At 44.1% G+C, this 72089-nt stretch overlaps 1 protein-coding gene across 2 annotated transcripts; it reads left to right on the forward strand.

Moving 5' to 3' along the window:
* The first annotated feature begins 28464 nt into the window (after window positions 1-28464).
* On the forward strand, window positions 28465-49098 carry LYPLAL1 (lysophospholipase like 1). 2 transcript variants are annotated; one of them, XM_028724617.2, is made up of 5 exons: window positions 28493-28646; window positions 33296-33395; window positions 41399-41568; window positions 48191-48306; window positions 48718-49098. In XM_028724617.2, exons 1-5 carry the CDS (start codon window positions 28562-28564, stop codon window positions 48934-48936), a joined length of 690 nt encoding a protein of 229 aa, XP_028580450.2. In that variant the 5' UTR covers window positions 28493-28561; the 3' UTR covers window positions 48937-49098. The 2 variants fall into 2 exon arrangements, with proteins under 2 accessions (XP_028580451.2, XP_028580450.2); XM_028724618.2 differs by lacking the exon at window positions 33296-33395 and having other exon boundaries at window positions 28465-28646.
* Window positions 49099-72089: the final 22991 nt, after the last annotated feature.

Below are 72089 nucleotides of genomic sequence, written 5' to 3' on the forward strand. Positions count from 1 at the left end.
GTTGGGAACTGAAGGCTTGTGGCAGCCTTTACCTCTCCTCCTTCAAACCCACGCTCAAGCCAGGAATAATCTGCCCTCAGAAACCAATGTGTAAGACGACTATATAAATATTGTCAATGTAAAAATTGGCTTACCGACAGGAAACAGAAGGCGTTAGCAAAAGTGAAGAGTTGGGAGTAGGAAGAGGTAATGACTGGTGTGCATGGAAAGGTCAATATTGAGATCCGGTTTTGGTTTACCATGTTTATGAATGGCCTTGAAGAGTGCGAAAGTGCAACTTCAAGCGCAGCACTTGCTGATGACACACCGTTCAGCGAGGGTGGGAACTTAAGCAACAAAGAAACAGGAAAACCTCAAAGTGAGGAGGAGAAGGCAAAACTGGAAGGAGCGTTGAGACAAATTTGAGATGAATACAAAGGAGGCATATGTTATGCTATGTCAATTATTCCCATAGGTCAATATCTTCATCCTATTCAGCCTACACAGCTGCAACCGAGTTACTTTCACTGAGCTATAGTGGGTGCAATGGGCAGGGAAGGTAAAAACCTGGAGCAGATCTCCACTGTTTTTTTGCTCTAAAGGTTTCATCAGAAGGAATGTGCTAGAAGTTTCTGGGGTTGGGGATATGGGAGAGATCTGATCCATTTTTTTCCTTTAAAAGTGAACCTACCCAATTCAGTTTCTGAATCAATATGAGAACCAAAACACATCCTCTCTCTTTTTTTATTTACACTTCTCTGAATTGTGCAATATAGTTTTCCAGCCAGAAAATATGTACAAAAAGCATATACAGTGGTACCTTGGGTTAAGAACTTAATTAGTTCTGGAGGTCCATTCTTAACCTGAAACTGTTCTTAACCTGAGGTACTACTTTAGCCAATGGGGCCTCCCACTGCCGCTGCTGCGCAATTTCTGTTCTCATCCTGAAGCAAAGTTCTTAACCCAAGGTACTATTTCTGGGTTAGCAGAGTCTGTAACCTGAAGCGTCTGTAACCTGAAGCGTCTGTAACCCAAGGTACCACTGTATGTCTTCATGCCAAGACAAAAGTATGGCAGGTCCCTATACGAGAGATGTTGTTTACAGATGACACAGCCTTGATTGCAATCTCTGAGGAAGCTCTACAGAGACTCATCAACCATTTTGCCCAAGTTTAGCCACACCATCAGCCTAATGAAGACCAACATCTTGGGTGAGGATATTACTAACTCTCCACACATTAGCATTGGTGACTACAAGCTTGAGGTGGTAGGTGATTTTACCTACCTGGGTTCCACCATAACCAGCAACTTCTCCATCAGCACTGAACTGGACAAGCATATTGGCAAGGTAGTTACGGCAATGGCTTACCTCTCCAAAAGGTTATGGGTGATGCCAATGACCAATGTGATGCCAACGACCAACAACAAGATGAAGGTCTACCAGGCTTGCGTGTTGAACACACTGCTTTATGGAAATAAGCTGTGGGCAACTTGCAACCATCAGGAGTGACTCCTCAATGTCTTCCACATGCGCTTTGTCAGGAAGATATTGGGCATCACATGGCAAGACAAAGTCTCAGACAAAGATGTGTTCTCCCAAACCCACATTCTCAGCATGTACGTACTCCTGTCTCAGCGATGTCCATGCTGTCTTATCCACAGAATGGAAGATGGCAATATCCCCAAGGATCTCCTGTACGAGGAGCTGGTTTCAGGCACCTATTGGCAGACAAACTCTGTGTTACAAAGATGTCTGCAAATGTAACAGGCTGGCAACATCAAACCCACCATATGGGAATCCCTTGCAGATGACTGCAGGGGCTAGAGACAGACAGTCAGTTTGTGAATCCACAGCAGTGAGGGGAGGACAAATGATCACTGGGAGGAGTGCAGAGATGAGAAATGCCATGGTGCATCAGCAGCAGCACAACTGAACGCCTTTATCTGCCCCAGCTGCAACAGAACATGTCTCTTCTGTGTTACAGCAGGCGCTGTAACTCTCCAATGGATTCACCATTGAAAGCACACTTCTCCATTCTTTCCCGAAACAGATGGATGTCAACAACATTCAGCCAAAACATGGCTGTTCCCCCAGAGCTGTTAATTGCAGGGCAAACTGAAGCAGCCAACAGCATTTCTATAGTTAGATGAGAAGAGTTTGGAAAAAGTTGTAACTTGTCTCTTGGTTGATCTTTTTATTACTTTATAGCAGTAAATCTATTTAAAACCATTTTCATGCAGCCACTCGTTATATTCCATAATAAAGCAGGCTGCACTTATAGCTAAAAGGTAGAGGTGCAGTTATATAGTCATACATTTAACGTAGCGCATTTTACATTCAAGGTAAAAAAAATAATACTTTAAAGGTGTAATGTATTTGCGAATTATTCTTTAAAACGTACAATTTTACACTGGTCTCTTAGCAAGCAGTTTTATTGCGTGGTAAAAGGTGCTGAAACACCTTACACCTCACCAGAGACATCTTTATACTGTTCTCTCCTGACTGATCAAGAATAATGCCATAAAACACATTGGGAATTTCCAGTAAAAAATATTTATTTTTTTATATATATATATATATATATATATATATATATATATATATATATATATATATATTTCTTTCCATTTTCTACAGGCACACAAAAACTATCCAGAGAGGCAGTTATCTGTAATGTACTAGGGTCTAGTTGTTGTATTCTTCATCCAGTTGTGAAACATTATTTCAAAAAGCATGAAGTTCACTTAGAGATAGTGCAGAAATTTGTTTGGTTCACTTTTTTTGTTTATTTATCACCTTCCACACACATGGTTCAAGGTTATGTATAAAATTCAATAAAAACTGCTTTAAAAGTCATGGAAAGAACATAACAAATAATGCCATAGAAATTTTTAAACAGTTTGAAGGAGATGCCCATGGCAAGGACCTATTGCCTTAGCTAGGAAGGTTGTTGGAACAGAAATGTCTTCAGATGTTTCCGGAAAGTGCAGGGGATGGGTGCCTGTCATATCTCAACAAGGATTCTGTTCCACAGAATAGGAGCAGCCTTGCTAAAATGCCTGCTCTGAGTTACTGCAGAAAGGGCTTCTGAGATCCTTGGAACTTGCAGCAGAAGCTCTCCCACAGACCACAGTGACCCACAGAGTAGATAAGGGTTTATAATTTTAATACAAACTTACCCAGCTCACACTTCTCATACAAGTACACAAACTGAAGTACAGTTATCCTTTGAAATGTGAATTTCTTTGAATTGTTTGATGCAGTTTTCCCCTTAAAAAAAAAAAGGAATACAAAAGGCACTTTGGAGAAAAGTGTGCCCCAAATGTGTTTATGAGTGAAATCAGCTTGGATAAAATGTGCATGGAAATGTGTAAAAATGTTTGTGCAGACTTCAAAAAGGGGAAAGAAAGGGAAACCAATGCAGAAATGGAGCAACAGATTCATGCATCCCTTGTTTAATTTCAGGTTTGGATTCTTCACTAGCAAAACCTATTCAATTTTTGTAGGTCTACCAAGTGGTTTAAGAATGGCTTAGTAAATCAGCCACAAATAAGGGAATGATCCAGTATCTTTCCAGATCCCACCCCCATCAACCCATCTCCCATGTGTCCACATCTGCACACTTGTTTTGCTGCAAGCTGGGGAAGGACTGGCTTGTTCGCTTCTGGGGAAAATAGCACCTTGTTGCAGATTTTGAAGGAAACCATCACCTAATCACATGTGGGAAACACATTCAACAACGGGGCGCCCCACTTTTTATGGGTTGCTGGTTCTTCTTCAAAATAAAAGTGACCCCTTTAAACACAATTTCTTTTTCTTAAAAAAGTGTGCTTGTCATAACTGAGGGTGAAAATTAAGCTTACTCCCATTTGTTTTTCTAAGTGTGTTTTACTTTTGCAGAAAAGTGACAGATTTAAAGACCTGCAGTTATATGGAACTTTTCTAGTCAGAGTAGACTCATTGAAATTAATGGAATGAGGTTAGGCACACCTATTAATTTCAGTGTGTCTACTCTAAGTAGGAGTAACATTAGATACAACCCACAAGTTCTGTGTCCTGTACAGGACCTAGCAGAGCTGGATATTTATTTAACGGTCAATAGTAGTGGTGATGAATTCTGAAAGGTTGGCATGTGGCAACTCTGCTTGGTACAGGGGAGTGCCATGTGCCAACCTTTCATGGAGCAAAGACCAGAGGGCACTTATCCAAAGGTTGAGTGGTCAGAAGGCAAGGCAAAGGGATCTCAAAATGGCCGCTTTCCTCACAGAAGAAGGCTCTCTTCACCTGAGTGGGGCCTCCTCCACCACTCCATAGCCATGAAGCTCAGTAAGTGACCTTAGAACAGCAGTTATCTTTCAACCTAAAGGGTTGAATCCAAGGAAGTGACTGAACAAGCACAGAAGAGCTTTTCTTCTCTCTCCTCCTCCTCCTACAGGGTATCCCTCTCCACCATCCCAAATCTGCCTTAGAGGGTTGGGAGGAGACACCACAGTAGACTTGGAGTGGAGAGGCAGTGTGAGGGTTCAGGGAGAGAGGAAGGAGAAGGTTCATTGTGTGCGCAAGTTGTTCAAGTTGTTCTGCTCATGCAGGGATGGAGTTGGACACAAACTACTTCACAGGGTTGTTGTGAAGATAAAATGTGAGATGCTTGTAGAAGGAAGGACTATGAATTCACCCGTGAGGCACTTGCAGGAAGAGCAAGATTTAAATGCTGTAAAGCTTAGAAATGTTGCTAATTACATAGCATATTAAATAAATGAACTGGAATTCTGAGAATATTTGATACTCATATTTGTAGTGTTCTTACAGAATCTTGGACTGCAAGACGATGACTAGATGCAGCAGTAGTTTGACCTGGTTAAGGCTGTGCCTATAGCTTTGCAGCTAAGGGAAATAAAACAAAATAAAAATAAAAATCTGCATACACATGCATTACTCAGAAAACAGAACACCGATTATTTTTTTCAGGATACTTTTCACCAATATACTTTACATGAGCACGTATTCCAAAACATCTGGAGGGCACCAGGTTGGGAAAACTAGCTTTACTCGCACATTGCACATACAAACACTTGATTCTTTAAGCACAAACTGAGTCCTTAAGCTGACACGAAGAGAAATATCTGAAGGGGAAAATTGTTGAGTTCATAACCCGAAAATGATGGAGTCATAGAACTTTAAAAAAAAGACTCAAACTTTCCACTATGATAAAACCAGAAGCTAGTATAAATATAAGCTGGTTTTGACATCCATTGTTCAGTGTTCATATTTTTCTATATGAGAGAACAGTGGTTAATTCAGAGCTTGTGGGATTTAAAAGGGGGGGGGACATAAATCAATCCCCCCCTATATCAATCAGTGGTTTGTGAAAATCTAGAGGATAAACAAACCATGCAAACTGTGCAAGTCGAATGAGCAGCAGTTAAAACAACTCCGTAGTCATAAACAGTAAACAAAACATAGTAACCGATTGAAACACAAGAGATTGTTGTATCATAGGAATGTAAATTATTAGCTTAATAATCATTTCAATGGCAGGGATTGCAAAGGCAAAATTAGGCCAACAGTTCCCCCTGTGGCAACTGGGTAGTACTGTACTTCAAAACAGAGAAGCAATTGACCCAAAGGAAGCCAAAAACAAAGATGCGCTGAAATCTCTGTGAGAGAATACTTCATAGAGAAGCATCCAGTTAGCTAGTATGCAGTTTCCTCACCAGGATAGTTTTTTCTTTTAATGGCATACGTAATATGCACTGGACCATCACCAAATATTCACCCATTTGTTTTTTGAAGCAAAAGCTAACGATTGTGGTTAGAGTCTTCCCCAAGACAAGGGATGGGGGTAGGTCAAGGTTTTGAAAACGGTATAGGTGCAATATATTCTAAACAAAAAGCAAAGTTAATTGTAAATAATGTGGTTACGGAAGAAATACCTATAGAAAAAGGTACACGACAGGGATGCCCAATATCCCCTCTACTTTTTATATCAGTCCTGGAGGTTTTGTTAAACATGATCAGAGGGGACCAGTTGGTGAAAGGAGTTCAGGTCGGAGCCAGACATTACAAATTAAGGGCATTTGCAGATGATCTAGTATTGACCTTGCAACAGCCAGATACTAGTACTAAAAGAGTATTAGAACTAATTGAGATATTTGGTCAAGTAGCAGGATTTAAACTGAATAAACAGAAAACGAAAGTGTTGGAGAAAAATCTAACAATCGATGAAAAAGAGAAGTTTCAGAGCGAAACAGGTTTAGTGATAACAAAAAAAGTGAAGTACCTGGGGGTAAACTTGACTTCTAAGAATGTGAACTTATTTAAGGACAATTATGACAAATGTTGGACAGAAGTAAAGAAAGATCTAGAAATATGGTCAAGGTTGAGACTTTCCTTGTTAGGCCGAATTGCTGTCATCAAGATGAATGTATTGCCTAGAATGCTGTTTTTATTCCAGATGCTGCAGATTTTGGACAAGATGGACTGTTTCAAGAAGTGGCAGAAAGACATATCTAAATTTGTCTGGCAGGGCAAAAAGCCCAGAATAAAATTTAAGATTTTAACTGATGCAAAAGATAGAGGGGGGTTTGCCCTGCCAGACTTAAGACTCTACTATGAATCGGCAGCTTTTTGCTGGTTGAAACAATGGCTGCTTCTTGAGAATACAGACATTTTGGATCTGGAAGGGTTTGATAATAGATTTGGTTGGCATGCATATATATGGTATGACAAGGTAAAATTGCATAAAGGTTTCAAAAACCATATTGTTAGGAAAGCATTATACAATGTTTGGATGAGGTATAAAGATCTATTGGAAAGCAAAACTCCCAGGTGGTTATCACCAATGGAAGCTAAAGAGACTAAAAAACTTAATATGGAGTCTAAATGGCCAAAATATTGTGAAATTTTAGAACAAGATGGTGAAAAAGTTAAATTACAGAGTTATGAGAAATTAAAGTCTAAGGTACGAGACTGGTTGCATTACCTTCAGATAAACGAGGTATTTAAACAGGACAGGAAAGTAGGCTTCCAGATGGAGAGGTCAAAACTAGAAACAGAACTGTTAGAACCCAATACTAAGAACTTGTCAAGAATGTATAATTTGCTGTTGAAATGGAATACACAGGATGAAACGGTGAAATCAGCTATGATTAAATGGGCACAAGATATTGGTCATGACATTATGTTTGCTGACTGGGAACAGTTATGGACCACTGGTGTTAAGTTTACGGCATGTTAAGTTTATATTTTCCTTAAGAGAAAATATAATGAAAATGATTTACAGGTGGTACATGACCCCAGTCAAGCTTGCAAAAATTTATCATTTGCCCAATAATAAATGTTGGAAATGTAATGAGGCTGAAGGTACCTTTTACCACCTTTGGTGGACCTGCCCGAAGATTAAAGCCTTCTGGGAAATGATCTATAACGAAATTAAGAAAGTCCTTAAATGGACCTTTCCTAAGAAACCTGAGGCTTTTCTCCTGGGCATGGTTGGCCAATTGGTGTCAAGGAAGGATAGGACGTTTTTTATGTATGCTACTACAGCAGCAAGAATTCTTCTGGCAAAGTATTGGAAGACACAAGAACTACCCACTCTGGAAGAATGGCAGACGAAGGTGATTGACTATATGGGACTGGCAGAGATGACCGGCAGAATCCGTGACCAGGGGAGAGAGACAGTGGAAGAAGAATGGAAGAAATTTAAAATTTACCTTAAAAATTGTTGTAAAATTGAGGAGTGCTAAGATGTTAAGGTGTTAAGAAATAGAGAATTGCAGCTGTAAACAATAAGTTAAAGAAAAAAGTTTAATGAAAGTGAATTAAATAATTAGTTGGAGGGTTGCTGAAGAAAGGTAAAACAAGGATGCAGGAAAGGGGAGGTATGGGGAAGTCCGGGAAGTAAGGTGCATGAAAATAAGACTATGAAATTATACATGTTTATATGTTTGTATGTTTTTGTTTTGTGTATTGTTTGTTTTTATTATGTGTTTGGAAAATTAATAAAAATTTATTTTTAAAAAAAAATAGAGTCTTCCCCAAGACAGATCCAATGTTTGCCCCCTTGTAAGGTTGTTTTTCTCTAGCTTCTTCTTCTTCCTGGGTTAATGTTGAGCCTATCCAACAAAAAATCAAGGAATCAGTGAATGATGATGTCACAGCACACTGCAGTCAGTTGGCTCCACCCATGTGATGATGTCACTGAGCATAAGCAAGGAACTCGAGTGGAGGAAATGAGGTAAACGACCATGTCCATAGGGTGTGCTCCCCAAATGCTAAAAACAGGAGGGTTTTTCTTTAAGGAGGATGGTTTTTTTGTTTTTTTAAGAAGGGATTTTTTTAAAAAAATATATATGATAAAGCATGCCTGCTTTTGACAAGTTTTAAATGATTGCGTCAAGCTACATTTTCAAGCTACATAGTCTTCTGATGCCATTTCATTCAGTATGTGATCCTTGATTAGGTGGTGGTGTTTATTGAGCCCTGTGAGTACCACTTATTGCCTGGGAAAGAAGAAGAAGAAGAAGAAGAAGAAGAAGAAGAAGAAGAAGAAGAAGAAGGCATAAGGCAATAGGATAACATCCATCCACATGGTGTAAACAATGCCTTTGTCTTTGTCCATCAGTATTTTTAACTGGAGGACAACTGGTGGGCAGGAATGCATGTATTCTGAATGAAAGCAAGTAGAATAAGGGGAAATAATTCATCCCCCTTTATGTTGAAGCTGAGACTACTGGCAAAACATTATGGAAGTTCCAGGAAATCGTCATCTGATTTTATCACTGTAAAGCCACAGACTGCTTAGGTCATTTGAGACTTCCCTGATGCCCCACTCAAGACAAGTCCCATCAAGCAAAGCCGCCCTTATGACTGCAACTATCCATGTGCCAAATTCAGCAGCGAGGGCACATCAAAAGGCACTTTCCCTACCCAGGCTGATTCAGCAGAATTCAGCCCTAAACATGCCTGTTTGGGCTGGCTTTGAGGTTTAATGGCCAGGTTTAAGCAGGTGTGGGGCAATTTTAATTAGTTTTTGTATATATTATTTTCTGTTTTAATGGATACCTCTTTGCTGATTTTATTCCATTGTTCCATGAAGTGTTGCGACTTGCCCTTGGCCCGCATGATGGGGCGAGTTAGATGCTTTGAAGCATTTGCTCTAGGTTCATGTATGCAGGAGCTGAATGGCGTCGTTTGAGTTCTCCAACTTTGTCACGGTGACTCTCCTGAAGCCAAAAATCAACGGAAAGAGTCTTACAAAGGCCCGTGGTTGCCACTCCCTTCTTGCCTATATTGTAAGAATATAGGAAGCATATAGCATGGTTTCCTGGGGAGAGCCAAAGTAACACAAGTACATGCTCCATCCTCTAGTGCTGGCATAGCTCTTCGTAGGTAATCCCACCGTTCCATAGCTTTTCAGTCACAGATGGTGTGTTTTTTATTTCCCTAGAAGTTGATGCATACATGGTTCCCCCCTCCAGCTTATCCTCACAACAACTCTGCGAGGCAGGTTAGGTGAAAAGAGAGTGACTGGCCCAAAGTCATCCAATGAGCGTCAAAGCTTATGAGGATTTGAACCCAAGTCAGCCCAAACTTACCATGCTTTCCCGCAGCTTCTAATGCACTTATACAATGCATTCCAAGGCAAGCCATGGCTGAGTGGTGATTTCTTGCACATATACATCCAACATTATGTTCAATGCACATTGAGATCTTTTTTCTACCTAGTCCCCGCACACTCTGGACCCATTGCATATCTACGTCCCTGAAAAAAAGCTATTTCACAAACAAGAGGCATTCTGAAAATGAAATCTCAATGCAGATTGATTCTGCGTTACCGCCCATTGCGTCCCTATGAAAATAGATGGGGGTGTTCCTAGCAAGAGTGTATCCACATCTGCCCAGTGGTGCTACGACTGGGCATATACCAAGATCACAATACCCACTTTTTTATTCATTTACCTGGGGCATGTGTGGGGAAGAAAAGTTGTGAATAATCTGTTCAAGGTTAGAGTTTTCAAACGTGTATCAAGTAATCACACCCACCTTTGTTGGTGGCAGGATCCAGAACCAACTGGGATTGAAACAACATGTTATGGAAGAGTGGGTTCAAATCCTCGGTCCTGTATACCTGAAGGAGCGTCTCCACCCCCATCGTTCAGCCCGGACACTGAGGTCCAGCTCCGAGGGCCTTCTTGCGGTTCCCTCATTGCGAGAAGTGAGGCTACAGGGAACCAGACAGAGGGCCTTCTCGGTAGTGGCGCCCGCCCTGTGGAATGCCCTCCCATCAGATGTCAAAGAGATAAATAATTACCTGACATTCAGAAGACATCTTAAGGCAGCCCTGTTCAGGGAAGTTTTTAATATGTAACGCTGTACTGTTTTTAACACTGATTGGGAGCCGCCCAGAGTTGCTTGGGAAACTCAGCCAGATGGGCGGGGTATAAATAATAAATTATTATTATTATTATTATTATTATTATTATTATTATTAAGGAAAGTGACTTCTCTGTGCTACAAATGGGTAAGTGTGCACCCGCCGTCAGCTGTACGCCCTTGCTTTTTGGATTCATGGGTGGTGGAGAACTTCTGCCCAGAGGAAGTCACACCAGAAACAAATGATCTGCTTATTGCATAAGAATGCTTTCACCAATCTCAGAGATAATGTCTCCTCAGCTGAGCTCATAAATGAACTGGAAATGCTGCCCTACTTTGCAAAGCATTTCAGGCCCTCCCTTTTTTGTTTACACAGAAAGGGAGGTGCCTTGACAATATTTTGAGGAATTAATCCCTTGTTTACTGGATCACTCTTCCATGAGTTATCCATCCCATGTAATTATGCATCTAAGAGTCATTTGAGCCTGCCTTGGTGTTATAAGCATTAAAGTCTCCCCAAGGGTCCCCAATTGGTTTTAATTTCTTATATGCTGCACAGCTGCCTTCTCAAACAGTATTGTGATCCATTGTGGTTCTAGCTACTGCCATCAGTTTTCTTTTTCCTACTTTAATATGAATGCTGGGCTATTTCATGGTTCAATTCTTTACTTCAAACGGACTAAGAGGATTCTGAGTTATACTGGATTCACATATATTTTCACCTCAAGGTCAACCTGAATCCTACTACAGTGGTACCTCGGGTTAAGTACTTAATTCGTTCCAGAGGTCTGTTCTTAACCTGAAACTGTTCTTAACCTGAAGCACCACTTTAGCTAATGGGGCCTCCTGCTGCTGCTGCCGCTGCGGCGCCGTCGCGCGATTTCTGTTCTCATCCTGAAGCAAAGTTCTTAACCTGAAGCACTATTTCTGGGTTAGCGGAGTCTGTAACCTGAAGCGTATGTAACCCAAGGTACCACTGTATCATCCTCATGGGCCCTAATTTACCTGTATCTTAAGTACATTGTATGCTATCTCTTATATATATTCAGAAGCACTTAGATGTGAATATGTGAATATTGCTTTTTGGATTAATGGGTGGTGGAGAACATCTGCCCAGAGGAAGTCACACCAGAAACAAATGATCTGCTTAATGCATAAGAATGCTTTCACCATGCAAGGCATGCAAACTACTGGCAAAAATGTGGAGAGCACACATTTAACCTGTTCCCGGTCGATGAAGATATGGAACGCTATACAAATAAATAAGAGCACACACCTCAAAAAGGATATGGAGTTGGGAAAGGTTCAGAAAAGGGCAACCAAAAAGATCAAGTGGTTAAAGCCGCACCCCTTTGAGAAAAAGCTGCAGCGTTTGCGACATTTTTGTTGAGAGAACAGGCTACTAAGAGGTGACATGATAGACATTTATAAAATTAAGCATGGCATTGAGAAACTGGGTAGAGAAAGGTTTTTCTCCTTCTTTCAAAAGACTAGAACTTTGTGGGCATCCAATGAAGTTGAATGTTGGAAGATTCAGGACAGGAAAAAAGAAAGTGTTTCCTCACATAGCTCATACTGTGGAACTTGTTCCCACAGGAGGCATTGATGGTCACCAACCTAGCTAGCTTTCAAAGAAGATTGGAGCAATTAATGAAGGACAGAGCTACAAGGGCTATCTGTGATGGCCTGGGACTCAGGATCGGACTCGGAACCAGAGGAGACTCAGTCTGCACCGGATTCTTTGCCTCAGGTATCACCTGAACCAAGTCTGGGGCTTGATCCTGAAGAGTCCCAGTATGCACAGGTTCCCCTGCAACAAGCACCAGCTGGGCCGAGTCAGGGACCTGAGCCTGCCCTGGCTCCAGATGCGGGGATTAACTCATTGCCTTCAGCTGGGCCATCGCTTACAGCTGCTCCACTACCAGTTTGGTCAGGGGAGGCTGAGACGGCCCCTGGGTATAGTAACCCACCGACGTCTCCTGAGCTGCAGAGACGAAGGTCTGAGAGAAGGAGAGACCTGAGTACTTGCAGGAAGAGTGCTCACCTTCGGGTGAAACAGGAGGTGATTCGCCAGGGGATCAGGACCGGCCGCTGCCCCGACAAAGATAAAAGGCTGTCGGACCCCTCCACAGGTTGCAGGAGCAACATTGCTGTATGCCAGATCCTGTACCTGTCCTTGCCTGGTTTCCTGCCTGGTTTCCTGCCTTGGCCCTGTTGGACTGACTCCTAGCGGAACCTTCGAATTCTGGACCGGTCCTGGACTGCGCTTCATGGGTTCCCCCCGGGCCCAGCACACTATCCATCATGATGGCCATGCTTTGCCTTTACAGTTGGAGGCAGCAATGCTTCTGAATACCAGTTTCTAGAAACCACAGGAAGGGAGAGTGCTCTTGTGCTTGGATCCTACTTCCGGGTTTCCCACAGGTTTCTGGTTGGCATCTGTGACAATAAAATGCTGGGCTAGATGGGCCCTTGTCCTGCTACAGCAGGCTCTTCTTGTATTCTCTTCTTAACTGATACATAGTCTCATTCTTTCCAGCAAATGGTTCATTCACATGTTATAAAGAATCATAGAATTGTAAGAGCTGGAAGGGACCCCAAGGGTTATCTAGTCCAACTAAAGCATCCATGACAGATGGCCATCCAACCTCTGCTTCAAAACCTCCAGGGAAGAAGAATCCACAGCCTCCGAAAGGAGAGTTCCATTGTCAAACAGCTAGTGTGGTGTAGTGGTTAAGAGCGATAGACTCGTAATCTGGTGAACCGGGTTCGCTTCCCCGCTCCTCCACATGCAGCTGCTGGGTCTCTCAGCCCCACTCACCTCACAGAGTGTTTGTTGTGGGGGAGGAAGGGAAAGGAGAATGTTAGCCGCTTTGAGACTCTTTCGGGTAGTGATAAAGTGGGATATCAAATCCAAACTCTTCTTCTTCTTCTTCTTACTGTCAGAAAGTTCTTCCAGATGTTTAGTCGGAATCTTCTCTCTTGTAAATTGAAGCCATTGGTTTGAGTCCTACCCTCCAGAGCAGGAGAAAACAAACTTGTTCCCTCTTCTATGTAACAACCCTTGAGATATTTGAAGATGGCTATCATATCTCCTCTCAGTCTCCTCTGTTCCAGGCTAAATAAACACAGTTCCTTCAACCACTCCTCATAAGGCTTGGCTTCCAGACTTTTCATCATCTTGGTTGCCCTCCTCTGCACACGTTCCAGCTTGCCAACATCCTTCTTCAATTGTGGTGTCCAGAATTGAACACAGTATTCCAGGTGTGCTCTGACCAATTTTTATTTTATTTTTGGGGGAAATGCTATCATTTAGCCAGGTCCTTGACAGATAGGCTGATTTAAGCCTCACCCAACTCAGTCCTACACCACTCCTTGTTTATTATTGAATGCAACAGGCATTACCTTTTTGTAAGTATGTTTAGGATTGCAGCTTTAATAAATCAGCAATATTACAGAGTCATAACTCAAAGCGTACAATAAAGCAACACATGAGCAAGAAACCGGAAAAAAATCAGGGTTAACTACTTAGGGATTATGGGCCATGTACTGGAAATTTGACTTGGAAGAAGAAATGTGTCTGAAAAATGTGAACAAAAAGATAATCTTATCCACCAGTTTTTGAGTGATGGGGGCGGGGAGGGCAGGAGAGAGAATCAGTTCACATGATTAACTGTCATAAGCACAGTACATACCATTAGACGTGCCAAAGACCAACTTGAAAGGTTTTTAAATGTTTCAAGCTGTGCAAGCATGCGTTTCGTCAAAAAGGCAGAACTGATTACCGTGATCACAGGCGAAAACCTTAGCTAAACTGAGGGCAGACAATTTTTGTAAATCGTTATGCTGTGATTATTAGCTATTGAAATAAATGGTTTTGAATGTTTATTAGCTTTAGAATTATTCTTCCCTTCTCATCTCTCTCCGGCGGGTGACTAGCAAGGATGATCTGTGTAGCTGCGGGGATTTTGCTTCTCTCCACTCATTGCACAGCTGTGATCCAAGCAGCAACAGAGGGACAAAAAAAAAAAATGGTTCCCGCTAATCTGCCATGATTTTTAAAGAGTTGATAAAGCCTTTTAAAGTTTTGCATTGATATATTACGATACAATGGTACCTCGGGTTAAGAACTTAATTCGTTCTGGAGGTCCGTTCTTAACCTGAAACTGTTCTTAACCTGAGGTACTACTTTAGCTAATGAGGCCTCCCGCTGCCGCCGCATGATTTCCGTTCTCATCCTGAAGCATCTGGGTTAGCAGAGTCTGTAACCTGAAGCGTCTGTAACCCGAGGTACCACTGTATATAGTTAATATGTTATGGATCACTATTTTACTACTCGCACCTACATCCCTCTCTTTGCAAAATATGCATGCAAACCGTTCAAAACCAATTATGTCCACCCACCTACACAACAGAAACCTGCTTATGCAGTGTTGCTTCTGAATAATAGAATCAGAGAACTGTAGAGGTGGAAGGGACCCCAAGCATCATCTAGTCTCACCCTGGAAATGCAGGAATTGGCTAAAGAATCCCTAACAGATGGCCATCCAACCTCTGTTTAAAAACTTCCCATGAGCGAGAGCACACCCATTTCCGAGGTGGTTTCTGGTTTCTCTCCTCCTTCTCCTTGAATCAAAATCTGCTCCAGGGTATCCCTGACCCTCTGGACACTTGCTCCTGATGTGCTGAATCTCACCCATAGTACATAATTTAGACATGACAATAAATCAAAAGACACCATAATTGCTGCTGTTGCTTTGAAGTATAACGAGAAGCAATGGAGAAGATTGCCAATCTGGAGCGGGACTACTGATTTCACCTTCCTCAGACGATCAAATGGGACTAAAACTTTGGACAATGACATTTTAAACCAATTTGAAAAATATTATTCCAGTTGATATTCTCCAGCCATGCTGCATTCCACTCAGATTACGGCCTACTTAAACAAAGTAGGGGTGAAACAAATATCAGAAGATCACAGAGTTAACTTAAGTAGCCCTTTCTCTACGGAAGAGTTATAGAAAGCAATTGAGAAATGAAAACAAGGAAAATCTTGCTATACAGGAGCCTTCTATGAAAAAATGTAAAGACGACACAACCTCTTTCTTTCACAATTTATTCAAAGCAGTAATGTCAGCAGGATGCAACTCCTCCTTTTGAAAGGAATACTGGCACTGAGGGGAGGGAATGGATAGAGATGGTTGAACAAGTAGGATCATAATGACCAATTACACTCAAGAACATAGATGCAAAATTATTGTCAGAGAAATTGGCCATTGGACCCATGGTCAGTCTCGTCTGCTCAATCCGCCAGAGTCTGTCTTTGCGTGCAGGGTAAGTCCCTAACTCACTGAGGGTTTGAGACCCATTGGCTACCCTCCCCTGGTTTAGCCGGCCAGTTGAAGCCATTCCTTGGGTGTGGCCGCTGCCACATACTGACAGCTTCTAGGAGTCACAGGTGCAGGGTAGGAACCAAAAATGGACAGACTACTTCAGAAGGATCATGACATGTCCTCCACCAGAGATATTACCCTTCCCCTAACATCCCATACACCCTAGAACCAGACATGCAGTGTATAAATACCCACCCCAAAAAACCCATCTTGTAAATTTCTGTGCTGACGATACGGCAATAATGTCAAGACTTGATCAATTCATTGCTATGCTAATGCCTAATTCTTGAAGAATACAGATCACTTGCAGGTCATTAATTCTAATGCAGCAGAGGTTCTCTGACTAAACATGGTGCCAACAACACAACAGATAATTCAGAAGGACTCTGCTCTAAAGATCTTTCGTAAGGCACTGAAATACAATAGAATGGTCAATTCTCAATTCCCTTAATCACACACCATTACTAAAGGAATTTTAAAAAAATACTTTCTCCTGAAGAAATGAAACATGTGATGTCTGGGAAGCCATAAAGATGATGGCACTACCCAAACACACTTTTTATTTCTGATCATCCTAATACAAATCCCAGACATTAGATTTTAAAAGAAGAAAGAAATTGTACAGGGACTTATACATAGTGGAGGAAGGCCAAGACTAAGGAATAATAAATGGAGCAGAGCTTTACGCGGTTTGGAAAATTGGGCTTTCTGTGTCAGCAGGGCTTGGTGACCTTTGAGGTAACTACTGTACTGTATATTCCAACTCAAGCCTTTGCTTCACACAATCACATGTGCAGCAGACTTTCAGGGACAAGGACCAGGGATGCTTAGCCCTTGGTTGATATGGCAGATGTCAGAAAATGCAGCTGTTTCCTACCTAGGCTCACTCATTATATTGTCTCTTCCTGTACACCTGGCTTTTGTCCATTTTCATTTTTTTAATAAAAAGAAAATCAGAAGCCTGAAATGTTTATTGCAACAGGACCAAAATTGTGGGCAACGTCTATGTAAGAAAGGCTTGCTCTCTGGTCAAATTGCCAAATGAACGAATAAACACTGTCAGCGTGCTTGTAACTGAAAGCAAATCAATTAAAGCCAAATGTCGAGCAAATCACAGCTGTGCGTCACGTGCCCAATAACGGGCAAAGAAAAAGAACGGTGAAATCAAATTCACAACCTGTATGTGTGGCTATAGATAATAGTGATATAGGGGGTATATGTACAAAGGCGGGGTACTGTTTATATATTATTTTAATAAGAGCAAGGCTTTTTCTTCCCCCCACCACCGCCCAATAAAATTGGGAGATTCATCCGGCGTGTAAAACACAACAAAGGCAAAGAGCGGTTTAGGTTCAATGCACATACCAGGTTCCGATTATGTAAACCTTTCACATGCCATTATTGTGCTTGACTAGCGATGGGCTACCCTCCCTTTGACCTTCTATTTCCTGGCTGTCCTAAGCGGGCAGGAGAGCTTGCCTTACCCTTCACACGCACAGCCCAAGATGCCTTTCTGTTATCTGATTGTTTCTTTCACCATAAATTGTAGCTGCTCCTTTTTTTCCTGACTGCTCCCTTCTCCTCCCTCCCCACCTCTATCATCACGACGTTTTGACTTTGGATGTGGGCGTGAGCACAAAAGGAATAATCGGGGTCGTGCCCCTGGCGCTCAAAAGTGTTGCCTCTCCCTCACCGACTGCCAACCCTGGTGCATCCTCCATCTCCTCCTCCGGCTGATAATATCCCTCCCATGACAACAGCCTTCCCAGATGTTTTCTTATCGTGCTACCGAATCGTACTGTTCCGAGTCGCTTTTCTGAGCAGATGTTCTCAGGCGTACTATGGGGGGGTTGTTTTTCCGCAAAAGCCACACAGCTTTTTAGCATTGGTTCTCTCCAAAGAGAGAGATTCCCAATTAAAAAGAACAAATCTTGTTTCAGTGTTTTAATCCAGAAGAAGAGCAGGGAGGGAGGAAGCAAGTAGGAAGTGCTTACCTACAAGAGGATTGGGAACCCAGTCCACACAGCCAATCAAAAGGCAGGACCCCCTGCCAGAAAGAAAAGCTGTGCTGCTTGATTGGCTAATAGCAAAGGGGCATTATGAATAGGGAAGGGCAAATCCATCAATTCCAGTTCTCCAGGTTTTTCATTTTTCTAATCTTAAATTAGTCTTAAATCTTAATTTTTTGTATGCATTTTTGACTACTATATACATTTTTGCCAGCAATTCCCCCTAATATAATGCATTTTAACATATTATGTTTGCTAATAAAAGCAGTTATATCTTTCTATACATGACTTGGCTGGAGGACTGCATTGCACAACTCAGAGCAGTGCTCATTTTGCTTTCAGTATTGTTTCAAAAAGTGGGAATTTGGTTAAGTTTATCTTTAAATGCAAACTAAATTGAATTTCTTTCCTGTCCCTAATTGTCAGACCCCCCTCAGGAAAACATGCAGGAAATGAACCTGCTGGCAGCATGAAGAGGCAGGGCCCAACACTCTGTGGAGTTTTTACTGTTGTTATTCTATAGGAAACTATGGCTTCTTCAACATCTGAACCTCAGTGACATGGTTTCATGCCACTCTTCTCTTCACCCTTCAATAACGGACCTGCACAGTCTTGATTTCCTGGGATACATAATAATCCAATCCAGGCACATCTACAGCTGCAGAATCAGGTGACTCAGGTGGCACATATTTGAATCAGGTGACTCAGGTCTGGTGCAGATGTCAGGGATGCAGCTCTCCAGCAGGGTTCACCAGTGCTGACTGCCCTTCGAAAATGAATAATTGAAATAATTAGATGAGAATGTTCAAGTTCTGGGGAACGCTTATCTGAGCAGGTATGTCTTATAAGAGCCAGGGGCATGCCAATACTGATGGGGCCTCTCATATTTCTGCAGGGGCAGGGTATTCTAATGCCAATGATGCAACCAGTTTAAAAGCCCACTTCTTGGTCACCGCAAGCAGATAATCCTCAGGGTCTACACTCACTGTTGCAAAACTAACTGGGTTTCATTGGCTGATCTTAATGCCCGTATTGGGCAGGAGCAGAGTTTTTAGGCAACCACAGATATGCCCACAGGGAAGTATATCTGTAACTCCAACATCAGAGAAAGAACCAGATTGAAACAAGGATGCCTGAAAGATTACCCAACTCTGAAATAAGGACCAGTGGCGGAGCTTCATGCTCCAGCACCGGGGTGGAGAGCAGGCGGGGGCAGGGCTGGTGCGCGTCCTGGGGCGGGGCGCCCAGCACGGGTGGTGGGCGGCAGCCGCGATGGCCCCCTGGGGATCGTGCTGCCGGGGTGATGCGCTCCCCCCGCACTCCTCTTCCTCCGCCAGTGGTAGGGACATCCTTCAGACACCACCTTAGGAACTGGGCCTTTAGTGTGGTGGCACCAACCCTTTGAAACCCCTTCCTGGTAAATATTAGACGTCTCTGCTGGATTTTTGGGAGCCTATTGAAGACCTTCCTCTTCCAATAAGCTTTCCCTGTCTGCCTCTGTTTTGTAATTTTTAGATGTTTTACTGCTTGTGTAGATAACCAGCTTAATATTGCTTGTGTATTAGCCAGCCTGGGCTCCTTTAAGAGGAAAGGCAGGGTCTACACTCACTTAGCAACAACATAGAGTGTGACACAGTGGATGGTGAAAGCATAGTTCACAAAATTGCCTGAAAATGCCTGGCCAGCTTCAAGGTTGAGTGCAGAATACCCCGTGAGGGAGTAAGTGGGATAATGTAGTTGACTCAGAATTAATGTGGAGACTACTTCCTGTTAACTGTCGGAAAGGTTAAAAAAGGGGGGGAACGTGACGTACTGAAGACACTCTTCAAGAGCATCTCACAGTTGAAATCCTTCCCAGCTCAGTCTAAACAGGGAAAAGAGCAACATAGGCCATTGTGGTTCTGTAAGGAATGAGATACAAAGGGTTTTCAACAAGCTTAATACATTTTTAAAATGTGTGTCTGTCTGTACACACTAGACAGCACCAGGCTGGGGAAGGCCAGTGGAGGGGAATCCTTCAGAAATCATTTCTTCCTGCTGGTGGAGCAAAACCATCCACTCAAGAGATTCTGTGTAAAAATAAGCAGACATTAAGTGAAAGGATCAAATGAAAGGAACAAACAGGATTACCAAATGCTGAGCTGCAAAACTATTTCGGGGCAACAATGAGCACTCTGTAAGAGGCCTGCACGTTGAGCAGAAGGCAAAATAGAATAGTGGCCTCCTGTAAACATGAGAAAATAAGAAACAGAGGAAGAGGGAAATAAAGAACCTTCATGTACCTCTTAATCCTTCCCATATGCTACATACACAAAATGACAACGCTTGTACTTTGCTTGAATTAATCTGGAATGAAAACTATGCCTGAGACCAGACACGTTAGCTCAGGCTAGAAGCCCCAGCTCACCCATATATGCATTCATTGACAGTGTCTTAGTCTTTAACCCCATAGCTCCTAAAGTGTGTTGTGAGTTGGAGGGGGGGTAGGGGTAGGCTGTATGCCCAAGTCCCTTTTAATGGCTGGATCCAGCAAGGATTCAGTTGCTGGAATAGCCAGGCTAACATCCTGGTAGTTAGGACAAAAGCCCAAGTTGAGTTGTTTGTATGTGAGCTAGAAGCTAGACGCAGGCTGCAGGCTAAAGCTTGTGAGGGAGAGACAGGCTTGCTTTCTGCCGCAATCCAAGACTGTGGCTATGAGAGAAGCAAAACCATCGCTGCTTTTTATTTTTATTGATGAAATTTGTATAGTGCCCTTCATCAAAAAATCTCAGGGCGGTTCACAGCATAAAAATACAAGATAAAACCACAAAATACATAATAAAAACAAGAACAAAACAAACCTATAAACCTACCTGCCCCCCTCCAAAAACACGCTTAAAAGGATATAGGGTGTTAATCAGCCACAGGCCCAGTTCAAGAGGAACATTTTCGCCTGGCACCTAAAGGTACGTAATGAAGGTGCCAAGTGAGCCTTCCTAGGGAGAACACTCCACAAACGGGGAGCCACTGCAGAAAAGGCCCATTCTCATGTTGTCATCCTCTCATGGGGCGGGGGGGCACACAAAGAAGGGCACCTGATGGTGTTTGCAGTGTCTGGGTAGGTTCATATGGAGAGAGGCAGTCCTTAAGGTATTGTGGTCCTGAACCGTTTAAGGCTTTACAGGTCAAAACCAGCACTTTGTGCTGAAAGGATAATAAACAAAGTCAGGCGTTCCTTAGTGCCACCACAAAGAAGGCCCTTGACCACAACACCACTAGAGGTGTCTCCCCTAGGGACTCCCCTGAAGATCATAAGGCACAGGTAAACTGATACCAGGAGAGACATTCCTTTAAGAATTTAAGTCCCAATCTGTCTATGTAAAGAGCCCCTCCAGCCTGGTTTTGCAACATGTCATTAATGCAATAGTGCTGGATTCGTATGTGCCTATCCCCACATCATTCCACTTTATTAGCTGTTCTGTGTTGCTTTTCCAATGTTATCACATTGTTGCTGCCTGGAAGGGCACTCTGTAGCACAACAGAAAGCAAAACAAATCAAACAAACCGAACTGGAGCATTTCTGGTATAAAAAGATGCCAGATTTCATCAGGACGTTATGGGACGTTTACCAGTTGGAAACCAAGCACTAATGTCTGCCCCCAAACTCTTGCAGGCCCAAATGGTATTGAAAGCAGGAAGGCTTATAACTGCACTGACACCACCAGGAGCACAGTCATGAATGCACATTAAAAAGGATGTCTGGAGGGGCCCTAAATTTATGGAAGATGACAAAGCAGCAGCACTCAGTTCCACAGGTAACAGAGCTGGTATAGCATGGGGTCAAATAAGTGGGGACAAAACAGGGATAGGGGCTGGTTTACACCACAGGCAGTGGAACTTGTTCGTTGCCTTGAGAATCCCTCCCAGGCCCCATTCCTTCCATTTTCCTTCTTTTAAAATCGTATCACTAGAATTATTGCAGAAGTGGGAGAAATATTTTAATACAGGGAAATTGTTAATAGACATTCTGGTGTCTAATCCTCAGACTGCCCATTTCACAGGATCTCAAAGTAAAAGTCAATGGACCTTATTCCAAAATAACCACATTAAAACATGGCCTTTGAGACTCCAGTTTGATTTATGAAAGTTACAAAAGGTTCCCCCCCCCTTCTAACTAGAGTTAATATATCAGCATTTGTTTGTTTGTTTGTTTAAAATAAGACTTCTTGAGGAGTTTCCCTGGGTCCAATAGGTTAATAAAAGTGTGAGAACTGTTTCACTTGTTGGTGAACGGATGCTGCACTAGTTTCTGGAACAAAAGGATGGAATGTGAGAAGTCTCTGACAAGCCATCGAAAATGTATTGTATGATTTCTGAGTTATGGAGCTTTATTTATATTCCCTTTCCCATATACTATGACTGACAGGAAATCACACTCACACACACATCCCTCCACAGTGGCTCCAACCCAGTTCTGCGGGCAGCCAGTTGCACATTATAGCTCCTGGCCCTAGCTCACCTTGAGACTGACCCTTCACCATCTTACAGGACTGAAAAAGGAAGGTGGAATTGACTCAGCAGGACTTGCTTTGCTCGAGCCCAAATTTCCCCTTTGGGGTTGCTGCCGTGTCTTGTGTGAAAGACCTTCAGACTGCATCTCGCCATCCATGCAGCTGTGCGCATATTTACATGGAATCCTACAAACACCAGCATTTGAGTTAAGTCTCACTGGATGTGACGGAAGTTGGAATCCAGTCAATAACATACATACATATATAGATAGATACAGTGGTGCCTCGCAAGACGAAATTAATTCGTTCCGCAAGTTTTTTCTTCTTGCAAGTTTTTCGTCTTGCGATGCACGGTTTCCCATAGGAATGCATTGAAAATCAATTAATGCGTTCCTATGGAAACCGACTTCAGACCAGGTCCGGGGACAATCTGTCCCCCGACCTCTTCTGAAGGCTGGGGGGGGGGGAGTCTTTGCTCCCCCCCCCCCACGGCAGCATTTTAAAATCGCCCCGGACAGCGGAGGATTCTCCGCTGTCCGGGGCGATTTAAAAGCCCTCCCGGGAAGGCAGCCAGGGGGGACAAAGATTTTCGCCCCCCGCCAGCCTTCCCCTCTTTTGAAGCAAGGGGTGGAGGGGAGAAGATCACTTCTCCCCTTTGCCGCCCCTTGCTTCAAAAGGGGTCCAGGGAGAGAGAGGAAGGCGCGCGCCTTTCCCTCTGTCCCCTCTTTTGAAGCAAGGGGCGGCAACGGGGAGAAGATCGCTTCTCCCCTTTGCCGCCCCTTGCTTCAAAAGGGGTCCGGGGAGAGAGAGGAAGGCGCGCGCCTTTCCCTCTGTCCCCTCTTTTGAAGCAAGGGGCGGCAACGGGGAGAAGATCGCTTCTCCGCGTTGCCGCCCCTTGCTTCAAAAGAGGTCCGGGGAGAGAGAGGAAGGCGCGCGCCTTTCCCTCTGTCCCCTCTTTTGAAGCAAGGGGCGGCAACGGGGAGAAGATCGCTTCTCCCCGTTGCCGCCCCTTGCTTCAAAAGGGGTCCGGGGAGAGAGGGGAAGGCGCGCGCCTTTCCCTCTGTCCCCTCTTTTGAAGCAAGGGGCGGCAACGGGGAGAAGATCGCTTCTCCCCTTTGCCGCCCCTTGCTTCAAAAGGGGTCCGGGGAGAGAGGGGAAGGCGCGCGCCTTTCCCTCTGTCCCCTCTTTTGAAGCAAGGGGCGGCAACGGGGAGAAGATCGCTTCTCCGCGTTGCCGCCCCTTGCTTCAAAAGAGGTCCGGGGAGAAAGGGGAAGACGCCAGCATTTTAAAAAACCTCGGGACAGCGGGGGACTTCTCCGCTGTCGGGGCGAATTTAAAATGCTGGCGGGCGGCAGCGAATCCTTCGCTGCCGCCCGCCAGCATTTTAAAAAACCTCGGGACAAAGGAGAAGTCCCCCGCTGTCCCGGGGTTTTTTTAAATGCTGCTGGGCGGCAGCGCTGCCGCCCGGCAGCATTTTAAAATCGCCCCGGACAGCGGAGAAGTCCTCCGCTGTCCCGGGGTTTTTAAAAAACCTCTCCGCCCCCCGCCAGGCTTCGGGCGGCGGGAGGAGGTCCGAGGACAGTGGGCAAGACGCCCTGTCCCGGAGATTTCCCTATGGGCTTTCGTCTTGCGAAGGAAGCCCATAGGGAAATTCGTTTTGCGAAGCGTCTCCAAAACGGAAAACCCTTTCGTCTAGCGGGTTTTCCGTCTTGCGAGGCGTTCGTCTTGCGGGGTACCACTGTATAGTGTCAGGGCTGCCTCAGGTCCCAGCTCACAAGAGACCAACGCCAACTCCAGTTCATATACAAAGATATTTCTTGCAGTACATTGTACACTCCACAGCCGAGGCGCGCAGCCCCACGTCTGTTACGCTTAGACCGCTGAAGTCCCCTCTGAGTCAGTCCCTCCTCTGCACCAGCTTAAGAGGCTTGTGCTGCTCCACCTCTTCCTTTCCTTCCTTTTCCGCAGGGTCTTCCTGCCCCCCGGGGTTTCGCCCCTCCTGGATTCCCCTGACGCTGAATCCCCAGACAACTATTCCCCCCTCCTGCGTGCTTTGGGACCTGGCTCCTCCTCCGGGCTCCCTGTACTTCCGCGCGCCTCCACATTTGAACTTGGCGCGCGTTCACAACCTCCAACCTTCCTCTTGACAGTTAGACTACTCCCTGCGCTACTCTCCTCCCCTTCCGGGAGGATGTCTTGCTCCGATCTCCCTTCCCTCTCTGCTTCCTGACCTGCTTCTCCTGTCACACTGGAAACTCCACCCCCTTCACTCCGTTCCGGCGGAGAAGCCGGCCCCGATTCCCAACTCCCACTCGGGGTTCCCCTGCTGCTCCCCTGCTCCTGACGGGTCCCCCCTGTGACTCCCCTTGGCCTGACCACAGGCGCCCCCTTTTGGGAATCCTCCGATTCACTTGAAAGACTCATGGAATACCTCAAGTCATTGTCATCCTCTTCCTCGCCGTCCTGGGATTCTTCCCCCTCGCTCTCAGTCTCCTCCCTCATCTGTGCCTCTCTCCCTGAACCCCTGACATATAGATATAGATAGATGATAGATAGATGATAGATAGATAGATAGATAGATAGATGATAGATAGATAGATATTCCTTTATTAGGCATAGCAAACCACACATTATCAAACAGACACTATACAAATTTTGCAAAATACTAACATATCAAGGTCTGTCCTGATCAGATCTTTAACTCCGGAGAAAATCAATTTGCATAAATAATACAATACAGCACTACCGAATCCCCTATCAATTAAGAACCACTAATTCTCTTTATAATGACCCAGCCAATAACATGTGAAACGAGGACAAGCTTTTCATCTCTGCTTTAAATGAACAGCACATTTTTAATAAGCCTTTCTAGATACACCACATTAATCAAGTGTGAGTAAGGTGGCAGTAACCCAATATTGGCAGCAATGCTTCTGAATAGCAGTTGCTGTTAACCTCAGGAGAGGGTTTTTGTGCTGAAGTCCCCATGGGCCTCTGGTTGGCCACTGTAAGAACAGAATGCTGGCCTAGACAGGCCATTGGCCGGGTGCAGAAAGGCTCTGCTATGTTCTTATTGCAGAGGCCTCTAAAAAGCCACCCATCAACTCCTGGCTTTGGGCAAACCATGATCTTTCAGCCTACTGTACCTAACAGGTAACCTTGTGTATGGTGCACTGCATATCCTGAGACGTGTATATAAAAGTGATTTGGTGCACGTAACTCAGTTGCGTTTCACCACTGAAAAGGGCATGTGGAGTATTCCTCCGCAGAAGGAACGTCATTCCTCACGCACAGCTAATGTATCTTCTCTCCCCCTTTCGACGATCCTTTTGTTCCTGTAATGAGCAAGTTGCTGCACACGTCATTTTTTACCTTCCAAAAACGCCACCTTTTCAGTGTTCCTCGCACGGTGAGGACAGATGCTGCCACACAAAGTAAGTGTATTGCAATGGAAATGTGAACAAGATACTGCTTTGCCCATATGAAATGCCGTAAATTTTGGGCCAAAGTAAACTTGTCAGAATTACGCCTCTGTAGTTCACACCAGGGAGTGGTGCTGCACAGCTGGGGAGCTGAGCTAATAAGTGATGAAAAACAAAACAAGAAAGGCGGGGAGGCTATTATGGCAGCACATAAACTGGGGGAGGGGAATACATCCCCGCCCCACTTTAGACAAATAAATGGCAAAATGTGGAAGCCATAAACATGAGCTCCCAGAAGTATAAAAATGGGAGCAGGGAGGGGCTGGACAAGTGCTTACCTCACATGTGTTTTCTGAACTAATCCACATATGAAGGCGATTAAAATGCCTTCAACAAATTGCAGTGATTCTCAAAGTGAGCACCGGGCCTCCCTAAAGACGTATGGTTAGTTGCCAAGGAAGGTGTGAGCAAAACGTAGAGAATACAGGCAGAAAGCAGGAGGGAGAAATGTGGACAGGATCAGGCTGCATGACATGCAAAAACACTCGCACAGCAAGATTGCAAGCCCATAAGCATTTGAGTCCTAGTGAGTTCGATGCAGTGCTGGTGAAGTCAAAATGCCCTCTGGGCCTCTCCTTGCCCCACCATTGTGGGTCTCTCTTACTAGAGAACAGCCGTGGGGGGAGAGAGACTATGGGGACAGGAGGTGAGCAGCCCAGCACCGAGTAGTGGGCAAAATGGCCGTTGCAGCTGCCACCATCTTCAGAAAGGTACATATATTTCGGCTGTAGGTAACATATCTGATGTTAAGAGAAGCCTAGCAAGAGACCCAATTCCTTAGTATATTAATGGACTCTCCATCACTTCAAACTCAGGTCTTCAAACCGAGCCTAGACAGCCATTTGATGGGTTGCCTGCTGTGAGAAGGGAACGCAGGAAGCTGTTTTACTCTGAATCAGACCATCTAGCTCAGTACTGTTTACACTGACTGGCAGCAGCAGGGTCTCTTGCAGGCCTTCCTGCAGACATCAAGGATTGGATCTGGGATCTTCTGCACGCAAAGCAGTTGCCCTATCACTGAGCTATGACCCTTCCCTTCTAGAGGGTTAGACTACTAGCTCATTGGTATTCAGCTACTGGGTCATGGCCTGATGGGTACAGCAGCAGCAGCAGCAGCAGCAGCAGCACAACAGAAATAGATGGTAAGGAATTAATGAATTCCCAAATGCCAGGCAGGTTCCAGATTGGAAAAGGTTGAAGACTACTGGACTGGTCCTACAAGGCACCTTCCAGTACTGTGCCCCTTATGATTAAATGAAATTCAACCAAATACTTTCTTATTTCCTATTAAGGTAAAGGGACCCCTGACCATTAGGTCCAGTCGTGACCGACTCTGGGGTTGCGGCGCTCATCTCGCTTTATTGGCTGAGGGAGCCGGCGTACAGCTTCCGGGTCATGTGGCCAGCATGACTAAGCCACTGCTGGCGAACCAGAGCAGCGCACGGAAACGCCATTTACCTTCCCGCTGGAGCGGTACCTATTTATCTACTTGCACTTTTTGACGTGCTTTCCAACTGCTAGGTTGGCAGGAGCAGGGACCAAACAACGGGAGCTCACCCTGTCGTGGGGATTCGAACCGCCGACCTTCTGATCGGCCACCCACGTCCCTTACTGCCTATTATCTTACTGCATAACATCGCAACTGCCTTTTTGCTAATGAAAGCAAACTTCTCCAGAAGTTCCTTCTACTTTTCCCCACAGAAAAGCTGAAGGTGGCATGCTCCTCACTGGGAAGACTTTCACAGAAAAATACGAGCCTCCCACCCCACCCCCCAAAAAAAACAACCCCTCAAGTTAAATCACTGGGACTTTAAAGGAGCATGACCCACACAAAGAAGGAATTAAGAGAGTTCTGCAGACAGAAAGGATGGTAGGACTAAATTAAGGAAATAGGAGCTGGTCTACTGCTGGCATTCCCACCCTTTCCAACACACACCTCCCCTCTGTCACCTTTTCAGACCGCCTCCCCCCCCCCCAAAAAAAACACTTTTGTTCCTTTGCAAGGCCTTTACAGCCCTATCCTCTGCTTCTCTATTCAGAAGGAATTTCCACTGAATCCAGTGAGGCTTATGCCCAAGACAGTGTGAACAGGATCGCCCTCTTTATTTGTGTTGCCGTTAATGTGTACGCTGTGCACAACGCTGGCAGCTGCTTTAAGTATGAGGGCTCAACCCTGAATTGTATGTTGATAAGAAAACGAAACGAAACAAAACAAGGCCCTGGGGAGAGCGCATTCCCCTCCTCCCCGTGCTACCTACAGAGAATCGCATCGCTGACTAGCAGAAACACCTTACAGATCAGAGAACCGTTTCCAGGTATTTCTTAGCAATCAGGTTGCAATCCTATGCCGACTCCCTTGGGATACGCCCCGTTGATGTCAATGGGAATTACTCATGTTAAGTATGAGACTGCACTGTTTAAAAAAAAAAAAAGGAAAAAGCAACTCTCCCCTGCAGTTCCCCTCGTCTCCTTCTAACGTTGCAATACCACGCGGAGTTGGGCGCATTTCAATCCACGGCTTGCAGTGGGTCCCCAGATGTTGTTGAACTACAACTCCCATCACCCCTAGCTAGCAAGCTCAGGGAAGATGGGAGTTGTAGTCCAACAACATCTAGGGACCCACAGGTTGAGGACCGCTAACCCAGCGCTGGACGGAGCTGCGCAGCCTACCCGCCTTCGCTTTTCCTCCCAGCCGCCTAACCCAGAGCGGCAGCCGCGCCTGCGCTTTTACGCAAAGGGCTTCCTCCTCCAATGGAAGCGCGCGGACTTTCCCTGCGACGCGCCGGCGCTGTGCGCCTTGGCCGCCCCTTTTCTCCGGAGGGTTGGGACAGCCATGGCGGCTCCAGCGGCGCTGCAGAGGAGCGTGGTGGCCCCCGCGGGGAGACACACGGCTTCCGTCATCTTCCTCCACGGCTCAGGTGGATGAGTCCGACCGCAGAGCCGGTCTACAGGGGGCGCCACCGCGGAAGCCTCCCCAAGCTTCGCCAATAAGGGAGTGGGCGGTTGCGGTGCCATTTCACAGCAAAGGCGCACAGAAAGGGGCGTAGGGAGTTTTCTATATACTGGCTTTTGTTCCTTCTTTGTGCAAGGAATCATGCAGTTGTAGAGTTTGAAGGGACCCCCGAGAGTCATCTAGTCCAACCCTCTGCAATGCAGGAATCTCAAAAAGCATCCATGTCAGATGGCCGTCCAACCTTTGCTTAAAAACCTCTCGCCAGCTCCCAAGGGAGTGTCCACAGCTCTTCCTTGAAAAGAAAGGTTTCAGAAGTTCAAGCCAGCCGGAAAGGTGGTCTCAATCCTGGATGAATTTGCAGAGATGTGGATGCCCTCGGGTGGCACATTGCTGGATGAAAGTTGTGCCTGAGAATTCAAAGCACATCCGGTGCACATTTAAAGCACGTGACTTCCCCCTGGTTAACCTGGGGACGGCCGTTTCCCCCTCACAGCTAAAATTCCCATAGCAAGCTATGGTTCCCAGGGTTCTTTGGAGGAAATTGCATGCCTTAAATGAGTATTGGATGTGCTTCAAATGCATGGTGTACCTGCCATTTTACATCTGGGTGGTGATCATTTAAATGGGCCTGGGAAATTGGCCATTCTGGTGTTACTGGAATCAGTCACCCATCAGTCCCAGCCAGCATAGCCAATAGCCAGGAATGACAGGAGCTGTAATCCCAGCAGGAGCTGCAGGGCACCAGGTTCCCCATTCTTTGTGTATTGGCTTGTTTGTTTACAGAGAGATTGGGCAACATTTTCTTGTGACTTCCTTATTGCAAAACTAAAGCTATAAACAATAGTTCCATTGGGGAAGCAGGTTTGTTGCGCAAGAGCTACAAATCGCCTTTAATTGCAGAACTGGAATTTGACAGTATATAATTGAATCCCACCCGAAATTAGTGACGGTCTGGAAGCGCACTTTAGGGGGACAGGTCCGAGTGACATTCTTCCTGTGGACTGGCATCTCGCTCCACGTTGATATCCACTTCCTAGCTACAACAGTACCAAAAGCAGTTGCACCTTAGAAGTGCATGCCTTCTGCGTTTCCATTGCCTTTCAGTTTGCACTGATTTTTAAGCTGATTTTGGGGACGGACGGTATGTGTGGACAGCACGTGCTCCGCCTCAGAGTACTTTAGCGCCTGTGAAACTTTCATCACCTTAGGGCTACCTTGTTTACCTGACCACAGGCATGCTGAGATTGTTATTCCTCGGCAGGTGCTATCCTCTTCCAGCCCTTTCATTTGTAGTGTTTGCGTAGGTGGACTAGATCAAAGGCTTTTAGATGTGGTTTTAAATAAACTTTTTTTTTTACAAAAAAAAGTGTGAAAGGGGTTATAGCACTCTAAAGTTGTTTAAAATGTTTTTACTACCTGAGTGTAAACTTGTGTTTATAAGGGATCGTTTTTCATTGGAAATCGGGGGGGGGGGGGAGCTGTAGTTGCGAGTACGAGGCCCAGAGACAACATCTGTTCCTCAAGTGAAAATTTATTCAGAGTATGAACTCTGAGTCCCTTTTCTCATACCCCCTTGGTGTGTAGATTTCAGGATGTTGCAGCTGAGGGGGAAAGAGGACCAAAGGATGGCATGGCACAGTATCAGGCCATGAGTCACTGCCAGAAGCATTATATCCCTGAATGCCAATTTCTGAGAATCCCAAGTAAGGAAGACAGTGTTGTGTTCAGGTCCTGCCTGTCCGCTTTGCATTGGTATCAGGTTGGCCGCTGTGGAAGCAGAAAACCCAACAATATTTGGAGGGTCGTGAAGGGTAGGGAAGCCTCTCTCCCTGAACGTGCATCAACCATAAAGATTTGGTGTGCATCTTGGAAGCTCTCATTAATATACATTGAAGACTAGACTGGCCTGGGGGAATTTCATAATTTGTTGTTAAATGATAGGTTGGGAAATGAAGCTGCATGCTGGATGACTTAGAAACTATGGGACTCAATGCCACAGGAGGCAATGATGGCCAACCACTTGGATGGTTGATGGTCTCCGGCAGGCTAGGGACAAAGGTGAAAGCTGTTTCCTAGTTCTGCTGGATCTTTCAGTGGGCTTTGATACCATCAACCATAACATCCTTCTGGACTGTCTACAGGGGTTGGGAGCTGGGGACACTGTTATACAGTTGTTCCACTCCTTTCTCCTGGGCTGTGTGCAGAAAGTGGTGTTGGAGGATGAGTGTTCAGACCCCTGGGCTCTCACTTGTGGGGTGCCGCAGGGTTCTGTCCTCTCCCCCATGCTTTTCAACATCTGTATGAAGCCGCTGGGAGAGATCATCAGGGGGCTTGGGCTGGGTGTATGCAGATGACACCCAGCTCTACCTCTCTTTTAAATCAGAACCAGAGAGGACAGTGAAGGTCCTGTGTGAGTGCCTGGAGGCCGTTGGAGGATGGATGGTGGCTAACAGATTGAGGTTGAATCCTGACAAGACAGAAGTACTGTTCTTGGGGGACAGGGGGTAGGCTGGTGTGGAGGACTCCCTGGTCCTGAATGGGGTAATTGTGCCCCTGAAGGACCAGGTGCGCAGCCTGGGAGTCATTTTGGACTCACGGCTGTCCATGGAGGCGCAGGTCAATTCTGTGTCCAGGGCAGCTGTCTACCAGCTCCATCTGGTATACAGGCTGAGACCCTACCTGCCAGTGGACTGTCTTGTGTATGCTTCACTTGGACTACTGCAATGTGCTCTGCGTGGGGCTACCTTTGAAGGTGACTCGGAAACTGCAATTAATCCAGAATGTGGCAGCTAGACTGGTGACTGGGAGTGGCCACCAATACCATATAACACCGGTCCTGAAACACCTACATTGGCTCCCAGTTTCTCACCAGCAGAGACATCACCTTGCCGACCAAGGTCCGTAGAGTTAAAGCTATTGTTTTCCCAGTAGTGATGTATGGAAGTGAGAGCTGGACCATAAAGAAGGCTGATCGCTGAAGAATTGATGCTTTTGAGTTATGGTGCTGGAGGAGACTCTTGAGAGTCCCATGGACTGCAAGAAGATCAAACCTATCCATTCTTAAGGAAATCAGCCCTGAGGGCTCACTGGAAGGACAGGTCCTGAAGCTGAGGCCCCAATACTTTGGCCACCTCATGAGAAGAGAAGACTCCCTGGAAAAGACCCTGATGTTGGGATAGATGGAGGGCACAAGGAGAAGGGGACGACAGAGGACGAGGTGGTTGGATAGTGTTCTCGAAGCTACCAGCATGAGTTTGACCAAACTGCGGGAGGCAGTGGAAGACAGGAGTGCCTGGTGTGCTCTGGTCCATGGGGTCACAAAGAGTCGGACACGACTAAACAACAACAACAACGTTTCTGGGCACAATTCAGTGTGTTAGTGCTGACCTTTAAAGCCCTCAATGGCCTCTGTCCAGTATACCTGAAGGAGCGTCTCCACCCCCATTGTTCGGCCCAGACACTGAGGTCCAGCTCCGAGGGCCTGCTGGCTGTTCCCTCACTGCGAGAAGTGAGGTTACAGGGAACCAGGCAGAGGGCCTTCTCAGTAGTGGCACCTGCCCTGTGGAACACCCTCCTATCAGATGTCAATAAGCAACTATCTTACTTTTAGAATACCTCTGAAGGCAGCCCTGTTTAGGGAAGCTTTTAATGTGTAATGCTATATTGTGTTTTTAATATTCAGTTGGGAGCCGCCCAGAGTGGCTGGGGAAACCCAGCCAGATGGGCGGGGTATAAATAATAAATTGTTGTTGTTGATAGATGGCTTCAGAAGAAGATTGGACAGATTCATGGAGGAGGAGAGGGCTGTCAATGGGTACTAGCCATGATGGGCTGTGCTCTGCTTCCATAGACAGAAGCAGTCATGCTGATTAGCAGTTGCTGGAATCTTTTGGAGGGGAGTCTGCTCTTGTGCCTGGGTCCTGCTTGCCAGTTTCCCACAAGCATCTAATAAATAAAAAAATCATTATCTGGTTTGCCCCTGTGAGAAAAGGATTCAGTGGGAGTAGGTGGTCCATTGGCTCCTCTTGTTGTGAAACATTCCTACGAGAAGTTCAAATACTCAAATTTGTTAAGCTTTCTGACTTGCCTTCCTTTCCCTTACAATATTTTTCTCTAATATACTCATAATTTATCATTGTTATTCATAGAGGAGCTTTGGTTTCACCGGTTTGCAAAAATGGGAGACAAAAGTCCTCCAACTATCACAAAACCACATGTGCTCACCTGGGAATTTGTTTGGGGTAATCTTTGGACAATGTGATCCTGGCTTGTTAACTGACGTTAAGGCAGTGTTCCCTGCTTCAGTTATCTGGCTTAATACAAGCCAGGATCTTTGCACAAAAACTGATCTATAACAGGAGAATGGGAAGGGCACTGGGGGAGGAGTCCCAGCTCCATAGCGTATGGAGCCTGGAATGATCACCTGAACTTGGTCATTGAGTGGTTAGTTATCCTGAAATCCAATAAGGCTGAGCACCTTTGTCCAGATGACGTTCTGTTTTTCTCTTGGATAATGCAATTCTATATTTGTGTATTACAAAGAACAGGCCTGGCCTTTGGCATTGCATGGCATTATCTAAATTAGCCTTTATCTTTCTGTATTACCGTACTTAGGTGATACCGGCCAAGGAATAAGAGACTGGATCAAAGGAGTTTTGAGTCACGATTTGTCTTTCCAGCATATAAAAGTCATTTATCCAACAGCTCCTGCCAGGTATTTCTTTAATGCATTTTCATACTAGCCTTCCTTTATTCCCTTCTTTAAAAGCTGCTTGTTATTAAGGTTGTAACTAATTGACATAAAAGTTTGCAGATATGTCCTAAGTTGAATTTGCAAAACTACTTTTCTCCAGATACGTTGTGACATTCGCATTTACCCCCAATGTGATGGAAAGTTGTAAGTAAGCTGTATACTGTGTTTATTTGACTTCTGATATTTAACCCCTTAAAGGAGGAGGGCAGAACACTCCACCTCTGCTCTTCAATACAGTGGTGCCTCGCAAGACGAAATTAATTCGTTCCGCAAGTCTCTTCGTCTTGCGAGTTTTTCGTCTTGCGATGCACGGTTTCCCATAGGAATGCATTGAAAATCAATTAATGCGTTCCTAGGGAAACCGCCTTCAGACCAGGTCCGGGGACAGTCTGTCCCCCGACCTCTTCTGAAGGCTGGGGGGGGGGGCAAGGGCTTTTCTTCCCACCCCCAGCATTTTAAAAAACCCCGGGACAGCGGAGGACTTCTCCGCTGTCCGGGGCAATCTTAAAATGCTGGCGGGCGGCATTTTAAAATCGCCCGGGACAGCGGAGGACTTCTCCGCTGTCCGGGGCGATTTAAAAGCCCCTGGGAAGGCAGGCAGGGGGGACAAATATTTTCGCCCCCCGCCCGCCTTCAGAAGAAGTCCTGGACCTGCCTGCCTTCCCGGGAGAGCGGAGAAAGGCAGCGCGTTTCTCCGCTGTCCCGGACGGCTTTTGAAGGCAGGCTTTTGAAAGCCGTCCGGGACAGCGGAGAAACGCAGCGCGCCCTTCCCGCTGCCCCCCGACTTGGCTGGAAGGCTGGCGGGGGGAGAAACCTGCTCCTCCCCGTCGCCAGCCCCGCAAACTCGGGGGACAGCGGGAGAGGCGCAGCGCGCCCTTGCCGCTGCCCCCCGACTTGGCTGGAAGGCTGGCGGGGGGAGAAGCCTGCTCCTCCCCATCGCCAGCCCCGCAAACTCGGGGGACAGCGGGAGAGGCGCAGCGCGCCCTTGCCGCTGCCCCCCGACTTGGCTGGAAGGCTGCGCTTCCCCGCTGTCCCGGAGATTTCCCTATGGGCTTTCGTCTTGCGAAGCAAGCCCATAGGGAAATTCGTTTTGCGAAGCGCCTCCAAAACGGAAAACCCTTTCGTCTAGCAGGTTTTCCGTCTTGCGAGGCGTTCGTCTTGCGGGGTACCACTGTATGTACTGGGGTTCTCAATGAATTATCCCTCGGTATGAATAGCAATACAGGTTCCCTAGTTGATTAATAAATCCAGCATCCTCCATCTGGAAAAAAATCCTAGTGTCAAAGCCTCCAGCGAGCATATATGCAATTGCTTTTTGAAGTGGAACAATAAAGCTTTTTATTCTTTTAAAAAAAGAAAATTAGAACAATTATTTCAGGATTTTGCAGTACATGTAATTGTGACTCCCCCCCCACACATGTGCACATGTGTATACTACCCCCTAGAAAAGAATAAAAAATAATGCTCAGTTTCTATATTTGTTTTTAAATAAATGGCTCTTGTTAGGATCTTTGGCTTCAGTGCTCGCAAATTGTCAACCCCATTCACATTTCCTGAGTTACCTGCAGTGAGTCTGATGGCACTGTTTCCCAGAGATTAGAGGAAACCTTTCTAAAGCCATTGTCCTTCCTCTCTCTTTCTCTCTCTCTTTATTTTTGGGCTCTAATGTACTGCCGCTGTTGAGACCTTTATTAATGATGCTGAGGAAGGCAAGTCCAATCAGGGTGAATGGCAGAAATAGCTTATGCAGCATAACACTCTGTGCGGTGTTTAGTTGGCTCTCAAAAGCTGTTTCTTTGACCCACTAATTAATTAATCTGAATTACTGGAATTAACCTGATTCCATCTCCCTGGTGCCAGCAGGCCAGCTGTGCAACCCTAAGATTTGTTGTGCCACTAAGTCAATGATTAGCATATAGAGCGTGCCAATTGCAGCACAGGCATCAATTTGTGGGTGGGAATATTTTAGGTTTTGTGATGCAATGTTGCCAGGTCTGTGTGAAAAGTAGGCAGAGCCTTCTTTTTTTCTTCCATTTTTAAGCAATGCAACCACAGCTCACTTTCAGCGACAAGGCCAGCATGGCAGAGTTTGCCTGGAAAAGTCATCAACCAATGTGATAAACATCTGTGGGGAATACTTTAAGTATAGGCTGTCTTCCCACAGTCAGAATTTGGTGTAAATCTGTGATTCCCAAACTGTGCTATGACAGGCATACTTTTGTGCTGCAACAGGAACGATAAGGTGCCTTGAAACATTAACGGAGAGTCTTGTGGCCCCTTAAGGACTAACAGATTGAAAACGGCGTACGCTTTTACGGACTACAATCTGCTTCATCAGATGCATGACATGTTACCCTCGTGTGTGTGTGTGTGTGTGTGTGTGATGTTATACACACATAAGAGCCTGCTGAACCAGGCCAGCAGCCCGTCTAGTTCTCACAATGGCCAATCAGAGACCACCAAGAGGCCAGCCTCATACACACACAAACCATAGTGTAAATGGGAGTGTAAATAGTAGCATCAGAAGGAAAGGAAGAGAAGTCCAGCTGATGATGATGATGATGATGATAATAATAATAATAATAATAATAATAATAATAATAATAATAATAATAATAATAATAATATATTATTTATACCCCGCCCATCTGTCTGGGCCTCCCCAGCCACTCTGGGCGGCTTTCAACAGAACACTAAAATACAATAACCTATTAAACATTAAAAGCTTCCCTAAACAGGCCTGCCTTCAGATGTCTTCTAAAAGTTTGGTAGTTGTTTTTCTCTTTGACATCTGGTGGGAGGGCGTTCCACAAGGCGGGCGCCACTACCGAGAAGGCCTGGTTCCCTGTAACTTGGCTTCTCGCAGCGAGGGAACTGCCAGAAGGCCCTCGGTGCTGGACCTCAGTGTCCGGGCAGAACGATGGAGGTGGAGACGCTCCTTCAGGTATACTGGACCGAGGCCATTTAGGGCTTTAAAGGTCAGCACCAACACTTTGAATTGTGCTCGGAAACATACTGGGAGCCAGCGTAGGTCTTTCAAGACCGGTGTTATATGGTCTCATTCACAAAAAGCCGGCACTTGGTAACACAGGGATTCTAGCATGGGTAAGCCAATTAACACACGTATTGTGTCCATTGCGCTGATTCAGGCCACAAGTGATAACATTGAAGGAGCCGCAAGACTCATGGGGTGGAGAATCACACTTTTCCATTCCTTCCTTCCATGCAAGCAATCCAGCCGGAAGAACTTCCCCCTGCCCATGTACTGTTCTCAGGGTTCTCCTGTCGCTGGGTCCAAAAGCCTGCAAGGACATAGTGTGTTAGCCAGTGTTTACATCTGACATGAGGAAGTGTGCCCCACCCCCATTATCCCTGACCCACCCCTGGGATTGCTGGCTGCAGCTGTTGGGAATTGATAGTCAATAACAACTTAAAGGGGAGCCTCCCTCCCTCTGGTTTGCATGCAGGAGGTAAATTTAAGGGATGTGTTTTTCGAAAGCAGAGTTCTAGAAGGTTCATAGTTGTGGCCAAACGATACTTTTGCAAACGCTGGCAAACTTACCGGCTGGGAATTACGGTTTGCATTTGCATGAGTCATTGAATTAAGGGAGATGTAGAAATAACAACTGCATCAACTTTCAGTGGTTAAATATAACTTCTAGCGTAATCAAAGACATGCTTACTCAGAAGCAAGCCCCACTATGTTTAGTGAGGCTTTTTTGCAGGTAAAACTGCATAAGATTGCAATCTTAATCCTTTTTGTCTTTTCATCATTGTGAGTAAATGTGCTGTAACTGAAGTCAGGGCTTTAAAAAATACCATGCGCTGCCACGTCTGTCCAAGTGGTTTTTAAAAGCAAACGGGGCAGACATAGCTGCAGATTTATGTTTCAGCTGCTGGAAGTGTGACTTAAGCATTTTGTGTTTTTTTGAATGTCTAAATTTGAACAAAATACTGCTCCTTTTTTTGTTGTTGCCTTTCTGTTCAATAGAAAGTGATAGTTTAAATTGGCATTGTAGCAGCTAACGTGGTCAAGTTAAAATTATGTCGTCTCCCCTTTTTTGAAACAACTATGCCATACCTTTTTATGTTTCCCTTCAGCAAATCTAGGTCAAAGAATCTTTGCGTTATGTAGCATTTCCTTCTTGAAATTCTTCCCACTGCAAATCCAGAGTTAACCTATCAGTAAACAGAGATACCCTACATGTGTTCTTTTCAATAGCCAACAGATAACTTATGTGCTTTTTAGGATACATTTTGCAAAGAATTTTGATCTCTTTTCATTTGAGTAAATATTTGTGGAAAATGGCTTACAAACCAATGCAGACTCCCACCCACCCCACCTCGAGCTTCTCATAGCAGGTCCCTCGCTCCTTATCTGGCCACGGTACAGAATCACTAATTAATAATAATAATTTTTATTATATGTGCCCCACCCATCTGGCTGGGTTTCCCCAGCCACTCTGGGCAGCTCCCAACAGAAGACTAAAAACAGAATAAAACTTCAAATATTAAAAACTTCCCTAAACAGGGCTGCCTTCAGATGTCTTCTAAAAGTCAGATAGTTGTTTATTTCCTTGACATCTGTAGGGAGGGCGTTCCACAGGGCGGGTGCCACCACTGAGAAGGCCCTCTGCCTGGTTCCCTGTAACCTCACTTCTCACAATCAGGGAACCACCAGAAGGCCCTTGGCGCTGGACCTCAGTGTCCAGGCTGAATGATGGGGGTGAAGATGCTAGGTTTGGATGCCTAGATAGTCCCTGAGGAATTTTGGATGGCCAGCTTTATCCCTGCATAAATATAAACCTGAAATGCATTCTAGCTTATGCTTTAAAACCAATCCATTAAGATTTGCATCCTAAATTTTCTGAAAGTTTGGAGCCAAAGAAGTGATACAGGGGCAGGTTTAAAGTATATGGCTGTTTCTAGTAGAGGATGACTTCTTTTTTGTGTTAGAAATTATTTTAATCCCTTTTAATGATGTTTTGAGGTTTTGAAGTCGGCTTGGCTTTATAGCATATGGACATGGAAACTGGAAAACCTTACTGCAAAGCCTTAGGCGCAGATTCAGGAAAGTAATTAAGCATATGCTTCCATCTTTGATGGGTGAAGAACTAAAATGGATGAGATCTTGGGCCAAGTGGTTAAATCAACTCGCGTTGAAATCGGGGACACTTTAAGCATTGTGTAACTTTGGTTGGGTTCTGCCCAGGGCTGATGGAAGCAGAAGAAATTTCAGCAGACGGCATTTATTACAATGAAGAAGCAGAGCTGACATTTTTAGATTGTTATTTTTGCATGTGCACATACATTAATCTGCTCTTCAGAGTGGTAGTTGAAAACGCTGGCATCGGTGCTGATGGCGAACGCTTCTTTTGCCAATGGGATGAGAGCCAAGAGACGTCAGGAGCTAGTACCAGCGGATTAATCCACACAAAGAGGGACGTCAAGAAAAGAAAAGAAACCTCTTTGTTCTGTTGTTGAAGGAATGGCATCTTTACTATAGCCACGTCTACCCAGATTTAGCACACGCAGTTTGCAAGAAAAGGCTCTGCTGGCTGCTTCTTTTTAAAAAAATAATTAAAAGGTGCAGTGTTTGCTTCTCTGTACCACCTGACAGCCTAACTGCCCATTAAAATTAGGCTTCAGATCCACACTGTATCGTCCCTTACCTGACAAATGTTTTATTTTGCTGCTAAACGGGATTGATGGTCCTGGAACTAGGCTGGGTTCCAGAGCTTCTTGGAAGGAATGACCTACAAATTCTTCTTTCTGTTACACTTAAAAAAAAAAAAAAAGACGAGGGGGCAGCACCCCTTGTTTAAGCACATGCATTTTGAACTAAACCTTCTCTTGCATTCTGATTTAGAAGAGCAGATCATGTGCAAAAGGGTCAGGCAGGGTACCGTTAGCATTAATGGAGACAAAGGATACAGACTTTTGGAGGAATGGCTGCACATGTTGAAAAGAACAGGGGAGCTCTATATGAAAAGGGGAGTTCCATATGTGCATTGTGGTAACTATGAGCCAGTTGCGTTGGGTTAATGAAGATCAAATCACACACAGTGGTGTCAGCTCTTGGGTTAAAGTATTTATAAAGGTAAAGGGACCCCTGACCATTAGGTCCAGTCATGGCCGACTCTGGGGTTGCGGCGCTCATCGCGCTTTACTGGCCGAGGGAGCCGGCGTACATCTTCCGGGTCATGTGGCCAGCATGACTAAGCCGCTTCTGGCGAACCAGAGCAGTGAATGGAAATGCCGTTTACCTTCCTGCCGGAGCAGTACCTATTTATCTACATGCACTTTGACATGCTTTCGAACTGCTAGGTTGGCAGGAGCAGGGACCGAGCAACGGGAGCTCACCCCATCACGGTATTTATAAGTATAAGTATTTATAAGCCACCTTTAACACAGATTCCATACATTTAACATGGAATAGTTTCAGTCGCATGGAAATATGGGGATGGAAAGTTTGTAAACCGTCTCCTTTAGTGGGAAATTGAACTGCAATTTCAAACCAAAGCCGTACCTGTAAGCTGTTACAAACCCCATAGTCAACAAGTATAAATTCTGGTACACCTGCAGTTCCTAAATCAGGCCACCAGTTGTCATTAAGGAGGAACCACATTTACAGATGCCATTCAAGTCATCTATTGAAAATGTTAATCCAAAGGGATGCAGTCCCATATAGGAATGGACAATATGCACCATGTAGGGAGCGACCAAGGAAATAATGAACATGCACTGAAAAGTTGTATTTGTGATTCATTAGAATCTTTTATATGCCACCTTTAAAGCAGATGTTGCCAAGGGAGCATACAACAGAGCAATTTGAGGGGGGGGGGGTCTTTTTCCATAAGATTTTCTTGAAGCTTTTTCATGATATAATAAGATAAAATAAACTTATCTAAGTAAAAACAGAGAAAGAGAAAACAAAACATGGAGTCCTCTCTCAAAGAGATCTCTTGACTCTCGTCTCGCACAGAAAGTGGTAGACTCTCCCAGCTCTCACCTGGGAGCTTTCCCTTCTTCTCCCAAGTCTCTCAACCTGGGAGGTCTTCCCTTCCCTGTCTCTCACTCAGGATCCTTCCATCCATTCACCACCTTCATGTGCTGGTGTAATCCTTGGACCCCCAAGGATACAACATGGCAATTGGATATAATCTATGAAAACACATTACAGTTTTGCTATAAGCAGAAAGACATGGTACACTTGGGGCTCTTTTTAATCTCCTAGTTCTAAACTGAGAGAATCGCAGATACCTAGTCTCCAAAGCAACCCAACAATTCAATACGGTGGTGCTGTTGGTTGGTTGATTTTATACACTGGTCTTAATGGTATCACACACAGATATACGCAGCTCCACTTACCGTATATCTCAATACTAGGGCTGTCTGTGGTCCAGATTACTGGAAGGGTTTAAAAAGCCAAATAAAGAATTTCTGCCGTATATTTTACATTCAAAGTAAATATGGTCTTGTTCGCCTTGTGGAAATCTCCATTAGGAACGTGATACAAACAGCAAGCTAAATCCACCTACTGTATTCATAGCTGTAAAGAGAACCTGAAGCCAAGTCTGGTCTGTGGCTCCATCCATTGGTCCAAGTTCTTGATGTTAAGTAAAGCTTACTATTCTACCTTAAATCTCAGGCTTTCCCCTTGACTGCCTTTTTCACTCTGTAAGATCTGATGAGTTGTAACAACGAACCAATCTAGGTACAATTGCTTGGGGCAATGGACTTCTTCTCTTATGCAGGCATCCCTTCTTGACATACATTCCCTCCAAATTACTAAGACAGCCACCCGTAATTTGAGCCTTACCTGGGTGGCTGAGTGACAGCCATCCATCACCACCCCCACCCTGGCACACATGGAGAGGCCCTATGATGTAGCATGGCTTCCTGATTTCCATGGCTGTATATTAGTTTTCTTCTTACACCTTTTTCATCGACTTTTCTTCCAGACCATATACACCGATGAGAGGGTCCTTGTCCAACGTGTGGCATGACAGATATAAGATCTCTAATGATTGCCCGGAACATATTGAAACCATTGACTCAATGTGTCAAGCACTTACGAGTTTGATTGATGACGAAGTTAAAAGCGGCATTGGAAAGAACAGGATACTCTTGGGTAAGATTTAGAGAGAAGAAAATATTTGACATTTGTAAGAGAGCTCATCCTGTGAGTGGAGCCAAACCGGGGAATGTGGTGAGTGGTTATAGAGGCTTTGAGCAGCCAAGGAATCCCTGAATGCTTAGGTAGGGGTTGTGCTAATGTCTTTTCGGTGCTATCTTCAGCCATTATAGTTGGAAGCAAGTTCTGTTTCACCAGAGTTCATAACACGGAGGTTCTGTTGCAAAGAGGAGGCCCATCTGCTTCATTTGAGATGGGTCTTTTGAAGGAAACAGGACAGGCATGTCTTGACACCACCTGACATAGGTTTTCTTTGCATCCCAGTTGGGATAAGAAGCAGAGCAGTAGTTGGAACAGATTCCATCTTATTATCTGAAAAAGGGAAGTTCTGCTGTGCAGAACTCTGTTGAAAGAGCTAGCAACTGCACAAGAATAATGCTACTTTATTTGGAAAGCGCTCCAGGTTTTCCAGGCGCAGTACATAAGTTAAGATTAAGAAAACAATGCCGTCCCTGACTGCAGGCTTAACCTCCTAATAGACATAATAAAAAAAGGGATAGGGAGGAATGAGATTCAACTGGATGGCCCATTTGCAAGCTGGTGCCCATGTGTTGGGTTTTCTTTGCTGCATGCAGCACCACACTTGTGGGAGGAATGAGATGCTGTGCCTGGGAGGTGGTAGAAGCACTGCTTCTGTTTCAGAGGGATTGTGGCAATGCAAGCCAGAAATATGTGAAAAGGCCTAAGTAAACACGCTGACTTTTCGTGGCTACAAAAGTTGAATTGTGTGATGGAATGGCCACTGAGCAAATTACTTCTGTGAAAAGGGGAGCTAAATGGCCGTTGTTCCCCACACAGCAGGTGGAGAGGGCAGTGCTAGCTGCCTTCTCCCATTCCTGCCATCATGGTCATCCCCTTCCACAGCTCCCAGTCAGTTTTGACGAGACTTGAGCAGGGCAACATCCTTGTGGATGTTGTTTTTTGGTTTTTTTCCAAGCAAACGCCACTAGCAGACCTAGCAAAGGACAGACAAGTGAGTCTTTAACATCACATGGCATTCTACCCTATTTCATTTATGAACTGCCCTCCGTTGCATTGCAATCCCAGAGCAGTTTCCAGTAAAATGGTTACAACACAATACAATCAGTACATCAGAATATTATTAAGGGGCTATCCAGGACTTTACCAGGGCTATCCCAGTGCTTTGGGGAAGGGATGATGAAGCAAAGTGAATGTTCCACCAGCGCAAGGATTTCTGCTTGAGCCACAGAACGTTCTCCCACTCCATGCCCCCTAAATTGGTTTGAAGGGAGCCCCCTAACCGTTTAGGGGAGCAGATTTGGGAAGGGTATGGGGCACGCAGAGGATGAAAGATGGGGAAAGTAAATCTTGGCACTGATGGGGCCTGTGGATAGAATACAGCCCATAGGTTGACAACATACTATGCCCTCTCTTCGTGTGTGATTTCTCACATGAGGAAAAAGTTCTCTTCACATTTGAGTGAAATTGGTGTTGAGAGCACACCAATGAATAATCCAATATTGAGAAAAGTTACTTTTAATGTGGGAATGTCTAAAATCCCATCCAGATGCCACCAAGATCCTGAACGACGGAGCCAAAATACTCCTTGCCTGTTTTCTTTCTGGATCTGGCCACTCCCTGCTCTTTGAAGGTCCCTGTTTGCCTTGCCTTGGTGGCTCCTTGCCCTGGCTTGTGGAAAATGGTCCACAGAGCCTGTTTGATCTGGTTTCGCCATTTTACCTGCTGACACTGAACCAGATGAAGAGGAGCAGGTGTCTTCCATAGGACCGGCTGGGAGGGCAGCTACACACAGCACATTGCACCGAGGCCCAGAAAAACAAGGTCTTGGAGGGGGCTCTTCTGGAGAGACATTTTCTGTCTGGAAATTCACTTTTGGGAGAATATGTTTTTGCGTGAAACCGCTCTGCTTCACAGAGATGGCTGAGCTGACTGGTGGCTGCCCAAGGAAAACTTCCTTTTGAGCTATTTAAAAAGAGCAGGTGAATTACCACACCATTTTTAAAAATAAGAATAAAGTAATGCAGTGAGTACATCTTGTATCTTAAGATCTCATCTTTTTTTTTACATAAGTGACAAAATAATAACTCTGTAATTCAACTGGTAAGCATCATTTCAATAACTCGACTAGAGCCAAGCTTTCTCTTGGTTTAATAATTGTCACTTTTTCCATTTTCAACAGCCTGCCAGTTTTTAAGCATCATTTCTTTTTTGTCTATTTAAATACATTACGCTAATGCACATTAAGTTCATTGTCTGTGCACATGGTGAACAAACCATAGCTCAAAGCTGAGCACATGCTTTGAGTGCAGAAGGTCTTAGGTTCAACCCCTGACACCCACGGTTTGTTTGCATTTTCAAAGGATCACAAAGTAGTTGTCACGAAAGACCTCTGAGACCCCAGAGATCTGCTCCTAGTCAGAGAAGAATATAAGAATACAGTGGTACCTCAGGTTACATACGCTTCAGGTTACAGACTCCGCTAACCCAGAAATAGTGCTTCAGGTTAAGAACTTTGCTTCAGGATGAGAACAGAAATTGTGCTCCGGTGGTGCGGCAGCAGCAGGAGGCCCCATTAGCTAAAGTGGTGCTTCAGGTTAAGAACAGTTTCAGGTTAAGTACGGACCTCCGGAACGAATTAAGTACTTAACCTGAGGTACCACTGTACACTGGACAGTAGATGAGCAGATAGTCTCATCTTTGTGCATACCAAGTCATAGGTTTAAAGGCCCCGTTCCAAATTACATCATGGGCAACTAGTCACTCTTAATAACTGATGGCCCTGGATATAACTATTGGTTAGTTAATCGGTTGGAATGTTCCCTAGTGTTTCTTGATCTGTTTTCTTTTTGTTTACCTAGGTATTTAGACATTTTAAGTTTGGCCTCACTGTAGTTTTGCTTGTTTCAATTATGTAAGAATTGTTAAATGTGTTGTTTCTTGGATCTGTTGCTATGATTTTGTTATTTTTGTATATTGCATTTTCTCGGTTCATCTTTCTTACTTTGTTCCCCATTCTGGGAAAATATTCCATTGTGGCTCACCAGATGTTACTGAACGCCCATCATCCCTGACCATTGGCCATGCTAGATGGGGCTGATGGGAGTCCAACAACATTTGAAAGGCCACAAATTCCCTATCTCCATTTGTGTCACATATATTGCAGGATCGGGTGCAAGCTGCAATTTTTACCTCTGCTGTACTGGAAGTGGAGTAAAACCATATATGATTTTTAGCTTTCTCTCTCAAAGTCTTCGCTTCCTCTCTTGTAGCTTTCTCAGGACCGTTTTTTCTCTCTCCCTTATTTCTTCCTTCTACGAGTTTGGTACGCCACAGAAATGCTGATCCAAGCCAATGGGTTCCTGCCACCTGTAGTCACTTTCATAAGCAGCCAATGAAAATAAACCTTCTGTGACAGAGCCGTAGACTCGACAGAACGCCAAGGAATACATGCATGGTTTTTGACCCCTTGTTTCATTACAATAACACAGGACACACAACTACTTTCTTGTTGATTGCTAGGCTTCTTCCGTAGCTACTGAGCCATGGGAGAAGGAATATGAAAGTTGCCGTTTTTCCTATAAATATTGGCATATTCATTGGCTTCTGGGTCTGGACAGGATGACGAAGAAGAATGAGAAAGGGTACTGTCAGTTACTGAATAACACCCTGCACTGAACTCGTTGAAATAACTTGACTGGGGCAACTGCTCTGCTTAGCTGTTCTGTGCCAAATGCCCCCATTATGTTATGTGTGGCCAATTTCAGACTTAAATGGCAACCACTGTATTTCTGCTGCAAGTGTATGCACAGTAAACTTGCTCACTTCAGTAAGATTTAAGCAGCATCACTGTGCCAGGATTGTAGTCACAGCCAAGTTTCGAGGCACCATGCTCTGTTGTTTTTTGCCACAGGCAACTTACCACATATAACTGAGATGATTAAACAAACCTTGTATGTCTCAGTCTGTATGGTATTACAGTGACGTCATTGGACAGAGATATTTTGTCCATCCAGTGAAGTGTTATTGTTAGAGAGGGAAGAGAATTTTGTTTGGTCCACAAGGCATTTTTTTAGAAGAAGGCTTCTCCTGATGTGTAATGCAATCATTTAAGGAATATCAATTTTATTTATGATGAAATTGTTTTGCTGGTTTTGGAACTTGTAGGGATGGTTTTCTTGTGTTTCAGGGTGTGTTGAATTGATTTGATTGTGTTCAGAGCTTGTGTTTTTCTGTTTTATTATGTTTTTTGATTGTTCACTGCATTGATGGCTTTATGCTGTAAAGTGGGCTGTCAATTTGTTTAATAATAAGAAGCAAACTGATCTAACATGCAGTTCCTGGACTAATATATACACTGATCAGAATGTAATTATCCTTAATATACCACGTAATGACCAGAAGCCACTTGGGCATTAAGTAGCAAATACATACATCTCCAAATTTTGAAATAGAGCTCATGGCTCAAAACAAACAAACAAAAACCCTTAGCAAAATACATAACAAATGTGAGTTTATTGGGAAAACATTATCAATGAGCATTGAGATAACATGTGATAACATATGTATTTAAAAGCAACTTTAAAAATTACTTTTAAAAACCCTATAGATTTCTGCAGAAACTGTATGAAATGGACTTTAAAATGAAACATACAAAATTGGCACTGACAAGTCCATTTCATACATCCCTAGTTATTGAAATACACATTTTATTTTTAGATTTCACTTTAGACATTGAAAATTGGCCCCAAAACTCCCTTGTTATGACTGTGCCATCCGTATTATGCTCAACACGAGCTTATGCAGGACTAGTGCAGGTTTTCGTGGTAAGAATGGTGCTTTGAAATCACAGCATTTCCCCTTCAATGAAACCCACTGTTTCCAGACCAGGGGCCTGCAAAGCTTTCCCTCTCCATAATTCTCCTGGAGACCATGTTTTTCTGAGTAATAAACTGCAGGCTTCCCCCTACAAAGCCAAATTTCAACAAACCAACTTCTGGCATTCAGGTTTTTTCCTGAATAGCAGGAACCACATGAAAGCCTTAAGCTTTTCTGTCCTCACAGAAGGTGACTGCATTATCAAGCGCTGCCAGTGAGTAATTGCAGGTTGCTTTGTGAGCTCCAGTGTAAGTGAATTTTAAAAAGAAAAGAAATGGAGAGAGAGAGAAGTTGTGATCCTGCATACACTTAGCTTAGAGCCAGGCCAATTGATATCAAGGGGGACTTAATTCTGAATACACGTGCAAAGGATTCTGCTGCAAATCATTTCCAAATTCAGAGCAAGGTTTCCATGTGCTCCATGTTGCCTCTGAATTCTGAAACATCCAAATGTATTTAGTTTTATGTATGCACCCTATGCACCAGCGTCTGACCATAAATATGCATCTATTAATACAGAGCAAAACTTGTCCACTGTATTTTTACAAGTGTTGCGGTGATGGCATCATTCGCTGGAGGGCATAAGGAAATAAGTAGAGGACTCGTGAGCAGTTATTTCTTTTTGAAAAAAGGGCAAAGTGTGTAATAGTCGTTCATACCTACATTTTCATAGCAGACCTGTTCTTTCAGAAGATACCTGGAGATTTTGTACTACAGCCTTCATGAGACAAATGGGAAGCAGTTTTGGGGGGATTTTTTGTTGCAATCCCTGTATGTTTACCTGAGAGTAAGTGGGATTTATTTCCACATATAAGTGCACAAGATTGCACTTTTACACTGCAGATCTTTGTATATTTGCCATAGTGGGTGCCACTTCTTTGGGCTCCCCTGATTTCAAGTCATGCGTTTGAAAGGGTTGGTTTTTTCGTCCTGCTGCTCTTCCCCGGGGAAACCTGCTGTTTACCTCTTTAGGTTTTCTGCAGATTGGCGTCCGTTCTGATCCAGCAGTAAACCGTCGGCTTTCCCAGGGAAAGTAGTGGGGCAAACAAAGATCCTCTCAGACTTGTGCCTAGAACCCATGAGACAAGCAGTATAAAACATTGACCACACGGAAGTGTGGATGAACCCTCAGTAAGCCTCCGTAGAATTGCACTGCTAGATTCCGGTTTGGTCTTCATACTTCACCATGACATGGAAGGGAATTTGTGGCCATCCAGAGGTTGACTCAAACTCCCTTCATCCCTGACCATTGACCATGCTGGCTGTGGCTGATGGGAATTGGAGTCTAGCGACATCTAAAAGATCACATTTTCCCCTTCTCATGCTTTGAGAAGCCACAAAAAAGAGGGGGCACCAAGTAAACCAGAAGTCTAATTGATTTGTCTAAAAGTATGAGTAGTCCCTTGGAATCCCTGTGCAACAGTCCTTATATACAGTGAAATATATTGTGGGGTAGAGAATGGTTAAAAATCATAAGTATTCATCGCAGTCAATATGGACTGGGCTGCACAGACATTTGGCAGGCAATTTTTCTTTGTGAACAAAGGTACAGTCTATACAACTTGATTAAGTTTTAGCTTGCTCAAATATATTTCCTACAAGGTACTGAAAAGCAGAAAGTCATCACTGAAAGCATTTCCGATAGTTTCTCAGAGCTCTGAATGTTTGCTTTAACGTTGTCCCCCCCCTTAAAAATCCGTAGGTGGTTTTTCAATGGGAGGAGGCATGGCAATGCACTTAGCCTATAGGTACCACCAAGATGTAGCTGGAGTGTTTGCTCTTTCGAGCTTCCTCAGTAAGACCTCTGCTGTTTACCAGGTGGGTACCGAACTCTTTGCTGTTTGTCCCATTGTGGCCATTTAAAATCTCAGAAGGTTGTGCCAGAGTGTAACCGCCCCCACCCCCAATTAAGTGGCAGGGAACCCGTACATTCCCTTTTCAATATATTTTAGTTTAGCAAAGATAATGATTACTCAGTGGTCTCAACTTTAAAGCTAAGATCTCTGATACACTTTACTAATCACAGTAAACAATGACGGGCTTAGATGGACCAATGGTCTGAAAGTAGAAAGCAGTGGGCAATTGCTTATTGATCTTTCTGCAGTTCCTTACACTTGCTGGATATTCCATGCACTCACTAATCTAGGTGGATCACTGGGTATCTACTGTAAAATATCTCCCTTCGCTTCTCTATTGTGGTAACAGCACAGATGTCTCCTTTGCTAACAGGCGCTGAAGAAAATTGAAAGGGAACCACCAGAGTTATTTCAGTGCCATGGAACTACTGATGAACTGGTTCTGTATTCGTGGGGTGAAGAAACCAACAAGATGTTGAAATCCCTGGGAGTAGCGACTACGTTTCTGAGCTTGCCAAACCTTTATCATGAACTAAACAAAAGTGAGCTGGACAAACTGCAAGCTTGGATTTTGAAGAAATTGCCAGAGTAACCATGAACAATAAATGACAGTATATATAGAAAAGAAATGCCATGGAATTTTCTGTGCTCTGTGGCTTTCAACCATGTAATATGATTATTTCCTATTAATAGACATAATTCATTTTTTTCACAGCTATTCAAATGAAAATATTAAAAACTCATAGAAAAGTAAGTTGCCATAAATTTCTTGAGTTTTATCTGTTTAATTTCCCAGGTCTTTGTTGTGCCTACGATTTGTATATTTATTAAAAAGGATGAAATAGAATTATCAAGCACTAGCAGGATCTCATCTCAATATGATGGGTAGCCTGCAAAGTCCAGAAACTTGACTTGGTGGCTCTGTGGTCTAAACCACTGAGCCTCTTAGGCTTGCCGATCAGAAGGTCGGCAGTTCGAATCCCCACGACGGGGTGAGCTCCCATTGCTCTGTCCCAGCTCCTGCCAACCTAGCAGTTCGAAAGCACACTAGTGGAAGTAGATAAATAGGTACCACTGCGGCAGGAAGGTGAACAGCATTTCCGTGTGCACATTGTGGTTCCGTTGTGCCAGATGAGGATTAGTCATGCTGACCACATGACCCGGAAAACTGTCTGTGGACAAACGCCAGCACCCTCATCCTGAAAGCGAGATGAGCACTGTACCCTATGCCCGTGACTGGACTTAACTGTCCAGGGGTCCTTTACCTTACTGTATATATGAATTGTTTTTATTACTAATGGTAGCAGGCTGGTTTAGACGATTATGTCACAGGTAAATAATTATTTAACAGAACACACAAACACAATTCAAACAGATCTTCAAGCTCACTTTAAAAACAGTTTGCCATGGAGCATGGGGCAGGTATTGAACAAGCTTTTTGGAGTATTGAAATAGTTTTGATCCTGACCTAAATCTCCCAGGTTGCAATCCTATGCAAAGCAGTTGGGCTTTGTTCTGTGCATAGATTTGCAGAGGATTGCATTCTGCCAAAATGGACTTGTGAAATCCATTGATCCTGAAGCTTGCTGAAATTGTTTTCTAAATATGTTGTATGCTTTTTCTCCATGAACTGAAGCTGAAAGAGAGGGAGCCACTTTCGTACAGCTTTTCAGTGATCACTTCAGAACCCAGCAAAAGTTCATTCAGAAGCACAATAAATAATTAGTCAATGTCCTTTACTGTTTAAAAGTAACTTCTTTTTTTCTAGGGGCCTTTTTTTAAACCAATATATCATGTAGCCTCTCATTTCGGTCTTTAAGAGTTGAAGGCCGTTTGGCAAATCTAAATGAAACAAATGAGTGGGCTTAAGCCGTCCGTTTCATGATACCTTCTGGAGCTGCCACTTACGTTGGCAAGGTACATAATTCAGCAAGCAAATGAAAACAGCTTCAAATTAGGCTTGAATTCTCCTGGGTTCTGTAAAGGTTTTCTGTTCTGCTTGGAAACAAAGTTTGGTGGTAGTTGGTTTTTTTTTTCTTTAAAAAAAATCTTCCACCATTATAGATTGTTTTTAAAAGAGGGCTGCAATTCATGAATAGATTAGTGCTTTGAACAGCAATGCTTCCTAACTAATTGACTTGTGGCTGCAGACAGCTGGAGCCAGAGAACAATTACAGGCAAGACTGAAACCAGCTGATCAAGCCTAAAATTATTGGTAACAAAACTGGAATGCCCAAGAGGTTGTGGAGTTAAATTAGTCTCCCCTATTAAACCATCTGACAGTCAAGTGGTTTTAAAAGAAAGAACGGAAAGAGACCTTGGATCCTTTAATAACTTCATTCAGGGAAGGAAAAGGATGGGGGGAGAGCTGGATTTGTGGATTGAAGCGAGAGATGTATGAAAAAGACTGGATGTGCTTGAGCTAATTAATTTATTAAAGTGGGGTGGGGTGGGCGGTTTCTATCAGTTTGAACCACCCTGCAAGAGATGCAGTTAAAACAAACAACATCAAGTCAGTATTTATTTAGTACATTTCTAACTTGTCCTTTATGGCTAAGATTACAAGGTAGGCTATGATGCAAATTACAACTGCAAAGGTGTTTAGACACTACAGTGGTACCTCAGGTTACATACGCTTCAGGTTACATACGCTTCAGGTTAAAGACTCTGCTAACCCAGAAATAGTACCTCGGGTTAAGAACTTTGCTTCAGAATGAGAACAGAAATCATGCTCCGGTGGTGCAGCGGCAGCAGGAGGCCCCATTAGCTAAAGTGGTGCTTCAGGTTAAGAACAGACCTCCAGAATGAATTAAGTACTTAACCTGAGGTACCACTGTACAATGAATCAGCCATAAACCAATTTACAAAAAGAACAGGTCAAAAGAAGAGTGTGAACTTTAACATTACAAAATTCATGAAGACACTGTGAACTGCCTACATGGGTGACTTACTCCCTCGTATTTATTGATTTACCCCGTATTTATTAATTTACCAAGCACCAGCTAAGGAGGCCAACCTCTTGGAAGCCTGCAGGCCAGCCATGAAGGCAACAGCCCACTCCCCTATCCTTGCCAACAACTGGTGTTAGCATGCAGTCTGTGAATCCACAGGTCCCATAAAGCCTACCCAGCATGACTGTTAGTCATTATCCTCCGTGAATTTCTCTAATCCCCTTTTAAGCTGATGGTTACCATCATATCTTGTAGCAGTGAATTCTATGCATTAATATGTAGAGAAAGAGATGTGGAAGAAGAGATGTGAGGAAAAGGGAGGCAGAAGAGGGGACGGGGTATATCTGCGTTTCTGTCCTTCTGTAACCAATATGGCACTCTCCACGGACAATAGGGTTGCCATATTTCAACAATTGAAAATCCAGATAGTTGTTGAGCACTTTTTTTGGCAAACTTGTTGAGCTTTTCTGGCAAAATCTCAATAAAATAAAATGAGTTTTTGAGCTATTTTTATTTTCTTTGACCTCTTCCAACATGGGCTACTATACGTCTGGATTTTCCCAGACATTTCTGCAATTTCCACCCTGAAATATCAATGAAAATCCTTACGTATGGCAACCCTAAATTGTACAATAGAGAGGAACTGACAGGCTAAGCTCCAGGACTTGCAGGGCAAAACACCTGGAGGTTTTGGGGGGAGGGGGGACCTATGGAGTTAAAACCAGGGCTTTTTTTTCAGCTGGAGCTCAGAAGAACTCAGTTCTGGCACCTCTCAGGTGGGCACCATTGCCATTCTAAGAGAACGAGGAAGGTGTTCCTGGTGAGTTTCTAGAAAAATAGCACTGGTTAAAACCCTACAAAATAGCTCTGTGGGCCTGGAACACTCATTGACTGAAGGAAAGCAGAGGACAGGCTTTTTTGTTACTTATTTTTACATATATATCTCACCTTTTCCTTGAAGGAACTTAAGGTGGCATGCACAGTTCTCCTGCTTCTCCATTTCATTCTTGGTAAGGCTGAGAGGCAATGACTGGCCCAAGGTCACCAGGGAGCTTCATGGCCAAGTGGGGATTTCACCCCTGGTCTCCCAGGTCTTAGTCCAGCATCCCAGCATCACACTGTCTCTCTTAACTCACTCCTCAGCCCTACACCCCACTGGGATTGGGGTTGGAATGGAGTATCCTGGAACAGAGCATGGCTGGCAGCTCAAAACACTGAGCAGGCCCCTCTTGTGCCCCATTAGCTAGCCAAATGTTGTTTGCCTTGGTCTAGTTTTTGAACTTATTTCAACCAAAGTAGGATGGTACGATGGGTTCACCACGTAGGGAATTTTTTTTTAACAAGGTACTCACTCTGTGTTACATAACTGAGTGTTGACTTACCTCCAGAAGTCGGAGCCGTGTTGATGATACAACGATGATATCAGAATTATTCCAAAGGCCAAAACACATTTGTGCTGACAAAAAGTGAAAAAGAAAAGATGATAGGCAAACCTTCTGTAAATGCCTCATGAAATCATCCTTGGCTCTTTCTCGGTTCATTTTTTCTTTTTTTAAAGAAAGAAGAAAGAGGATGCTTCTGTAAGCAAAATATGAAAGCTTCTAAAGGGCTGGCTGGGCTGCCTTGAGAATGGCAAGCTTTTCCTTGCTGTGAAAACAAATGTTCTGAAAGTGTCTTTGATTAATGCCAGACTATTGCCATCTCTAATCTTCTTCATATGGTAGGGAAGAACTTGTGATCTTGTCGTCAGGGCTACATTACCGCATTTGTTATGATCGCTGTAGGTAATTCATAAATGGCTCTTGCTTTTCATATTGAAAACTCATTTTTCAGGTTGTTCGTTCAAATTATGAAGTAATAAGTCAACCTAATCAAACCATTACACAGGAAGATGCAGGGCAGAAGACAGCAGAATCTGCCCAGCTGGCTTAACTGAAATTGCATCTTTCACCGCTGATTTCAGGCATATTTTCCATTGCCTGTCCACTCTGGAAACCAGAGAGCATCTCAGAACCTCTGACATCACTTTATGGATTTTGCAAAAATGCACATTTCCAAATCGCCTTTCACAGTTTGCGCTTGCAGGATAAGTAGATGCAAATGGGCACATTCTTGCATGCACACAGTCTCAACCATTCCATCACAAAAATTGGGTAAATTGTTGCATTCTATGTTCTTCACCTATCTAATTGTGATATTTCTCATCCCCAGCAGAACAGATACAAGGGAGGATCTTCTTCTTGGCCAGCACCACAATAGGAAGAATATTAAAGCACCTCTTTCACTCACGATAGTGTTGTATTTTAAAAGTGAGGTATATTGAGTTAAATTTCAAATGGGAACCAGTGCGCCTGATGGCCTGCTTGTGTAAAATGGGTGGCTCTGATTACAGAAAATCTACAGAAAGACTCTGTTGTTGCTGCTGCAGGAACTTGCTGCTGAACTCCCATCTCATAATAAAAATGGACTGAGCAAGTGTACAGTGGCTGATGTAGTACATAGAAGTAGGCACTTCCCAACTATAATAAAAAAGGTCTGCTTGTCCACTAGCCTCTCCCAGCAATGAGCACATTCAATCCGTAGGAGAGCGAGATTCTAGGATTCTTATCCCTGCTTGGACAGTTAAGGTATCGTAGGGGCACCCTAGGAAAGTTCAACCTGAAAGCAATGGTTTAAAATGTTGGCTAAGAAATGGGAAGACTTAAGTTTCAAATCTCCACTCATTCATGAAATTTCCTGGGAAACCTTGGATGAGTCAATACCTCACAGCGTAGCCTGCTGCATTGGTTTGCTGAGAGGATACAATGGGAGTGAGAAACACAGCCATATATTCTACCCAGACTAAAGATGGATGAATCTGTTGTTTTTGGTTTTTCTCAATTTCTCAATTTTCAATCTTAAGCTTGGTTTCCCCCACTTCTGCAAAATATTTGCAACTGTACGTGCATGCTTCTCCCGATATACCCATTTTTGCATGCAATTTTGCTTCAAATATGGATTTTTGCAAACAATTTTCCACTAATTGAATATGTTTCAGTACGTTGTTTTCCTTAACATACACGTTATTGAGCATCCTTTTATTAATACATGCCTTTTTGTATGCATTCTTTGCTTGGAGCAGAGCTATGTTTTGGATTGTTGTTGCTGCTGCTGCTGCTGCTGCTGCTTTTACAGTGTATTGGTTTAAATTTGGTACGCTTGCATTAAAATGAAAGCTGAATGAATTTGTTCCCTATCCCTTATCCTCCATAATTTTTTCCTCCACTCCTATTTCATTTTCAAAGCTCTACTGCCGATCAGAAGGTTGGCAGTTCAAATCCCCGCAATGGGGTGAGCTCCCGTTGCTCAGTCCCAGCTCCTGCCCACCTAGCAGTTCGAAAGCACATCAAGTGCAAGTAGATAAGTAGGTACCGCTCCGTTGGTAAGGTAAACAGCATTTCTGTGTGCTGCTCTGGTTTGCCAGAAGCAGCTTAGTCATGCTGGCCACATGACCCGGAAGCTGTCTGCGGACAAACACTGGATCCCTCAGCCTATAGAGTGAGATGAGTGTGCAACCCTAGAGTGGTCCGCAACTGGACCTAATGGTCAGGGGTCCCTTTACCTTTACCTTTTACTGTCTCAGACCTGAAGATAAGGCCTGCTATATGTGCTTCAAAAGCAAATCTTCAGCGTGTGCCCTGTTCAGAGGATTGAAAGCAGTAGACCAATCAGACGGCATCTGATCCTAATTTATTTTGTCTCTTTTTATTACCCTTAATTCAACTTTCCCTCGCTCCCCTCCCTTCCAAATAGAAAGAATAAGAAAATCGAGATGGAACAAATACGACGTGGAGACAGTATTATTTCATATTTGATCCCAAAACAATTTTTTTACAACTAGGTTATAAGCTCCTGAAAGTTGATGTTCATAATGGAAACCTTGGCAGATCCTGAATGGCGCTGCTGTATGTTATGAAGCTTCAAGTTTTCCCCCACTTCTGAACCTAAAATAAAACTTAGTCGCAATACTTTCCTTACAGGCTCCTATGTGGCCCGCCAGTAGGCGTTGCTGGATCTGTCTGGAGTTTCCTCAAATGCAGCCACTAGAATATTTTTCTTCCTCTTGAGATGACAATTCGATTCAATCAGCAGGTTTCCACAAGGCTCTGGGTGAATTCAGATGAGAGTTTACCAAGTGGTGTGGTTATTTAACCACATCGCCTACACATGATGGTGGTTCTGCCACCGCTGAGGAGCATTCTAGCTCCTCAGTGTCTCCACACTAATGGTTTCCTGTGTGCTTGTATGCCCAGAAGGCAAATTATCACTTGGTAAATGGTTGTCACCATGATCTCACTGAGGCAATCCGCACTTAGAACACCTATACAGAACTTTAGAAATCTGAAAGTAAATATTTAAAAATTCAGTAATTATCTTATATTTTTACTTAGCTTGCCCTCAAAATAACATACACAAGCTTTGTGTAGTTGAGCCATGGCTGTATTCAACTATGCAGGTTTTCTTAGGAGCAAATCCCGCTCAGTTCAGTGGGTTTCATTCTACCCAAATTGGAATATTTACTTGAGAGTTATCCATCTTGATTATGGCGGGACTTACTGACCTGGTAGAGAGATACAGAAAAGCAAACATGGCAAATATTTTGCTTTTCTGGGAACCACTGTAAAATCCCCTTTCAATGTCCGTATGCCTGAGAATGTAACTGTACGGTGTTGTGCTCATGGAAGAGCAAAAATGCCTCCTGAGCCTTCCTTAATAAGGTATCTCAAGTTTCAAAGTTAGAGTGCAACTTTCCAAATACAGGTGGGCATTGCTTCATGTTCCTCAAATTTCCAATCATGCAGAGCATGAAACATTTTTGCAGGCAATGCTAAACTACTCTGAATTACATGGCTATCTCAACTCTACCTGGAATCTTATGTATCTGTTGGAAAACCAACCTATACACTAGTGGCTTCAGGTAAAACAAACGTTCATTAGAGAAACTTCTAGCTATGGTCTAGTACAGTGGCTCCCCAACTTTTTCCCAGCAGACCTCTTGAAAATTGCTGAGGGTCTTGGCAGACCTTTTTAGAGCTTCACCTGGGCGGCCACATTAAATAGCAGCCACTTTGCTGAAGCCAAACAGGTCTAGGTGGGGTCAGTGCCTGGACAGGACCCCCCTGTGGAACCTGCACATGCAACCTTGAGTTTTGTGATCAGAGAAAGGCAGGGTATAGATGTTCTTTGTTATTTACATTGACTGGCAGCAGCAGCTGTCCAGGATTCCAGGCAGGAGGCTCTCCCAACCCTACCTGGAGTTGCCCGGGAATGAACCTGGGACCTTCTGATTGCAAGGCAGACTCTCTGCCACTGAGCTATGGCCCTTGACCTGCGACTGTGAACTCAGCTCATTCCTGTTGCTCCTTGCACAGATGCACCATCTTTAATTCTTAGCATATATTTCTTGCTCCTGGGGCCTATTAGTGAATCTTGGGGTTCTAGCACAACACAGGCCTGAAGTCTGCTCACTCCTGGAGAAGGTAATAGTAACCTAGATGGTCTGCTTCCTTTGTTCCTAAGAGACACACAGTACAGAAATGCTTATTATTAATATTTCACATCACTCCCCAAAGGTCACGTCTTTCAGTAATGTCTTATTTTGAATCGGCGTTTTTGTAACCAAGGTGTCAATCAGCATGTTCACTCCTTATATATGAAGTCATTTTTCTTACATGAAGTAATTGCCTGGAAAAAGGTAAACATTTTTTTAACATCCATGAGGCAAGCCTAAAAAGTTGCCTGATACCTCACACAACTGAAACTAAATAGTGGTTGTATCAACAAGAAATCTGTCTTGTATCTTTGCGGTGATGTCATGTGGAACCACCAGCCCCTGCGCTTTCGCATGGGGCTGTTTCAATGCTCTTCATTCATGCGCAGGAACCTCATCATGATATCACTTTTTCCCCTTTATAGCAAAGGGAAGTATATAATAGGGTGGTGGTGCCTGTTTGATTTATGTGTGTTTTCTAGTAGGTTTAGGTTTAAGAGTTAAAATGCTGTTGGGCACAACTTGGCGAAAAGTATGGCTTCGTTGTAAATTCTTCTGAAGAGGATTCGGCTTGCCTGTTTACTGGTTGCTTTAGAACCATTTACCCGGCACTGTAAAAAATAGGTTATTTGGTAAAAATTGATTCAGAATAATAGCTAAAACCATACAGAGTGGATGGAATTAGATGTTCAGCATCAGATCTGGGAACCCCAGGTTGCTGCCACCAAATAGCAGCAAAGTTTAGCTGGATGGTGTGAGTTGCAGACACAAGCTGAAAGGCGGGAGGAAGAGCTCAAGTCTTCTTCCCTGAGCCAGCATTCAAAAACATTCTTATACCACTTTAGCAGTTGTGGAGAATCCTTCGGATCTGTAGTTTGTTGAGGACACTGACAGTTGTAGTTCTGTGAGGTTAGCAGCCTTAACACTAGTTTCCATTATTCGTTGCGGAAGCCATGCCTGTTAAACCGATATGAGTGCATTAAATATGACCTTCAACTGATATAATCAGTATGCAATTATTATTATTATTATTATTGTCACTCTTTTATTTATTTATATTTTTGCCTTCAACATGGCCTCACGTGGCATTTTTTTGTTCCTGTTTCACACGACAAGGGGACTGAGCAAGCACATAAGGATGTAAGACACAAACTGACACAGAAACTTTGCATGACTAGAAAGCAAAATGGAGAGAGAGAGAGAGAGAGAGAGAGAGAGAGAGAGAGAGAGAGAAGCAGAGAAACTTCAATGGTGGACTCATGGCCATTTATCCAAGCACACAAACAAAGACTCTACAGGAGAAACAGAGCACTCCATCACGTATATCACTGTGTTAATGTCTTCCTCCATATTGAGATCTTGAACTATCTCTTCAGATTGGGTGGGGGAGTGTTTAGCTTGTCTTTGGTCTCCTTTCAATATGTAATGAAACACAACAAAAATAAATATTTTAAAAAATAAAAAGGTGTAAAGGAAAGCATCGTGTTACTAAAATGATCGGCACCTGTGCCTAAATCAGCAAATAACTTGCTGCTGCCGCCCCCCCCCCCCCCGCCCCCCGTCAGCATCACTAAATTCTTCTTGGAAATAATATATAGTCATTTTTCTTCCATGCCAGGAAATCAGGAAGTTTGTTACCCTGTCAGCTTCTCTGACAGAACACTGCTACCCTCAAGCTTGGCTGTGTTTGCGTTTGGCAAGCTGGCTGGCCGCGCGACAAACCTGCTCCTCACACACACATGTGCTGAAGCAGTTGTGACAAAAAGTTGAGGCAGGGAGGGAGGACTCTTCATGCAGCTGTGACAGGTTTGGCAGTGACTTAATTCCAAAATCCTCCTGTTGATGGGCTGTACTTAAATGTTCCACTAAAAAAAACAACAACAACACCAATCCACTTAAATGTTGCATATTGTAAAGCATCCAAATGCTCATACAAGATGTGAAAACAGAAAAGGGCTGAAAATTGTGGTAATAAAACAAATTTCTCTCTCCGGCTCCCTTTTAGAGTTGCCACTCTCTCTATTTGCCTTGGCACCTGCCTGTCCTTTCCTGGAGATATGTTTCCTGAGGGTATGAAGTGACCAAGACAAACTACTCATATTGCCCATTTTTATTCTTAGGAAAAGCTACTCAGAGAGAGTAGGATTCATAAAACATCAGCCCCTAAATAAATACGTGGACAAATTCCTACTTGCATGAGAGGAGTTTTATGGAGAGTTGGAGTGCCGTGGCCATGAATGAATAAATGACAAGAGGGTCATTTCTATTTGGTGTGTGTGCGTGTATTTTTTTAAAAAAAAGTTCTAGTAAAGTACATATGAAAGAGATTCTTCAAAGGAATGTTCTTTGCCAACATCTCTCTCTCTCTCTCTCTCTCTCTCTCTCTCTCTCTCTCTCTCTCTCTCTCTGTCAGCTTTTGTTCACATCCACATGACATGTTAGTTATTTCCCAAATACCAGTCTGGTTTGAAAGGGGAAAAAAGTTATGTCTTGATTCATTGGCCCAGAACTGTCTTCATTTAAAACTTTCCCATTTGCCAGAAGATACAGTAAAAACGGAATTAACTCGTGTTTGAACTGTGCACTGTTTGTTCCTTAAAAAGCAGCCTTGCAAATGAGTTTACACAAATTATTAAACCCACCCACTGCCCCCTAAAAACATGTTTAAATAAACTGTCTGCCTTCATAGATAGACTTGTGTCAAGGATGGGGACTCCGTGGTCCTCCAAAGGTTGTTGAACAACTCCCATCATCCCTCACCATTAGAGTCCAGCAAAATCTGGAGATTCACATATTCGCCATCTATTTTTTGTCCCCAAAGAAGAAGAAAACCCCAGATATGGTGGATAATATTTGGAGAAATGATGCAAAAGCAGGTGAAGAAAAGAAAATGAAAATATCAGAAAAGCTCTCTTTGAATTATTCTTGCTTCTTCAGAGGTTTGGCACTCACCATGGCCTCAGTTTCAAAAGTGAGTGCATGGTGCAGGTTATCAGCATGTTAGAGTAGGACTGGTGAAAACCCTTGTTGAAAGCCCCACTGACGAATCATTCTCTCTTACCTGAACCTACTTCCCAGAGTGGTTGTGAGGATAATATGGGAAAGACCATGTATGCCACCCTATGTTTCAGAGAAGAAAGATGGGATAGAAATGCAATAGATAAATGCATTTAAAAGAAAGACCTGCCCAACGTTCAGCAAGTCTAGGTTTGTCCCCTTCCACTAAACAGTGTCAGGGATATCACTGGGCAGGTCTATAGCCAATACTGGTGTAAAGGAAACCCAGCAAAATTTTATAAAGACGATGGTAAGGTAAAGGGACCCCTGACCATTAGGACTCTGGGGTTGCGGCGCTCATCTCGTTTTATTGGCCGAGGGAGCCGGCGTACAGCTTCCGGGTCATGTGGCCAGCATAACTAAGCCGCTTCTTGTGAACCAGAGCAGCGCACGGAAATGCCGTTTACCTTCCCGCTGGAGCGGTACCTATTTATCTACTTGCACTTTGATGTGCTTTTGAACTGCTAGGTTGGCAGGAGCAGGGACCGAGCAACGGGAGCTCACCCCGTTGCAGGGATTCGAACCACCAACCTTCTGATCAGCAAGTCCTAGGCTCTGTGGTTTAACCCACAGTGCCACCCACGTCCCCCCACAGCGCCAAAGACGATGGTAGAAAGCAGCAAAAATACATTTGACTGGGGCGGGGGGGCATATAATTACTCTGTTTTCTTTTACTTAATTGTTTAAAGAGAAGCCTAGGGGCAGGGAATGTGTGCATAGTTCATCCATTAGTTAATAACCATGTCACAGAATCCTAAATTACAACCAAATTAAAGATCTTGGCATCGAGAAAGCCTTATCTGGCCCACTCGAGTTAACAACTTTGCTAGAATGGATTGTTCGTAGCGGTTGTTTTCTTTCCCAGATAGCTACAGGATGTGAACTTATAGAGGGAGCTGGCGTGAGTCTCCTTCTTAGGGATAAGCACCACGAAACGGGTGTGCCATCTAAATGCACCCTCTGAAAAGACTCGCCAGGGGAAGTTTGCAAATTGCTGACCTGAGCAGGCAAGGCTTCCTTCATCCGAAGTGGGGAACCCTATAACAAAAAAAGGGGGGGATATGTTTGAGTTGTTTATTTTGGAGCCTGCTCCTCTCCGCTCTCAGTGGTGACCTAGGAATGAGCTCACATTTGGAAGCAAATCTGTCTTCTGTTTTCACTCCTAAAGAATTACCTACTCTCTAAGCTCCTAGTATTAGAAGTAGACTTGTATCAAAAATACAATATGGAATCCTGGCAGGAGTGAGGGAGAGGACAGATATATCACAAATTCCAGCAACCAGGCATGTGGGAGAGACAGTAGCAAATAGAAGGGAGCTTTTTTAGGCCCAAACAATCTTGCAATGCTCAATTGTCTCTACAGCCTGTGTTTTTACTGGTGATGGATAGATGTGTTTCTGATCCCTGTCAGGTTTTGCATGACTAACATTCATTCATAAGTTTGTTCATTTATAAGCCCGCCGCACCCCATTTCTGCCTTAATTATCCTATGGTGGGGGTTTTTTAATTAAAAAAAACCATACAATGAGTTGTATTTTAATGATAAATACAGAATTTTAAATGTATTTTTTAACAATACACATTTCTTAAATAGATCCGAAAACACACATTTTTATATATTCATTTTTAAACTTTTTTAGGGATTGGGAGGAGAGCCGAGAACTGTATCACAAAATTCGGTGTGACATTTGGAGGGTAGCAGTGCTCTCCAGACAAATATAGACTTCCATGAGGGGGCCAGTTCATATCAGGATTCAAAAAATAATGAATTCCTCAAACACCCCAGTTTTCACCCTAAGATATGGGTACTTCTGAAAACCACTACTTTCTCTGGCCACCAATTACCTGCCTGGCTAAGTTCAGGGGGCTAGTGCTGAAGACTTTCCACAGATACCATCTCACCAGGAAGTCCATTCAGTATGATGCAGGAATTTGGTCTTTAGTGTGACGGTACCTGCCCTTGGGAACTCCTTGTCACTTGTCAGAAATGTACCATCTCCGTTGTCTTTTGGAATGTATGAAAGACCTTTCTTGTCCCACAAGTCTTTATGTGGATATTTTTTTTATCCCTGCAGTTGCAGCATTCATCTGCATCAGCCTAGCAAGTGTGTGTATATGAATTTTATTGTTGATGTTTTTATTGTTAAATTGCTTTTGGATGTTCCATGGGAAGCAATTCATTTATGAAATAAATGCACAAATGCAACCCTACCAGGGGAAGAATTTTGACTGGGAAAACAGCTAGAAGCCGCTGCTTTTCCCTGCCCCGCCTCTGAAGTGCTTTTCCGGGTTTTTCAAAAAATGCACAAATTGCTTGTAGTTTGGGTCTCAGGCAGCTGGAATATAATTGTCTTCTAGCCCAAGTAAGCAGTGACTTGAATTCCATAATATGTCACATTTCAAAATATGTTGTATTTCCACAGAGTCCATCTTTGTATCATTTTCATTCATTAAACTAATCTATATCCTCATCCTATGACAAAATTGGCTGGCAGAGCAGTTCACAATTAGACACACACAATGTAGGAAAAAATGGTGCCGGTACTGTGTGCCCTTGAGTACCCCCAGGAAAAAAGTACTGAACCACACACACAATGCAAGACTTTCAGGTGTTAGAGCAGCACTGTTATATGCACACATCAGTTGATGCACGAACCAGCCCCATGTGAAAAAGTTAATTATGCGTGCTCTGAGCTGTGGGAAATTTTAAAACATAGGTAGTAAGACAAACACACTTTCAGCACTCAGGCAGACTCAAATAATCACTGTACTTCATGGCCCTAAATCTGTTGGTGAGTCTTATTTTACAGTATATCGCAGCACTGAATGCTCATTCCCTCACACCCACATTTCTTACCATTCGTTCATTACTCAAGCATTTCAAAATGATTTTTTTTTTAACAATGCTGCAGATGTAGCGAAGACTCCCCTTAAGTCATTCCTTTCTATATATTTTTTCACTGATGTATTCTCTCATGAGTGATAATAATCTTTTCTTTCTTTTCTTTCCCTTTCTTTCTTTTTTAAATGCAGGTCTAAGACGGAAGGAATTTTTATCTGGAAGAGTAGTATAAATTAGCTTTGACTGCCAGTTTCCACTGATTATTTCTTTCCAGGCGGAATTCCTACAAATTCTTGAGGCATGACCTCGGATGAAAAAATAATCCCCCTTTTAAACTTGTTGAGAAATTCCAGATAACTTCACAAGAGATTTAATTTTAGAGCATTAACACAATCTTGGTTTTTGAAAGATAAAACTACGGGGCTGTTATTTGGTAGGAGCCATTACTGAATGGTGAAGTCATTGGAGCTGATTTTACTGTGTTATCTTTTCCTCTCTTTCTTCTCTCCCCCCGCCCCCCTCAATTTTATTATACATTACACAATGCACTCTGGATTCACCCTCATAAAAGGATAAGTATTTCAACAGATAACCTGCCTTCAGACAGCTTAAGAGCATAATCCCTAAGAGGGTTGAGTTATTACATACACCAAAAAGGCAAAGCATGGGGCAGCGGGCATCATCTACATATCGTCATCTCCAGCTAATTAGCTTGTAAATCTTGGACCCGACAGGCTTATGGAAAAGGTGAAAGCTGCCACAGATAGAAGAGATCTGCACTGCATTACACATTAGCGCCAAACAATTACTAATGGCCAGTGGTATCTTTTGATTCAGACTTCAGCTACCCTGAAGCCGATACATGTTGAAAATGAAGAGTTTGGTTGATGCAACCTTACGCTCTGCTAATGCCCACCTCTCCTGAACGAAAGAATGGATTTCTTGTGTTTTTTACATTCCCTGGTTCTGGATGCTCCTTGTTGTCTGCAGGAAAATCCCAACTGCCTTATGCGCAGTTCAGACTACCCTGGGAATCCCAGTGATGCAGGTGGAAGGATTTGGCCAATTACAGAGAGGTTGCACTGGAATTGTTTCCAGAGCTAAAGCCAGAAGAGGTATGATTCGCTCATCCCCCCCTTGCAAGTGCTGTAGGTAATAGGTGAATTCTGGTTCCCGTAGCATGTTTGCGCACAGAAGACAAGGAGAGTCTTGCTGGGGCAAGCCACAGACCCATCTAGTCCAGCACTGTGTTCTCCCAGAGGTCAGCCAGGTCCAAGCAGGACCTAAGTGTCCTCTCAACACATGTGGTTCCCAGGAAAGCATATACTGCCTCCATTCCTATTGGAGCCAAGCAAAATCTTCACGTTCCTTGTCAGATATGGCATCCTTCCACATGTGTCATTGCAGCCAGACAATTTACCTCAAGCAGGGCCATCTTTAGCATATGCACCGCTGGGGTGCAAAGATCCACCCAGCGCCCTCAAATTTAGTTTAGCCGCCCTCAAATTAACTGGTTGTGCTTTTTATTATTTTAGTTTATTGTTTTTAATTAGATTATGATGTGGATATGTTGACTGGCTGTTTTTATTGGAAAAACAATAACAATGATTTTTATTTTTATTTTAAAGGAATATTTGGCAATAGGGAGTAACAGAGCAACAGAGGAAGGGGACGGGGTCTTTCGCTCCATTGCTTTTCACTGCCGCCAATTGAGAAGGACCGGTATACAGTAGGTATACATTTGGCGCCCCCCAGAATTCGGTGCCCGGGTGCCCCACACCTCTTGCACCCCTGGGTAAAGATGGGCCTGACCTCAAGCAGGACTCCTTCAGTGCTTTGCCCACTCATCCGTGAGCCGATGAGCAGAGACTGATTGAGGAAGGAGGAGGATTTGGAATGTACTCAGGTGCTCAAAGGCAAGCAGCTGGCAGATTAGAGAATTAGACAAATAATCTGAGCTGGTATAAAGCAACTTCCTGTGAGTGCACAGGTGTGGCTGCAGTATAGTGGACTTTTATCCCATTCATTCTTTTCACATATTTGTAGCTTCCTTTTCCCTCCACGGTTCTAAAAGTGTCTCAAAATATTTTTTAAAAAACATAGCCCAGCTAGACCAGGTACAGTCTATGGTATCACACACCAATTTTCAGAAGCTTCATTTCCATCACTTTTGTCCTATCCCAATACATATCAGGACATTGCCACCTGTCTAAGCAGCAAGACATTCTAGGGATGCAAAGATAACCTAGGCGTGGTTTCTTTGAGAAGTAGGTCACTGGATGATGTGGCTGCAAGCCTGTACCAAGTTTCATGGAGTAAGGTAAAGGTAAAGGACCTCTGGATGGTTAAGTCCAGTCAAAGGCGACTATGGGGTTGTGGCGCTCATCTCGCTTTCAGACCAAGTGAGTCCACAGACAGCTTTCTGGGTCATGTGGCCAGCATGACTAAACCACTTTTGGTGCAACAGAACACTGTGGCGGAAACCAGAGCGCCCAGAAACGCCATTTACCTTCCCGCCACAGCGGTACCTATTTATCTACTTTCACTGACGTGCTTTCGAACTGCTAGGTTGGCAGGAGCTGGGACAGAGCAATGGGAGCTCACCCTGGGATTCGAACCTCCAACCTTCTGATCAGCAAGCCCAAGAGACCCAGTGGTTTAGACCACAGCGCCACCCGTGTCCCATATTCATGGAGTAAGTCCCAGTGAAATCAATGTGGTTTGTTTTTAACTAGACTAGACACATATCGGATTGTGCGGTTGTTGGCATTTTGTAGTCATTGCATTTATTTACTAATGTACAGGTTAAGCATCATCAGAGGAACCCCTTAAACACTCTGACCAACAGCCATATTTCCTGCCCCTCCCTCAGTCCCTAGAGATACAGCCAGCAACACTCCTAGATCAGAGCCAGCCCACTCATGAGGTGGAGTGAAGCAGCTGCATCAGGTAGCAGAAGTGCAGGAGGCAGTGCCCTGCCCACCCCACCATTACTGACAGTACCAGAATGCCCCCCTCTCGCTGAGATTCAGGCCCCTGGGGCAAAAAAGATGAGCGGCAAAGCTTTGTGGAACACCCTCTCACCCATTTTGGGTGAGATGAGGGTATTCCAGTGGCAGAAGTGGGGTGGGGATGGCACATTCCCTTTTGGCCTTGGGTGGCAAACCATAAAAGGCTTTCCCTGCCTTAGACCCCAAACTCAGTTCTAAATCAGAGGGTTGGACTAGGATCAGGGAGACCAGAGTTCAAATCCCCACTCGGTCATGAAGCTCACTGCGTGACCTTGGGCCAGTCGCTGCCTCTCAGCCTAACCTACCTCACAGGGGTGTTGTGGGGATTAACTGAGGAGCGGAAGAACCATGGAGAAAACTCCGTGGAGAAAAAAGGGGATATCAATGCAGTAAATGAATCCTCTGTTTATCCAACTGCAGCTTGTTCTTTCCCCCCTTCCCAGTCACCTAGATTATATAACAATGCTGTTAAAACTTTTTTGGGTGGGAGGAGAGAAAGGTACCTCCCTTTCAACTACTCCTGAGACATGGCGGATCATTTACCTGTAATTTCCCCAACCAATTGACATACTTTGTATACATGGATCCATTAACCCTCTGCCATCACAACCTTCATTCTTGCAACAGCAGTATATAACATTATTGCAACACACATATAACATTATTATTAACAAATAAATAACTCAAAATTTTTAGTAGCATTCTCCCTCTTTCAACCCCGCCAACGAGAAAAGTAATTTTAAAAGCCCAACATCCCAGAAGTCTTCCCAAATAGTCAGCACCCTTAATATTTATGTAGCATTCCTGCAGATATAGTAAGGTGCTCTCTGCTTTGTTTTATAGGGAACATTGAGTTTAATGAGCTGTACTTTAGTGAAACACTGTCATCATTAAATATAAGACTCTTCCCCCTGAGTCAAAAATAAACAGGTCTTTTGCTGAAATCCCCGCTCCCCATCCCCTCTACCACCCCTAATATTAAAGATGACTGCAAATGTATTTCTAGGGAGCAAGGATTTTCTTTTACAGGAGCCAAGACTTAACAATGCTGTAGGGGGAAAGAAAGAATCTATATGACAAATCTTGTAGTACAAGTTTTTGTGGTTAACCAGGAAACGTGCTATGAGTCAATCCTTTGGAAAGAGTTTAGTAATTAAAGACAAATGCTATGACATAATCATTTACACGCAGCAGAAAGATTTTTAGATTACATCTGCCCTGACCCCATTGCTCAGCAAGTGTTATCTAGGATTCTGGAGAGTCACCCGTTTATTTACATTCTAATTTGGCCCACATGTTTTATTATAAACAAGAGCTTGCATTTGCTCTAACGAACCTGCTCCGGAGTCCAGACCAATTCTTGTTAATGAGCTCAGCTGACCTAGATCTGTTCCAGTGGAGAAACCCATAAAACAACAGCTCCAGCATTAGGTTCTTTCCAGTAACTCTCTCTCTCGTTCTCTCGTTCTCTCGTTCTCAAAGGTGAGGTCAGTCTGCATGCATCATTCCAGATAAACAAAGCAGGAAATTGAGCTCTTCTGTTTAATACAGCCAATTGCATCATCACCAGCCTCTTCTATTTCCAGTGGCCTCTGAGCAGCAACCTTATAACAGATGAGTATTTGCTCTGGGAATAGCCCCCTGCCACACACCACAGGTCTGAAAAACAAAGTCTGCCCTTCTCAGCTTGGTCTGGGAACTGAGCATGACTTGGACCATTCACAAGTCTGCAGTGCATGTGCACATCTGACATAAGATGAAAGGAACAAGTCTCTGAAAGTCAAATATGATGATCCCAAATGTACAGGGATTCCCTGAACTGAATGAAAGAGTAGAAAGCATTTTTCCTCCTATGGGTTCCTGAATGAGTTCCCTATCCACCTGAATCCATGAAGCTCGCCATGGAGCAAAATACCATTCAGGAAAAGAAGATCATGTACTGTCACCATCTACCCAAACAGTTGTGAGGGAAGGTCCTAAGGCATTATATACAGCAGGTAGCAGAAGAACAGAGACAGGTGGCTCCGGAGGAAGCACCAGCAAACATGGATGCTGTATACAGGGCTGGCAGGAACTGACAGGGCTCTGAGGAGTGTGTGGCAGAGGCAGAGGCCTGAGGCTGATCCAATGGAAGGGTTTAGTGATTTATGAGGTTTTCTGCCTCCTATGAGGCAGGATCCCTGGCTGGGGGAGGGGGAAGAGGTGGACGAGGTGCAGGATGCCTGATACAATATTTTTCTGTCTGAGCCTGGTGAAGGCCAAGATGGCACCCACACACATTCCATGTATGGAAGCTGACTGGTTGGCAGTTGACTCATGCTTCAATGGGACTGTGAACCTGAGGGCAGCAGGCTTGCTGTGTTGGACACAGGGCAGTGGTCTGGCCTTTAGTACTTCACCGCTGCTTCCTGCCCCCAGCATCTGTTCCTTGAGAAAATCACATTTCTCTGCCTAATGGTAGGGCCACCTTTATTTCTCAGAACATAGTAGAACAGCACTATCTGGTTCTGGATTCACAGCACTGTGCATTTATGGAAGAGCAAGTTAGTCAACACTAACCACTTCCCTGCTTGTTCATCCCTCTCATTAGAAAGCGTTTTCTACCTTTTCTTTGGACCCTTCAAACATTTCATTCAACACGGGGGTGGAGAAGCAGGGCTTCAGGCCCTTTTCACTTACAAAAAAGGGAAAACTATTTTGATCCTGTTAACAGTGGTTCAGCACTGCTGAGACTAGTCAAATGACAGTGGCTGGTCGTGGTGGCAAGGAGGTGAACCTACCCAGGGAAAGAGGACCACAGAGGACCTCTTCTTGAAGCTGCTGACATCTCTCCCCCCCCAAAAAAAAAAATGATGGCGCTGACACTGTTATGATAACACTACCCTTAGCTCAGGGTGGGCGGGGGACAATCTGTCTCCATCTTAAAACTAGCACTTAGTTTTAGTAACACACACACTTACTTTCTAGAAGCTTGTTTCATGAAAAAATCAGTGGAGCAGATATGACCTTAGTTGCCACATGTGTTTTTAAAAAATGCAACTCGTGTGTGTGTGTGTGTGTGTGTGTGTGTGTGTGGTGTGCGGTCATTGGACTAGGGGGACTAGGCCAGTCCCCTAAATGTTTCCTTCCCGCCACCTTCCCAAAGCCTGCCTAGCTTTAGAAAGGAGGCAGCAGAGCTCCAGCATCGTGTCAGAAGCTTCTGCCCAGCTTAGAGAAGGAGGAGAGAGCCAGTGTGGTGTAGTGGTTAAGAGCGGTGGACTCGTAATCTGGTGAACTGGGTTCGTGTCCCCGCTCTTCCACATGCAGCTGCTGGGTGACCTTGGGCCAGTCACACTTCTCTGAAGTCTCTCAGCCCCACTCACCTCACAGAGTGTTTGTTGTGGGGGAGGAAGGGAAAGGAGATTGTTAGCCACTTTGAGACTCCTTAGGGTAATGATAAAGCGGGATATCAAATCCAAACTACTACTACTACTACTACTACTACTATTCTTCTTCTTCTTCTTCTTCTTCTTCTTCTTCTTCTTCTTCTTCTTCTTCTTCTTCTCATGGGCATGACATCACACACACCCAAAATCACCGTTGCAACCTGATGCCTCTGGCCCTAAATGTTCCCCTACGAAAAATTTCACTGCATGCCACTGGTGTGTATCATGTACATGAGTACAGAATAATCTGTGCTCAATTGATGATGTAATTTACATCAATTAATTGGACACAGAACAATGCAACATGTTTAGAGAAAAGCTTGTGTCTCTTATTCAATGTTTGTTGAGCCCTTGTTATGTCACTGTTTATTCTCCTGAGTTTATATTGTACTTAGCACATTCTTGAAGAGGCCACTGTGTTGCATGAAGTCACATTTTGGATTCAGCTTGGATCAGAAGTGCTAACAGAAAAGCAAGGAGCTTTTGGTGAATAGTTTCTTTGCTTCTTCTCTGAGAAGCTATTTTACCCATCCCGTGACATTTATCTCAGTGTCAAAGCTTTCTGGCAATGCAAACTTAAGCATGTGTATTCAAAACTAAGTATTACTATGTTTAGTGCAAAGGATTCCACTATAAATTGTAATTTATATTCAGAAGCAAGCCCTACTGAGATAAACGGTGTTTACACCCAGCTAAGTGGGCATAGGATTACAGCCTTAAACCTCTGAAAATATATAAGAAAGGATCACAGACATGGATCCTGCTTTACATAGTGAGGACCTTTGTTTGAAGGACTGTCCAGCCGAAGTCTGGTTTAAAGAATTGGGGTTTTTTGAGGGGGACAACTTATGGATTCTACCAAATTGACATAGGGCTATTTGTGTAGTAAAGGCCTTGACGTTTGCTCATTTTATTGAGCTTGACATAAAATATCCACAACTGCACTTCTTGCCAGCTTTTGTTTTCCCTTTTGTACAAAATTAAGGACACAAAAATTCTGCCAGCAGATTTTGTGATCAGCAAAGTATTTGCACAGCTTCAGTTTATTTTCTAAACAAAGGAGGTGTGGCTAATGGGATCCAAAGAACCCATTACATCCTCTGAACTTCTGCTCCTCTGTCTACTCAGATGAAGTCATCTCCATTGTCTTTCCTTTCCCCAAAGTCCCACAGCACTAAAAGACACACATCCATTAACTGTACACAGAGAACACGTTCCCTGAATTCATACTTTTACCCAGGATTCATTGTCTCTCACAGATGCAAATAAATAACCATATGATCACTCAGGAATTGTTTCCTGGGATATGGATGAAGTAGAAGCATGAAGTGTGTCCTTTTGGCAAGGACAAACCGTGCGCTTTTTCTCACAGTTGAACAACATTGTGCTTATAATATTGGGGCACAAACAAATCTCAGGGGAAGCGTTCTGTATTTTGGAGCGAGTATGGATAGTGAAATACATCAGAGATTGTGGTTCGAGGGCCCGACCCCCGCGAAGTGAAATGAAGACACAAGGACACGTGATATAAGGTTAATGGGCTAGAAAAGGCCACAACTTTATTGATTACAGCAATGAAAAGGTATTGGCTTAGGCATTGGATCGAAACAAGTGGGTTTATTCACCAGGGGTTCATCACCTGTTGATGCTAATCCAACTATAGGCTCACCCCTGCTGTCACCGCGGGTCGTGCCATGGCCTCCCGCCAAGCAGGCATCGGACAGAATACACGACCGCCAGATTCCTTTAACGGAATACCCCTAAAAATTGAAGGCATAGGCGATGGCCACACCTAGCACTTCGACACACCACACGGACGGGACGACGATGAGGAATGAGGCCAGGGAAAGGCTGGCACTGCAGCAAAAGGCTGCTGAACACGCCCCCACCACGGCACCTGGTTGGGTGGCCACCGGGGGGGCGTGAGTGCCAGCCAGGTGAGCTGGAGGCAGGGGGCAACGCCCCCTGCTGGGCGGTGCTCGGGCTCCCGCCCACAACCACTCCCCTCTCTTTCAGGGAGGAGAGTCTTTAGAATCACAAAATTAAAATAGTGGAGTATAAAAGCATGAAATAGGCCAAAGAACAGGTCAAATATAAGGCCAAATGTGGACCCTGAGCAACCATAGGATTGAAGTCAGCAGCTGTGATGATAGAGCAGAAAAGAACATAAACGTGACACAGGATCCCAGTAGAGAAAATATAGAAAGGGGGGGGGAATAGTTAGCTCATTAGCTTGTTGGATGGCTAGTTAGATAGTTACATCGCTAAGGAGCTGTAGTTCAGTGGTAGAACATCAGCATGGTAGGCAAAAGATCCTAATTCAATCCCTGGCATCTCCAGGTAAGGCTAGGAAGGATTCCCTGCCTGAAATTCCGGAGATCCGCTACTAGTCAGTGTAAAAAATACTGAGCTACTACTCACATTACCTGGACTACAACTCCCATCATCGTTGACCTTTGGCTAGTAGGCTGATGTCACCTGACCTCTCTCTGGCTGAGTCACTCCTATGTACCGAGATGGAGATTGGAGACGTAAGGCAGTGATGAGGTCAGTGTGGCGCAAACTTGCTGGCGGAACAAGCCTGCCACTCCTGCTGGCACATTTCCATATGCTGACCTCACCACGACCTTCCCCCTGCCCCTCTCTGTCCAGGTATACAGCAGCAACTAAAGAACATAAGAAGAGTTTGCTGGATCAGGCCAATGGCCCACCTAGTTCTCACAGTGGCCCACCAGATACCTGAGGGAAACCTGCAAGCACAGACTCTTCAAGTCTCCCTATTTTCCAGGGACGCTCCTGATTTAGAGAAGCCGTCCCAGTTTCTGATTTGATCCCAGAATATCCTGTCCCTATTTTCATTAGAGGGTAAGGAGTTATCCGACCCCTAAGCTATCTGAATCCTGTATGGGGAAACTTTTTTAATGTTTCA

This window comes from Podarcis muralis, chromosome 3 (assembly GCF_964188315.1).
Source record: "Podarcis muralis chromosome 3, rPodMur119.hap1.1, whole genome shotgun sequence".
NCBI classification, from domain to species: domain Eukaryota; kingdom Metazoa; phylum Chordata; class Lepidosauria; order Squamata; family Lacertidae; genus Podarcis; species Podarcis muralis.

What these genes read in the sequence shown, in the direction of transcription:
- LYPLAL1 (XM_028724617.2), top strand. Translation starts at nt 28,562, where the DNA reads ATGGCGGCTCCAGCGGCGCTGCAGAGGAGCGTGGTGGCCCCCGCGGGG. An exon ending in CATCTTCCTCCACGGCTCAG is followed by an intron (nt 28,647 to 33,295) that starts GTGGATGAGTCC and finishes TACCGTACTTAG; the next exon opens with GTGATACCGGCCAAGGAATA. An exon ending in AAAGAACAGGATACTCTTGG is followed by an intron (nt 41,569 to 48,190) that starts GTAAGATTTAGA and finishes AAAAATCCGTAG; the next exon opens with GTGGTTTTTCAATGGGAGGA.